Source organism: Oncorhynchus mykiss, chromosome 21 (genome assembly GCF_057628025.1).
Source record: "Oncorhynchus mykiss isolate SJ-2025 chromosome 21, ASM5762802v1, whole genome shotgun sequence".
Taxonomy (NCBI): domain Eukaryota; kingdom Metazoa; phylum Chordata; class Actinopteri; order Salmoniformes; family Salmonidae; genus Oncorhynchus; species Oncorhynchus mykiss.
In genome coordinates, this window is record NC_143042.1 from 11,002,419 (window position 1) to 11,074,507 (window position 72,089).

Sequence of the window (72,089 nt, forward strand, 5' to 3'; positions counted from 1 at the left end):
TAACCTTAACTGTCATATGACAGTATTGGATGCCAATACCCATCTTTCTCTCTCTCTCTCTCTCTCTCTCTCTGTGTCTCTCCTCTCTCGCAGTTCTTTTTGAATGGGACGCTTAAGAGTGGCTCCTAAGATGTTTGCAACTTCTTCACCAACAACCTGAGACTCAGCCCTCAAACAGTAGAATGTGTCCCGTTGTGCCACAACCACTGTGTGTGTCTATTGACGGGCACTTACATGGCTTTAGGGTTACCTTGGCATTCCTCCTGTCCATGTGTCTGTCCCGTATGATGTTCACGGCCGCCTGCCCACCACCCTGCCTGTGTGCCAGTGACATCGTCTCCTGCAGTGGTCGCAATCTGTCAACCGTTCCCCCTGACCTCCCTGGCTATGTCACCCGATTGGACCTCAGCCACAATGTCCTCACTGCTCTGCTCTTGGATTGGTCAGACCGGCGTCTGGACAGGCTGACTGTACTGGTCCTCAGCCGAAATGCCATTATCCATCTGGCACCGGACGCCTTTGCCCCCACCCCTCACCTTCGCCACCTGGACCTCTCGTCCAATGGGCTGTCTTGGCTCAATGCATCTGCCTTCCATGGGCTCGGGGAACTGGAAGTGCTGCTTCTGTTTGGAAACCGCATCTGTCAGACCATGGCGGGAGCCTTTGAGGGGCTGAGCAGCCTGGAAAGGCTGTATCTGGGCGGGAACAGACTGACTGCCTTCCCCCTGGAGCTCTACCAGCGAAATGGGGCTCTGCCACGCCTGCGTTTCCTGGATCTGTCGACGAACATGGTGAGGCAGGTGCCCGTGCAGAGCCTACTCTCTCTGGCCACCTGGCAGCAGGGTGGCATCTACTTGCAGGGGAACCCGTTGGTGTGTGACTGTGCCTTGCGCGCCATGCTGGAGTACTGGGAGAGGAGGCAGTACTGTCCCCTACTAGACTTCAGGGAGGAGTATCCATGCAGTCTGGGTCAGGAGTGGCTGAATTGTTCTGGCAACCCTCAGGGTGGGTTCCATGGAACTGTAGAAGTGTCTTACCAGGCAGAGCCTGGCGATTGGCTTATGGTGCCGTGCCCTGGCATTTCTCTCCCCTTCCAGGAAGAGGTGGTGGTGTTCTGGGTGACCCCGGGCGATGGATCCCCGGCACTGGGCGTAACAGACGATCAGAGCAGCCGCCTCACGGTCCTCACCAACGGTACCCTGGAGATCCGAGGGGCTCTCCGTGGGGATTCAGGGACTTACTCATGCGTGGCAGTCCGCGGTCGACACCGGAGCTCCAACGAGACTTTGGAGGTCACCGTCTCCGTAGGTAACCCCAGCGGACCAGGCAAGAGCGGGGAGGAACGTAGCAGCGGCGGGGCGCATTTTAACACGGCATTTACCACGCTGGCGTCCTGTGTGGTCAGCATCGTCCTGGTGCTCCTCTACCTGTACCTCACTCCCTGCCGTTGCCATGGTGGAAATGCCAGGGGAGTTGGTGGGTGCGGCGGGCGAGCCATGCTCCTCTGTGCAGACCCCAGAGAGGCGGAGCTCACAGACCGAAGGGTCACCGGTGGAAAGAGGGTGGCCTTCCTCGAAACGGGGGACGAGCACCCCCACAAATGCAGTGCCAAGCACCCAGTAATGGACACTGCAGCCACAGAGGGCATATTGAAGAACGGAAGCAGGGCCTTGGAGCAGGTCCACGAAGAACACCTTGTGTAGCATTCAGGGTGTGTCCTTCAAGCCCCACCAGGCTTTCATGGTTCTCAAAATGTAAAATATTAACCTCGCATTGAGAATCCATACATGAAAGTAGTTTTAACACCATTTATTTCACAACAGTGATCAGACTGCTTTTTAATGTTATACCTACTGTGTGGACAGATATGGAAACAGATTGTCAAAGTTTTATACATATGAACTTGCAGATAAAGAAATAGTTCCAAACAAAATACATTCTGTGGAACACCTGTGTGAAATTCATTATGTAGGCATTCATGGATCTATAATGTTATTACAGGATACACATGGTATACACTGTCCATCCAAATAATTACTTGCAGGTTCCTAGTCTGTCATAAGGTGCCATGCGCTATTATGAATGATCATAACAGGGCGAACACTGTAAATGTATTCTTAATGTATTACATGCAGGTTGAATGGATGCATTCAGACAAAGATGTCAGTCGACCCTGATCAGTTTCTGGGGACTAGCCAGCTCTAGCCCCAAGCCTCCCATGACCTATATACTATTGTTGTTCTCAGTTATTTTTGCAGGTGTGACCGTGAATAGAGTTTTTCAAGGTGAGGAAGGGACTGATATGTTACTGCTGGTATTAATATATTGAACTAACTTAGAAATTGACATTCATTTAGAATAACTAAATTCCGTTGTCTTAATTTAAGTATATATGCATTTCAGATGAGTAGGCTTTTTTTTTATCTGACAATGATCTCGAAACAGTGCAAGAGACCTGCTTTTATACACCATTTTAGACACCATTTTAATAGAAAGAAATCACTTAATTTTATATTAGTGTTAGGCCGTAATGGAATAAAGCATTTTCACGTCCTTAGAGGTGATGGAGTGGACATGAATTGATTGCTGAAATCTCCCCCCCCCCCCATGACAGTTCTCTAGGGGACATATTTAACTACAGTAGGTTCCCACTCCCACCCCTCACTGACAGTTCTCTACGGGACATATTTAACTACAGTAGGTTCCCACTCCCACCGATGACAGTTCTCTAGGGGACATATTTAACTACAGTAGGTTCCCACTACCACCCTCACTGACAGTTCTCTACGGGACATATTTAACTACAGTAGGTTCCCACTCCCACCCCCCATGATAGTTCTCTAGGGGACATATTTAACTACAGTAGGTTCCCACTCCCACCCCCACTGACAGTTCTCTAGGGGACATATTTAACTACAGTAGGTTCCCACCCTCACTGACAGTTCTCTAGGGGACATATTTAACTACAGTAGGTTCCCACTCCCACCCCCCATGATAGTTCTCTAGGGGACATATTTAACTACAGTAGGTTCCCACTCCCACCCCCACTGACAGTTCTCTAGGGGACATATTTAACTACAGTAGGTTCCCACTCCCACCCCCCATGATAGTTCTCTAGGGGACATATTTAACTACAGTAGGTTCCCACTCCCACCGATGACAGTTCTCTAGGGGACATATTTAACTACAGTAGGTTCCCACCCTCACTGACGGTTCTCTAGGGGACATATTTAACCACAGTAGGTTCCCACTCCCACCGATGACAGTTCTCTAGGGGACATATTTAACTACAGTAGGTTCCCACTACCACCCTCACTGACAGTTCTCTACGGGACATATTTAACTACAGTAGGTTCCCACTCCCACCCCCCATGATAGTTCTCTAGGGGACATATTTAACTACAGTAGGTTCCCACTCCCACCCCCACTGACAGTTCTCTAGGGGACATATTTAACTACAGTAGGTTCCCACCCCCACTGACAGTTCTCTACGGGACATATTTAACTACAGTAGGTTCCCACCCTCACTGACAGTTCTCTAGGGGACATATTTAACTACAGTAGGTTCCCATTCCCATCCCCACTGACAGTTCTCTAAGGGACATATTTAACTACAACTACAGTAGGTACAGACAAGTTATTATATGGAAATGTGGTCCCATTAAAAAAATGAGGCTACATCCAATATATCCTTTAACAACGCTTTAAAAAATCCTTTCAGCCAACAAAGGAAAAGAGGATCTTTACAAAAACGACATTCATGCTTTTATGTGTTGTAGTCTGTTTGTACTGTAGGAATGGAACAAACCATTCTTGATTTGATGCTTGAAGCCACAGGGATCCCAGAGCTGTATCTGATTTTAGATTGTGCTGTCTCACTAACTAACAGGAAATCCATGTCAACAACAGATCTCTTTGCTGTCATTACCATAACTGTACGGGAGTTAGAGGAACACGTGGGATGAAACTCCGCCTCCATGACAGTTATATCATTGAAGAAGGGGCAAGACAAGGCGAGCATTTGTGTACAGCAACTCACAAATTATTTTTCTCATGCAATTACATAGTTTAGATTAGTGCACAGTATGGCCATAGGGTACTATATTCTGAACTGTCTCGTTTTTTGTTTTTGAAGTCCTCCCTAAAACACACATTGCCCACAAACTGATGTGAAAACGACAATTCATGTCTGGGCTTTCTTCTCCTAAGAAGAAAATGGAACATTTTCCCAGCAATGGCAGGGAGCTACCACCACACGGACTATAGGCCTGGCTTCTGTAATAATGACAACTCAGAGATGTTTAGTATGTGTGCCCATTGGTCAATGACTGGATGCTATGATGAGCCTGTTAGATGTATTAGCATATTTGTATGATATACTACAATCACACACACAAAAGGCAAGTTTTGTTAAATACATACACAGGTTACAATATGTACATGTGTTTAAATTGGCATGTTGACAAACGCATCTGGAGCCCAAATGCATATAACAGAGAAGGTAGTTATTCCAGAATACCTACATTTCATTTCAAGGCATTTTAAAATGTTTTATCATTCAAAATATCCAGGGGTGCAACTTTCACTGGGGACGGGAGGGGTATGGGGGACATGTTTCCCCCACAGTCTGAAATTGCATTTTTGTCCGTCCCCGTCCCCCCGTCCCCCGTCCCCCAGGTTTGTCATTGGAATGCGATACAAAACGAGGCAACGCTGTGCTTTAGGACCATGTGGACACCTGCGAGCGGTCGGGTAGGCTGTTTGGAGAGTGTGTCTGACTGGATAAAAAAATGTGTCCCCCCCACTTCTAAAACCAAAGTTGCGCCCATGAAAATAACCACCACTGAATTTCCATTCTAGTAAAGCACTACAAAGAGTGAATTGACAACACTTCCGAATATCCAGTACATTCCATTTCATAGAACACTCCCTCTTTCTCTATTTTCAGCTAATGCATGTCTGTGGTGTGACCTACCTGAGCTCCTCTTAACAGAACTGGGTTTCTTGATGTCTACTACATGAAAGTTTGCCCTTTACAATGCCCACTGGGCACAGACATCAATTCATCGTCTATTCCATGTTGGTTCACCCTAATTTCATTTAAATTACGTGGAAACAACATTGATTCAACCAGTGTATGCCCTGTGGGTGGTTTGCTCTCTCCCTCTGTTTTGTTCAATCTGGGAAGGTTTTACACTCCTGTGTAACTCTGTCATGTCACACTGTTTAGTGTACTATTCAATCCCAATTTGAGATATGCAAATCTGAAATGACACATTTCCTGTTGATATCAATGAATTATTAGCACTTGAGTAATGAGTGCATCATATCTCAATTATTCTACCTTCTGTATGTGTACAGTAGGCATATTTTCTCTGTAGCACAAAAAATGAACAGTACTGTTTTGCAGTTGTGTAAAGTTCTACTTTAGTAGTTTTTGAGGGTATCTGTATTTTACTATTTATATTTTTGACTACTTCCCCTTTTACTCAATATATTTTCCCTGAAACCCAAAAGTACTTGTTACATTTTGAATGTTTAGCAGAACAGGAAAATGGTCAAATTCACTCACTTATCAAGAGAACATCCCTGGTCATCCTTCTGCCTTTGGCGGACTCACTAAACACACATGCTTTGTTTGTAAATTATGTCTGAGTGTTGGAGTGTGCCCCTGGCTCTCTGTAAGTACATTAAAAAAACACAAGGTACAGTCTGGTTTGCATAATATAAGGAATTTTACATTATTTATACTTTTACTTTTGATACTTAAGTACATTTAAAACAAAATACTTTTACTCAAGTGACTTTCCCTTTTTCTTGAGTCATTTTCTGTTAAGCTATATCGAATCAAAGTTTATTTGTCACGTGCGCTGAATACAACCGGTGTAGACCTTACAGTGAAATGCTTACTTACAGGCTCTAGCCAATACTGCAAAAAAGGTATTAGGTGAACAATAGGTAGGTAAAGAAATAAAACAACAGTAAAAAGACAGGCTATATACAGTAGCGAGGCTGTAAAAGTTGCAAGGCTACATACAGACACCGGTCATACAGACATCAGTCAGGCTGATTGAGGTAGTATGTACATGTAGATATGGTTAAAGTGACTATGTATATATGATGAACAGAAAGTAGCAGTAGCGTAAAAGAGTGGGTGGTGGATGGGACACAATGCAGATAGCCCGGTTAGCCAATGTGCGGGAGCACTGGTTGGTTGGGCCAATTGAGGTAGTATGGACATGAATGTATAGTTATAGTGACTGTGCATATATGATAAACAGAGAGGAGCAGCAGCGTAAAAAGAGGGGTTGGGGGGGCTATTTGATTACCTGTTCAGGAGTCTTATGGCTTGGGGGTAGAAACTGTTGAGAAGCCTTTTTGTCCTAGACTTGGCACTCCGGTACCGCTTGCCATGCAGTAGTAGAGAGAGCAGTCTATGACTGGGGTGGCTGGGGTCTTTTACAATTTTTACACCGCCTGGTGTAGAGGTCCTGGATGGCAGGCGGCTTAGCTTGACATTTATTCAAGTCTGACAATTGAGTACTTTATCCACCACTGCTGTTTTGACTGGTATTTACCTGGTATTTGATAGGAAATAATGTGGTAACATTGGGTATTTTCTGGTACTTTACACCTCTGGTGGCATGCGTTTTGTTCATAGCCTAGTACAGTAGAGAAATGGTGCCCTCGTGCTTTAACTGAGGGTGCCACACGTTCTGACTGAGAGATGTATTGTTAGGCTTATTCCTTACAACATATAAATGCAACAAGCACACTAAATGGTAGGCTACACACCACAACAACATTAGGGTTTGAGTTACAGCTATTATTGGGTAATAATGAATAGCAATTGGGTAATGGCAATACAATTCCATATGTACTGTAAATATATTTCGATTCAGTCCAGGCCAGATGGTAACATCAAATACATTTCAATTCCTAACTTAAATGGATGAGATGGTAATGGTTTGTCATCCTACCACCTTTCTTCAGGACCAGGGTGAAAGCCCTGTTGGATCCCAATTGGTATTTTGAAGTTTACTGTGTGCACTTAAACCACATTCTGTGCAGAAAGAGAATGTGTTTAATAAAACATCCGTTTTAATTCAACATCAAACCACTGTTTTATTGATTTGATTCTAAATGACCATTATCATAACACAAGATAGGCAGCGCAGCAGCTTCATTAGAATAGGGCCCTCTGTGTAACGGTTGTGAGTAACCACTGGATGGAGCTAGTAAACTTCATAGACCTACTATCACACTCTGCACATTGTAGAAATCAGGGATTTGCTACAGTAGATGTCAGTGTTTTTATGTGCAGTTCTCCCCTCTACCCTGGTAGTACATTAGAACACACTTGTAACAGTCACATGATTGTGTCAATAGCATTTCTGTGAGATACTCGCGTGCCAGTAAGTTGTGTGAAGCCAGTAGGCCTACACAATAATCTCATTTTGGGGATTGTCACCTTCACACTTGTTTTTGTAGTGGTTTGTCACATTTTGAATAGTGACAATTTGTTAGACCATCAATCAAACTCATGTCATGAAGTGCTTAACAACATGACGGTGACAATGAAAAATGAACACCAGAGGGGAAGTTCATCCTCTCCTGTCTGGCCAGATAGAAGTTTAGAGTATACAGTGTGGCAAAAAAGTATTTAGTCAGCCACCAATTGTGCAAGTTCTCCCACTTAAAAAGATGAGAGAGGCCTGTAATTATCATCATAGGTACACTTCAACTATGACAGACAAAATGAGAAAAAAACATTTTTAATGAATTTATTGGCAAATTATGGTGGAAAATAAGTATTTGGTCAATAATAAAAGTTAATCTCAATACTTTGTTATATACCCTTTGTTGGCAATGACAGAGGTCAAACGTTTTCTGTAAGTCTTCACAAGGTTTTCACACACTGGGCAAACAGCAACATTCACCCTTTTGAATGGCGGACACAATCCAGGTCTCAATTGTCACAAGGCTTAAAAATCCTTCTTTAACCTGTCTCCTCCCCTTCATCTACATTGCTTTGAAGTGGATTTAACAAGTGACATCAATAAGGGATCTTAGCCTGCACCTGGATTCACCTGGTCAGTCTATGTCATGGAAAGAGCAGGTGTTCTTGATGTTTTCTGTACTCGCTGTATGACCATGTGGGAAGGCCAATCGGTTGTCCTCAGATCCCAGCACGTGCTAATAGTTTTGTCCATCATGTTCTAGTCCATGAGGTGTGTATTGACTGTGATCCAGCGGTGTAGTGAACTTCACCTCTGAGTGGTGATAATGTAGCATTCATAAAGCCTTTATGAGCATGACATAGAGGATCATAATGCTCTACATAACATTACTCTTTATTATACATTTATAAAGCCTCAAAACAAATGTAGCCTCTTATGGTATGATGAGACACCTGTTATGTCCTTCATAACAACAAATAAATAGTAAGAAAGTGAGCCGGGTCTGGTTTCAGCAGACACATCTACAATTTCATGCGTCGGTTGGTTGCACTGTGGATCGGCATGTTACTGGCGGTCATGATGTGGAAAGTGGACTGGCACGTGTTGCTGCATGTTGTGGACAGTTCTGTTGGACACGTGTATTTTTGCAGTTCTCCTCCAATCTGACCTGACCATTAGTTTGGGTGCCTTGTGAGTGAAGCCCAACAGCAGGAGATTAGCTGGGCTCTTATCATGGCTATGTGAATGTCAACAGAGGGATGCGACCCCCTAACCCATTCCATATTAAAGAACAGGGACCGTCTGAAAAATAGATTACATCATGGGTTTTACATAACGACCTCAACAATTAAAGCGAGGGTAGAGGAGCGGAAGAATTTGGAAATGATGCAGTTAACCTTGGCATTGAGCGCACAGACTGGTCATTGAGGCACAGCAGAGGTCTCCGAAGGGTTAGTCTCTAATGAGGCTGGTACAGTGTGCCTACATGCAGTCATAACAACAGCCTTATCTAATTGGATAATAGGGATTATGATTTTCACTCTCAACATAACTCTGTATTGACAGTTAGGCCTATTCCACCTGAACCGCCATTTTGATAAGGTACAAAGTGTTGTGAATAGTGACATGGTGAAAAGTAGTCCAAGGGGCATTTGACAAACAACTATGTTTATATGTTTCTATGGTGCAATTATGTTGTGACAAGATTTGCCACTTCTGCAAAACAGTAAACACACACCTTTGGTATTTTCAGAGTACATGACCCCCAACTAGTCATGACCTTCAGAGTACTGACACTTACTGTTGCCCCTCCCCACGTCATGGTCATGGTTAGACCGTAAACATAAAAAATATACAGTGGCTTGTGAAAGTATTCACCCCCTTTGGCATTTTTCCTATTTTGTTTCCTTTCAACCTGGAATTAAAATTGATTTTTTTTGGGGGGGGTTGTATCATTTGATTTACACAACATGCCTACCACTTTGAAGATGCTAAATATTTTTTATTGTGAAAAAAACAAGAAATAAGACACAAAAACTGAACTTGAGCGTGCGTAACTATTCCCCCCCCCCCCCCAAAGTAAATACTTTGTAGAGCCACCTTTTGCAGCAATTACAGCTGCAAGTCTCTTGGGGTATGTCTCTATAAGCTTGGCACATCTAGCCACAGGGATTTTTACCCATTCTTCAAGGCAAAACTGCTGCTCCAGCTCCTTCAAGTTGGATGGGTGTCCCACAATATTTAAGTCATACCACAGATTCTAAATTGGATTGATGTCTGCGCTTTGACTAGGACATTCCAAGACATTTAAACGTTTAAACCACTCGAGTGTTGCTTTAGCAGTATGCTTAGGGTCATTGTCCTGCAGGAAGGAGAACCGTCCCAGTCTCAAATCTCTGGAAGATGGTTTCCCTCATACGGTTTCCCTCGAATTTCCCTGTATTTAGTGCCATCCAGCATTCCTTCAATTCTGACCAGTTTCCCAGTCCCTGCCGATGGAAAAGCATCCCCACAGCATGATTCTGCCACCACCATGGGGTGGGGATGGTGTTCTCAGGGTGGTGAGAGGTGTTGGGTTTGCGCCAGACATGGTGTTTTCCTTGATGGCCAAAAAGCTCAATTTTAGTCTCATCTGACCAGGGTTCCTTCTTCCATATGTTTGGGGAGTCTCCCACATGCCTATTGGCAAACACCAAACATGTTTGCTTATTTTTTTCTGGCCACTCTTCTGTAAAGCCCAGCTCTGTGGAGTGTAAGTCTTAAAATGGTCCTATGGACAGATACTCTAACCTCCACTGTGGAGCTTTGCAGCTCCTTTAGGGTTATCTTTGGTCTCTTGTTTGCCTCTCTGATTAATGCCCTCCTTGCCTGGTCTGTGAATTTTGGTGGGTGGCCCTCTCTTGGCAGGTTTGTTGTGGTGCCATATTTTTTTTTAATGGAGCTCCGTGGGATGTTCAAGGTGTCGGATAGTTCTTTATAACCAACCCTGATCTGCACTTCTCCACAACTTTGTCCCTGACCTGTTTGGAGAGCCCCTTGGTCTTCATAGTGCCGCTTGCTTAGTGGTGCCCCTTGCTTAGTGGTGTTGCAAACTCTGGGGCATTCCCGAACGTATATGTGTGTGTGTGTGTGTATATATATATATATGAGCGAGAGATGCTGAGATCATGTGACACTTAGATTGCACACAGGTGGACTTTATTTGACTAATTATGTAACTTCTGAAGGTGATTGGTTGTGCCAGATCTTATTTAGGGGCTTCATAGCAAAGGGGGTGAATACATATGCACGCGCCACTTTTCCAATAATTTTTTTTGAAACAAGTACATTTTTTTCACTTCACCAATTTGGACTCTTTTGTGTATGTCCATTACATGTAATCCAAATAAAAATCAATTTAAATTACAGGTTGTAATGCAACAATATAGGAAAAACGCCATGGGGGTGAATACTTTTGCAAGGTGCTGTATCCTCAATGGACCTAGAAACAGCTAGAGGAGGACAGACGTATGTGACCTAATTCTGACCCAGAGCCCACTAGCTGTTGAATTTAAAATTCTATATACCACAGTACAGACTTGTGATGTTTTAAAGTGTCATCATGGCTCAATGTACGTAGAACAGATAGCATTTTCCCTCCATGAAAGATAATTATTACCCAGAAATAGAGAAGAGGGAGGATATTGTTGGGGTTCCCTTCATCCGATCTCACGTTAGTGCAACATATTCTGCCGATTGTCTACCGTCCAAGATGAATTAGCTGAGGACGACTATTGGAGAAATATCCCACCCAGCAGATACTCTTAGCCCATTGTTTTGATGAGAAAAGAAATGTACAAATACTGACCTGTAGCCTAACAGCTGAACTTATAGGGTTAGCTGAAGAGACTATTTGTTTACTTTTGTCCAGATGCTGACCTAAACTACAACCTGCTCTAACCCTAGAGGGCATATCAACATACAACATGCATTTATTCAATCCCGTTGCACAAAGAGCAAGACAAAAAATATGGCTTTATACCTCTGGTAGGTTTTGTTTTGCTTGATTTTAGAAATTAACAAGTTTCGGAACTTCCGGAACCGTTAACATTTTAATGATTAGGGTTCAAAAACAATGGGCTGTGATGCATACATACTTTTTATGACAACAACCAATCACATGAGGCAACCCAGTTCAAGATGTCAGAGGTCATTCTTTGGTCAGATGATGTACACAACAACAGCATGTACACCAGTATAAGCAAAAAGTAATCTGTTAGTCAGTCACAGCTGTGTTGATGACAGATGTGAGGCACACAACTTGGAAGGATAAAACACAAAACTTCAGATTGAGAGGACATGGCTAAATGGTAACCCTAATGGTGGCTGAATGGTAACCCTAATGGTGGCTAAATGGTAACCCTAATGGTGGCTAAATGATAACCCTAATGGTGGCTAAATGGTAACCCTAATGGTGGCTAAATGGTAACCCTAATGGTGGCTAAATGGTAACCCTAATGGTGGCTAAATTGTAACCCAAATGCTGGCTAAATTGTAACCCAAATGCTGGCTAAATGGTAACCCAAATGGTGGCTAAGTGCCCTAATGGTGGCTAAATGGTAACTAAAATTTGGTGGCTAAATGGTAACTCAAATTTGGTGGCTAAATGATAACCCAAATGGTGGCTAAATGGTAACTGAAATGGTGGCTAAATGGTAGCCCTAATGGTGGTTAAATGGTAACCCTAATGGTGGCTAAATGCCATAATGGTGGCTAAATGGTAACCATAAAATTGGAACTTCCAGAACCATTAATATTTTAATGACTAGGGTACAAAACCAATGGGCTGTGATGCATACTCTTTATGACAACAACCAATCACATGAGGCAACCCAGTTCAAGAAGTCAGAGGTCATTCTAGGGTCAGATGATGTACACCAGAATAAGCAGAAAGGCATCTGTTAGTCAGTCACCACTGTGTTGATGACAGATGTGACACATAAAACTTGGAAGGATAATACACAACACTTCAAAGACTGAGGACATAACTAAATGGTAACCCTAATGGTGGCTAAATGGTAACCCAAATGGGGCCTAAATGCTAACCCTAATGATGGCTAAATGCCCTAATGGTGTCAATTCCCTCCATGCTGGATACAATGCGGTATGAATCAAACACACTTCTGAAGGAGTAATGCAGAAACCCATTAGGCAACTTTTGAATTCCAGTCAGAGCAACCAACTGTGCAATTAGAGATGGATTGAGTAGATGTCATAAGACTGACAGGAATCATAGTGCAGTGTGTTATTCTGTTTTTCTGTTTTTCTTTTACTTATTTGAACTAATTTGTCTTACCGTTAATCATTTTCGGATGGAAATTGACAGTTCTATAATTATTCAGATAAAATGTATAAATAAATACAGCGTCCTATGGTTTATGGAGTAGCTCTTTTAGTAGTTTTTGTGGTTAAAAAGGGGAATGAATTTACTAATTGTTAACAGGAGACTGGAATTTAATAATTGGTCTGAAGTCAAGCCAGAGTCCGAAAAATACAATTATGGCCATGAAGAGGGACTGAACTGAGGCACCTATTACTGTATAATTACATTTATGACCAAGACTGTGGAGCCATTACTATACCATTGATCAAAACCTGATGTGCATGAATGAGCTTGCATGCATGGATGAAGAATACAAATATTACCCCAACGTAATGACAAGAAGTACACCCAAATCTGAGTTGATCAATGTTCTGATCAACAGTCTAATAATTTAGGCAAGTACTTTGCAAAAGACGTTTGCTGAAGTGCAACATGATGTAATGGAAATGATACCTCTCAGATGTGTCGATTTCTGTGTTATTTGGGATCTTCTAACCATTCATAACGATGGCTTGTTTGCCAGTGCCCCTGTTATGCATGTTTGGATCTAAAGTGGCAATGCCTGTGAACAAATTGCTCTGCTGAGCCCTGTCTTAAACACTGATCCCAGAGCTGCGACTGAGTGGCCCCTATCCACCTGAGTAAACAGCTAGGAACAGGGGGCCTTCTATTTTTCAGTTGGTTGGGGAACTTCCTCTGTGTCTGTCTGTAAGATGAACTGAGTACACAGATGTTCTCTCATGCAAAAATAGACACCTTTTCACATTCACTCTTTTGTGCTGTTTGTCCCTCGAATAATTAAATTCCAGGTCATGTTGAGAGCCAATAAAATACAGTTGTTTATTATTCTACATGAACAGCTGGTGTCTGTTGTTTGACAAAAAGATGAAAACGCTTGGTCTTCCTATATTTGACTCAACACATCCATCTGAAGCCTGACGTTACATAATGTATCATTTTTCATCCTGATTATTGACCATATTGAATAGAGCCCAATGTATTGTACACATCAGAGTTGTAGTCTTGACTCAAAGTTTTAAAAAATATGACATGACACTCCACCCAATTACAGCAAACCTTACACTAAGACCGAAAGGGTCTTGAGTAAGACTAAAACTGATGACTGAACAGATGACAGCTATGCCATTGCAACACTTTTTTTACACAAATACCCCTCCCACTTTCACTATGTTCACAGGATGACTTCTTGAGACTTGACCCTCTTAACTTGGAACCTTCTTGAGACTTGACGGTCAAGACGAACTGCTCAACTACACCAGAGGTATTGGGTTAGCATGCAGTGAGTATTCTATAAAGTTTAGTTTTACACAAACTTCTACAACCTCAGACAATCTCAGAGAGATAACTTGTCTGAGCCTGAAGTGTAAGACACTGTGTATTTATGCTCCATAGAAAATAGACTTGATACGGAGGAATACAACAGGGATGCAAGTCTGCTTGCATGTGTTGCTGCTGCATCGTGTCTAAGAACAGCCCTTAGCCGTGGTATATTGGCCATATACCACACCCCCTCGTACCTTATTGCTTAATTTTATTCTACTGTATTTAGTCAATGCCACTCCGACATTGCTCGTCCTAATATTATTATATTTCTTAATTCAATTTTTCCCGCTTTTAGATTTGTGTATTGTTGTGAAATGTTAGATACTACTGCACTGTTGGAGCTAGGAACACAAGCATTTTGCTACACCTGCAATAACATCTGCTAAATATGTGTATGTGACCAATAAAATGTTATTTGATTTTTTTAAAAGACAGATGGGCACAGTCATGGCTAAAAAATAACATCAGAACTTGTATAAACATTTAACCTGTTTCAGTGGAGTGACTCCCATTTGGCTAACAGATCACAACATGCAGTATTTGTTGCAAAAAACTCTCTTGGTATTTATAGATCAATACCTCCAAGCTACAGACGCACCCATATCTGAACAATAATGCTATGTTGAAAACCATTCACCTTTCACAGAGAAAGATCAGGATAAGCTTTTATTTTATTTTACTATTAATTGGTTGCTTGATCCCCAAGAGCAAATTAGGGATTTGTGGGTATAAAAGGGTGATATAATCTTTCCATAATACAGATGGTTTACTATTCTTTATCTGGCAAAATGTCTGGCTATAAGTAGATTAACCAATGTAGCAACTAAATGGCATTCTCCAAAAATGCTAGCCAGGAGATTTTGTACATTGCTAAATAACCAGCTAACAAATGTAAAAACAGGTTGGAGGAAATGATAACGTCCCAGGGAAGTCAAAAAGAAGCTAAAATGTAAAAAGAGAGAACTATTACTTTAAGACATTATTAGAACTCACTAAATCGGATATCTTATAATGGTCCAAATTACGATTCTACTTTTACAGGTTGCACTAATTCTGGGCTGGGTGGTAGCCTAGCGGTTAAGAGGTTGGGCCAGTAGAACATCTGCTAAATGACTAAAATGTTTCAAAAATGGTCACATTTCACAGATCATTGTACCTTTTTTATAGACCACACCATTTTTTCCACCCAAGTCTTTACTAAGTCCCCCTCCCCCTCTAAAGTTATTTGAACATCTGCTAAAATAGTATTTAAATCCAATTCACCGATACATCATGAGAAACAATTATTGAGAGGTTTTTAGGGGGTGGCATAGGTAGTGGGGAGGGTCTCGTTTTGAGTAGGAGAATTGAGTTTGGGAAGGTGTCGTGAGCATTACCATGCAATGCCATGTATGAGGTCACTCTGGAGACTGTGACCCCAGTCACGCCTGTCACTCCTGGCTGTACCTCCGCACCCACCGAAACCCCTATCTGTGCCCCCTCCCCAAAGCTGAAATAGACTGGCTTCAGATAACTGGGTCAGCCACCTCTGCAAGCCGAGTTTCCCACCTCTGTGAAATACCCAACGCCTCAGCCACTCTGACACAAGAACTTGAGAAGTGTGTGCACAATGATTTGCCCGTGATTTTACCATCAGGTATCTATCTATCTACTCAATCTCACATAGAAGTCATCATTCTGCTATATCATCCTCCCCTTTTAAACTGGCTGCTTCTTCTTGTTATATCATAAGGGAGAATAAAGTAGACGGCACAGGTCAAAATTTTGATTTATGACCCTGTGTCCAGATGACGTGTACAAATATGGGCCTCCGGCCAGGACATCCTGTTCCTGTGGTCAGGTGTTAGAGGGTGTGTTATTTTATATCTATATTGCATCCTTTGAAGTTGTCATGCTGATTGATGTCTAGGGACCTGGTTGAACTGAGGGGTTCTATGTTTGAACTTTTGAAAGAGTATGGCCCCAAACTCCCAGTTTTATTGTCCTTATGGTTGCTATCTATGAAGCAGGTCTGTGTGTGTCTGTGTGTGTGTGTGTGTTCGAAACAAGGTCCCTTGGCAACAACAATTAAACAGCCATCTAAGTAATGTTTCTCAGCCTAACACACTGTTGAGTTCCCTATTTAGTTCTCTTTATATGTACATGCACAGAGCTTCCAGATGGTTCCAGCCTATGGATGTTCGGTGCATGTACACCGGGGAGATTAGAACCCCCAAAGAAAAGATCCTTAAGGTAATTTCAGATTCCAGTTTAGGGTGTAATAACTTTAGGGAAACCACATTTCACAATATGTACAGACATAGGAGAGCCTTAGGTAACAAGCAATATGTGTTAAATATGTGTCACAGTCAATCAAGACAGCCTCTTTATGAAAGGCCTTTACTTATGGCTAAACAGTTTCTACCAAGCTTATTAATTAAAGCTGTGGGATAAATCAGGTGTTTCTAGGTGGGCTTAAATAAATCTACAGTGAAACAAACGTGTACACTTTACATACATGTTTATTGACTTTTAAAAAGACCACAGTAACATGACAGATTTTGTGCAAATGCGACGAAATCTGCTAGGGGATATTCAATGTACAGACATAGAGAGCCTTAGGTAACAAGCAATACGTGTTAAATATGTGTCACAGTCAATCACGACAGCCTCTTTTTGAAAGGCTTTTACTTATGGCTAAACAGTTTCTACACATCTTATTAATTAATGCTGTGGGAATACCCAGGATTTACATGCCCGACGGATGATCTACATGGAGGGAAAAGTTTTGATGGAGCGGGCATGAGTCTTTGCGATGGTGAATTGGAAACGGATAATGGCCAGGGCTAACCGGCCCCTTTATCTGTAAGAAATAGTTTAAAAAATTAAAAAATATTTTAAAAAAATGGAATTATAACGGGTGTTAAAATGTATGTACTAAATATTTTTGAATTAAATCAATGCTTTAACGATAGGGGAAGCTGTCTTTTCTCTCACGCCATGGTCTGTCGCAGAGAAATGTAATGTCTGAAAAAAACAATGTATTATTTTATAGTCTTTCCTACAATGATATGTTATAAACATTACGGGTTATTAAAGTTTGTAATAATGTACAACTGCAGGCCTCCAAGGTTTTTACATAAAACATTCGTGATGGATGTTTAAATATTAGTACAATTTGGTAATTCATTCTAACATGTCTTTAAAAAGTTTGTACTAAATATTTTTGAATTAAATCAATGGTTTTAAAACATTACTCACCCTTTAACGATAGGAAAATGTCATTTACATCACCCCGGTCTGTCGCGAACAAAAAAAAAGACACGGAAAATCAGGGTGCGTGCGTGAGTGTGCGTTTCAAAAACAAAGGGGGGGTGTGTGTGTTCAACAGGGCCCAAGCATTCTATCTGGAGGGGGATCGTTTGAAACCAAGGTGTGCACTATCATGCATACGGCATGTCCAGATATCTGCCGATCCCCGGGGTTAAACATTGATATCTCTAATCAGCGCCCGGTGCCCCCTACCCCGGTTGTAGACAAAATGTCTCGACATCCCCTCCTGTTGTTTGAATTCACTGCCTTTGCTCTCTAAACCAAATATACAGGGTATTGCATACATGATATCTCCCGAAAAAGAAAAAAAAATGCCCCTGTAAACTCATTCCGTACTTTCGATAGTTAGGGACAAGAACGCGGAGCGAGTCTAGTGGAGCATATACTTTAACACTATGTTAGCACAGCTTTAGCGCAAACCCACGGGCCAACAGCCCCGAATATTTAGCTGCCAGGACAGATTAAAAAATATATATTCTGTGAATCCCTCCTAATGGATATTTCTGAAGGCTACTGGACATAAGTGATGTGGAAGCAACTGTTAGACGGGGATTCTCAGAAGCAAACTGCGCCCTGTCCTTTACGTAGCCCTTCACCATCACACAATTTTCGGCGTAAGTCCAAATAACCACATACCCAATAATATTTAGATATTAAAAAAGGAAAAGTGTGCACTCTGAACGACTTCGGAAGAGCAGATGAAACAGATGCTATTCTACGTTTTTGTACTAACGGCCTCAACCTAACTCCAAACACCAGGCAGCAGTCCCAGGACAGATAAAATTATAATCGGGGAATCCTTCCTGCCTCATGGAACTTTTTTTGAAGGGGAGTTGAATATTCAAGGTGATGTTAAAAAATGAAGACTATTTATACAATGAAACAATGTTTTTTTATTCACACTGTTTGTAAACAATAGCTTCTGCCCTCTTAGGGTCAACATGACCCGCTTATTGATTAGAAAGTATGATTAGAAACCAAGGCTGTGGAATATATTCTCTCTCTCAGGCTATGAAAAAGACAAAAGCTAGGACATTGACTCCTGAGTGTTGAACCTATGCCCACTCTACAGCAACCCTGGTTGTTATTTGCCCCTGAGGATCATCTACGAACGTTGGAACATCTACAACTATTGAAGATGCAAAAAAGGGGTTTTCAGAAATACATTTGGTTTGCAGATATGTATTATTATAAAAATAATATAACATTATCATCATCTTTAGTATTATTATGTTACATGTGAGACATAACCAGAAATGTCAACGTAGACAATTTACAAGAAGGTGTTTACCAGGATGTGATGAAAACACTTTAAAGGAGCTCTAATTCAAACATGCAAGGATATATATTTGATACAATTACCCACTTTAAAACTGTTGCTGCAATATCACTTCTCAATGTGTACATTTCAAGCTTTCAACAACAATAAACCAACCATCTCAATAATGTTTCTCAGACTAACACACTGTTGAGTTTTCCTAGTTAGTAAAGAAACAACCACTAAGCCAAAACACAAAAAGTTGTAATATAACCTGTATACATGTCATTCTATACGGAAAACAGGTACATTTTGATTGAGCCACTGAGACTAACAATAGACAATAGTTATTGTGGGAGGTTTAGGGTTAAAATATATGGGAAGGATCAGGAATGTTAGAGATTTGGTCACTGTGGCGATTTTGAAAGAGGGAGATTACAACCACAAAGTAACAGGTTGGTAAGAGATCCTAAAGGTAATTTAATATTTCGGTTTAGGGGGTTATTAACTTTATGGAAAACAATATTCACACTATGTGGATCATAAACATGTACATACATAGAGAGCCAACACATCAATATCTAACAGGGATGAGTGGTGATTCATAGTACAACAGGAGTCTTCTGTAACCTGCAATACGTGTTAAATATGTAGTCTAGAGATGAACCTAGAGACATCAAAACATCAACGTTTAGAGCAGCTTGGAGATTATTACCCATGTAAGGGGGAGCAAAGAGCTGATTTACCCAACTCTGTACAAACCCCGACACGGGGTATGATAACTCTGACGCGTACGTCTAATTATTGTTGTAGATGTTTACAACTGAGGGAGTTTACAGTAGGTCAATGAGATGTATAAAGGCAAATTGACATAACAGGCCTCAAAGACCAACAGCCTACTTTATAATATAGAATGCAGGGGTGTGTACTGAACATGTACCCATTATAAAACAAAATGGTCTACGGTCAAATGCATCTATAGTTTTTAATGAAGTGGTCACTGCATTAATTTAGATTATTTCAACATAGTCTAGAACCAGTAAGAACATAGATTGAATGATCTGCGTTGTGCTATTGCGCAAGAGGCCTGACCCATTTCTATGTAAGAAGCCACACTTTTTTTATTGAGCTTCTTAATTAACTAACTCATAAATATGTTTTTTAAGTCAGCTTAATATACTAGTAGAACATACTAGGTACATATACAGTGGGGCAAAAAAGTATTTAGTCAGCCACTAATTGTGCAAGTTCTCCCACTTAAAAAGATGAGAGAGGCCTGTAATTTTCATCATAGGTACACTTCAACTATAACAGACAAAATGAGAAAAAATAATCCAGAAAATCACATTGTAGGATTTTTAATGAATTTATTTGCAAATTATGGTGGAAAATAAGTATTTGGTCAATAACAAAAGTTTATCTCAATACTTTGTTATATACCCATGTTGGCAATGACAGAAGTCAAACGTTTTCTGTAAGTCTTCACAAGGTTTTCACACACTGTTGCTGGTATTTTGGCCCATTCCTCCATGCAGATCTCCTCTAGAGCAGTGATGTTTTGGGGCTGTTGCTGGGCAACATGGACATTCAACTCCCTCCAAAGATGTTCTATGGGGTTGAGATCTGGAGACTGGCTAGGCCACTCCAGGACCTTGAAATGCTTCTTACGAAGCCACTCCTTCGTTGCCCGGGCGGTGTGTTTGGGATCATTGTCATGCTGAAAGACCCAGCCACGTTTCATCTTCAATGCCCTTGCTTATGGAAGGAGGTTTTCACTCAAAATCTCACGCTACATGGCCCCATTCATTCTTTCCTTTACACGGATCAGTTGTCCTGGTCTCTTTGCAGAAAAACAGCCCCAAAGCATAATATTTCCACCCCCATGCTTCACAGTAGGTATGGTGTTCTTTGGATGCAACTCAGCATTCTTTGTCCTCCAAACATGACGAGTTGAGTTTTTACCAAAATGTTATATTTTGGTTTCATCTGACCATATGACATTCCCCCAATCTTCTTCTGGATCATCCAAATGCTCTCTAGAAAACTTCAGACGGGCCTGGACATGTACTGGCTTAAGCAGGGGGACACGTCTGGCACTGCAGGATTTGAGTCCCTGGCGGCGTAGTGTATTACTGATGGTAGGCTTTGTTACTTTGGTCCCAGCTCTCTGCAGGTCATTCACTAGGTCCCCCCGTGTGGTTCTGGGATTTTTGCTCACCGTTGTGATCATTTTGACCCCACGGGGTGAGATCTTGCGTGGAGCCCCAGATCGAGGGAGATTATCAGTGGTCTTGTATGTCTTCCATTTCCTAATAATTGCTCCCACAGTTGATTTCTTCAAACCAAGCTGCTGACCTATTGCAGATTCAGTCTTCCCTTGCCTGGTGCAGGTCTACAATTTTGTTTCTGGTGTCCTTTGACAGCTCTTTGGTCTTGGCCGTAGTGGAGTTTGGAGTGTGACTGTTTGAGGTTGTGGACAGGTGTCTTTTATACTGATAACATGTTCAAACAGGTGCCATTAATACAGGTAACGAGTGGAGGACAGAGGAGCCTCTTAAAGAAGAAGTTACAGGTCTGTGAGAGCCAGAAATCTTGCTTGTTTGTAGGTGAGCAAATACTTATTTTCCACCATAATTTGCAAATAAATTCATAAAAAATCCTACAATGTGATTTTCTGGATTTTTTTCTCATTTTGTCTGTCATAGTTGAAGTGTACCTATGATGAAAATGACAGGTCTCTCTCATATCTTTTTAAGTGGGAGAACTTGCACAATTGGTGGCTGACTAAATACTTTTTTGCCCTACTGTACTTCAATTTGATTTAAGCCCACCTAGAAACACCTGATTTATCCCACAGCATTAATTAATAAGCTTGGTAGAAACTGTTTTAGCCATAAGTAAAGGCCTTTCATAAAGAGGCTGTCTTGATTGACTGTGACACATATTTAGCACGTATTGCTTGTTACTTAAGGCTCTCTATGTCTGTACATATTGTGAAATGTGGTTTCCCTAAAGTTATTACACCCTAAACCTGAATCTGAAATTACCTTAGGCTGGAGCCATCTGGACGCTCTGTGCATGTACATGTACAAGAGAACTACAGGGAACTCAACAGTGTGTTAGGCTGAGAAACATTATTTAGATGGCTGTTTAATTGTTGTTGAAAGCTTGAAATTGACACAATGCCAAGGGACCTTGTTTCATCAATCAGCATGACAACTTCAAAGGATGCAATATAGATATAAAATAACACACCCTCTAACACGTGACCACAGGAACAGGATGTCCTGGCCGGAGGCCCATATTTGGACATGCACACTTCATCTGGACACAGGGTCATAAATCAACATTTTGACCCGTGCCGTCTACTTTATTCTCTCTATCATACCCACCCCAAATACTGTTAATACTTCCTTTATCATAAAGCAGAACTTGTAAAAACGTGGTGAATTATTGATGTAGCACACTGTTACTGGCAATACATATTGAACTAGTATGTTATCAGAAATGCTTGGTACCATAGATAAATATACAAAAGAGAAAATACTTATTTCAAAGGGAATAGCGGCACCCATGCCGTGTCTGCTCTGGTGTCACCTGACTCCTATCCACAAATGGTTCCCTAGATCAGACCTACATGTCTTCATTGCAAACTTCATTACAGTGTAGGAGTCTTTAATCACTGTCAGCTGGTAGGCACCGGTCCTCCTCCTGTGAGTGCTTTAGTAGGTATCACTCTCTAAACCAGAGCGTGACAGCTGATCTCAGATAATGCACGACAGAAGCCAGCCTCTCCATGGACTTCAGTGAAATTGTTTAGAAATAATTTAGCCATTAATCATAGCAGATCCAGAATCAGAGTCCTGATAGGGAAACATTAGCGTAACATACTCACCATCTACTGATGTACTGTAGGGTGGCAGGTAGCCTAGAGGTAGCCCAGTGGTTAGTGTTGGGCTAGTAACTGAAAGGTTGCTGGATCGAATCCCCGAGCGGACAAGGTTCAAATCTGTTGTTCTGACCCTGTACAAGGCAGTTAACCCACTGTTCCCTGGGCTCTGAAGACGTGGATGTCGATTAAGGCAGCCCCCCGCACCTCTCTGATTCAGAGGGGTTGGGTTAAATGCGGAAGACACATTTCAGTTGAATGCATTTAGTTATACAACTAACTAGGTATCCCCCAGTCCCTTCCCAGTAAGAGTTTGCAGGTTTTCAGAATGTTAAGCTGTACAGATGTAGGAATTTAACAGGAAATGTAAAATCTGTAGGGTATTTGAGGTTTAAAAAGGCTTCTGAAGTTCATAATTTCCACTTTGAAAGACTTGATTTTCCCTTACAAAAAAATATCAACCCCTACAAAAATGTCCATTAATTATAATCCACATAATAATCAACATTTGCTGTTGCTGCAGGATTATATTCCTGCTGTAGCACATGGCTTAAATTAAGATCCTACATCTGTACTGTATGTTGACATTTGATGTCTATGTGATATATCAACATGAAGTTTGGGACCAAAACGGCATACCGTACATATGGATTATGTAGTTGTCACTTAGATCAGGGGTTCCCAAACTTTTTCACTCGGGGCCCCCTTCCAGCATTGGGGAACATTCCGCGCCCTCCTACATCTGTACTATATGTTGACTATTTATGTCTATGTGATATATCCCCCACGTCTATTTCTATGGGAACAAGCACTGTTCATGACACAAACTGTTGACACCCCTCTTATTGGTGTAGAGAATGTTGCAGGTTTAAAGCTTCTTTCCTGCAATTCTACACATTTTGTCATGGGGTAAAAATAAATGTTGCAGTTTTAAAGCTAGTTTTCTTGCAATTCTATACATTTTGCCATGTCTAATGTGTATTAATGTGATATTTGAGTGAGAAAAATTACAACTATATCTTTAGCTAACATAAAGGTGAAATTAAATAAAATACTCAGTCATACAGACAGAATGGATAAAATATGAAATTAATATCATATAAAACAAGGTCTCTAGAAGCCATGCTTTTCAATCCAGAACACAAAGGATAATGCCAGAATAGCATCTCATCCTCACAAGTAGAAAGCAGAAACTGACTGTCTTCACTGACCTGACTAGTGACATTCAAGTATGTTCTTAATCTGAGCACATTTGTTGTTTTTAGAGAGACAGTAGGTTCAGGCAGAGTAATCATGAGACTTTGCTCCCAAATCATGGGAAATGTGTTTTTGCCAATAATCACATAAATGTGAGGACTTGTCAAAGTCCTGCCATTGATCAATATGGCATGAACCACTTTATAATGTAAGGCTGTCACAGTAAATGCATAGTCAAAATAGTGCACATAGTGGACTCAAACTTGAACCCTGAACCTCAAGATAATGGTGTGCAAGGTAATAAGGTCATATTGACCATGTCAATAGCCAGGCCTTGTTTAATCAGTCCATTATTCAGGGCAAGTCCAGAAGAGGACTATTTTGCACTTGAAAACAAAATATATAGTGCAAATGAAAATAATTCTACATACTAATTTGTGATTAGTATGAGTGCCTTGTCGCAGAACAGGAAGTTGTTGTTTACTTATCAGGATACCAAGTATGGTTGAATATGTCCCTTTTGATTGGTTTGTGGAGTTATTGATGAAACCTTTTTGTCATGCCAAAGTTTTAAATCCGTTGTTAATTGCAGGAAATTAATTTGTGTCAATATCACCTTCAGTGCATGAATTGTGATTTTTCTAATTTTAGTACTGTATTATATCGTTTTTAGTATGCTTAGCAGGCTTGCTCTATCGGTTGGTTGCTGACTCATAGCTTTGAGAATGTGAAAGCTGATTTTATGGGCTGCTGAGACAAGCAATGTTTAGCCAGTTGAGATGGTTATTTTATGTATCCGATTTATACAGCTCACTCAGTCATTTGATTACATTGGCTCCATTGACGTCCTTGCATCTGACTTGCTACTGTATAGAACATGTTCTATTCAACTCCCCACCTATGAGGTCACTATATGGGTGTTATTACCTTGTAGCAATAATGTAAAAGTACAGACAATTGCATACAGATGTAGGATCTTAATTTGAGCCAGTTTGCTACAGCAAGATAATAATAATCCTGCGGCAACAGGAAATTTGAATTATGCGGATTATAATTCATATAAATATTTGTAGGGGTTGATACATTTTTCGTAAGGGAAAATCAAGTCTGTAATTTCCACCTTGAAATGTCAAACTTCAGAAGCGTTTTTAAACCTCAAATACAACCAGAAAAGTTATCCCGCAACAGGGTGATCAAATTACGATCCTACACCTGTAGTAGGTTGTTCGGCAATTTATGTAGCTAGAAAATATAAAAAGTTAGCAACATGCCTTTATGAGATCTTTGTGACTGTATATATTACACATATATTAAACCATTCATAAGCTGTTGTAAAGTGGAGCTAGCGTATTTATTTAATATTTTTTTGTATTTAACCTTTATTTTAACTAGGCAAGTCAGTTAAACACAAATTATTTTGCACAATTACGGCCTACCAAAATGCAAAAGGCCAACATAATTAAGCTACTTTTCCTATATCAACATTTTACCTGAAATGTTGGTGATTGGCTAGATTTTTATTTAATTTATTTATTTTGGTGACTGGCTAGATGGCAATTGTTTTTAATGCATTATTACGATACCTGGGTTACGAAAATGTAATCTATTTTCAGGATAGCCTGCCCTACAGTGATAAACTGCAAAAAACGTGTCATAATGAGTTATAGGATTACGAAGACAAGACATCTTTAGAAAAACACTGTAGGTTGTTGCATGTTCAATTATTTCATCTAAGTAATTACTTTTTTTAATCAGTTATCCAACTGAAATGAATTTGAAAGTGAACATGTTGAATGAAAATGCATCCACAATTGAAGGTTTTTGGAAACTTTATGAAGCGAGCGCAAACAATGGTAACGGTGCTCACTCCTTCTCCTTGAGTGCGTCTACTCTACAAACATAATGTGAAATGTCAACGAAGATAACACACCAACGTGAAGGCGCTCCAAAATCAATTTAGCTCTTCATATTGCCTACGTTTTACATATTTTAGTCGGCCACTGTCACTGTCCATCATACAACATACAACTTCCATGTTCTGCCATTGCCTATCGACGACTGCGAGATACAACAGCCAATTGGTTGCGTTCAGTCGGAGGGTGTCTTGGTAGTGAAACATGATGCTTGAAGAGTTGCCATCACATGGTGGAAATTTCCACTGTGTCCCTCGGTTGTTAAATGGGAAGGGTCTCCCTTACTGGTGTTCACTACGCTTACTTGTCCTCCACCTATGAAGTCCCGAACAATTAAAATTTAGGTAGGTAGGTCCCCATTTAAGCTTTTTTTCAAATGTTTAGCGTGTATATGTTCTCCCGTAGTTGTATAGGTATTGCATACTTGTTTGTCAACGTCGGTATTTTGAAACACTGTATCCCATTTGCAATTCGCACCGGAAAGCTAATGGTTAATGTTGACATTATTGACAAAACATCAACAAGATAAATTAACCAAGGCTGAAAATTGCGGTTTAATCTCTCAGGTAATCTGTTTAGCCAATACATGTATCGTTTAAATTAACTATGGGATACTTAAAACACGTTATGTATTATCCATGATATCTGATCAAATGTCATAGTCCCTGGAGTACATTTGCTGTGTTGGGTGTAGCCTGAACGTTAAACAATAATGTTTTTCGCGCAAATAACATGTGTCGTGTAGCCTACATGAAGGGCAAATATTCTATGGTAGACCGTTAATTATTCTTATAACGCCAGTAAGTGATATTACATGTGTAAGTCACTATTTTGATGTGTTTTGGAGAAGAAAGAATGCAGTTTCTTCCAATGTTTGGAACTGCCCCGCGTGTGTATTTCGCATACTACAAAGGAACGTGAAAATCACTATTTTTAACCATTCAATAACCTTCACAACGACACTGTCAGAGTTATAACGTTTACAAAGGTTTAATAGTTATTTTGAATAATAATTTCTGTAAGTGTGTTTTAATAGTTGTACAATTATAAATATAGTGGAAATATCTGAACATGTAGAAATAAATTAGAAATCGAGGTATGTTGGAGTGTGTGGTTTAGCCTACAGACTGATTCCGCCTTCTTTCGTTGATTTGGGAGGTGCTTATTTCAAAAAGATTCCTCAAGGGTTAAGTCATTTTAACCCTTAAGCTTTTTCTTTATCTTTGTCGTTGATGGGGATATGCTTTGAGAATATTAATATTTAATTTCACCTCTCTATTTGCTAGATATATTATAAAAGTACAAAGGGTTCTCAAATCCATGTGGTTTAAAAACACTCCTCTCTGTACCAGCATTGACGGAAGGTTGTACATTATCAGCCCAGTGAGCCTACCTTAACAGAGGCTCAGGCATGCCATATCTTAAATGAAATAAAGTAAGTGATTCAGGGAAAGAGTTATATATATTGTCTGGTGAACTCCCACTGACACTGCATGCATTATTAGGAAACCTTTGCCACCAGTAACATATTTTTATAGTAGCCATGCAGACTACTGTGAGATGGGATTATTTTAAGTAATATTGGTTTTGAGTTGGGCAACCAAATTCAGGTGGCCTGACCTCAAGTTTGTCCCTAAATGGTAATGTTTCACACATATGTAGACAAATTCTGATGTTAACAAGTGCAGCACACGTATAGGCTAGCATTGGAGCATAGTTTCCCAGTTTGGTTAAATGTTTTTATGGCGTGAAGGTTCAGGAAGTGAGACATGAAGTTAAAACAAAATGTCCAGCTTCCGAATGTATCACAGTGATAATACAGGTCTGTTATCTAGATCATGCCAAAAGGGTTCATACAGTTCCTGTTGTTTTGAACTTTACAATGCAATTTTAGGTAGGTAATGCAGTTACTAAATTGTTGCTTGGTAAAATCCAACCCACATCTTGGGTTGCTGACTGTGTCCATAGACTTTTCTAGGTATCCATTAAATAAGGTCCATTTGTAATATGGGTAAACTATCTCTATCTCTCTGAAGTCTCTTTTGACTCCTGTCAAAAGGACTATTAATAAAGTGTAAAAGTTTGTGTTTTTTTTATTTATTCTCACAAATGGTAACAAATTATAGAGACAAAAATTGGAAATTACTTGCAAAAGTGAGAAATGCTTTTCACATTTGATAATGTCTTGATTTCACAGCTAATCTACTGATGTAGCCATTCGGTGACAGACAGAAGCCTAGGCTATTACAGAGAACCCTGTATAACTTTCATTGTTTACGGTCTAATAGAAAATGGGTCAATTCTATGTCAAAGACTTTCATGTCAGCAGTGTGCAGGTGTGTTCAAATGCAGGCCCTGGCACTTTTTCTCAGCACACACCTGTCAGTGGGGATATAGAAATGGGCATGCTCTTTTCATTGGTCTGTGTGAGGTGTGTGATGCAGTGGCTTGAGTGACAGAACAGATGTAGGTTAAAAGCCCAGAGCTGTTCATGTTCGAGCAATGACAGCTGATGCAATTGGGACTGTGTGGAACAGAGCAAATTTACCCTTAAGCCGGTCGCAAAGTCGGGTTTGAGGTGTGTGGTGCATGGCAGCTACTATTAACTCTAATCCACTATTATTCCGCAAAGGAATCAAAGGATTTCAGGGTGATTTTCTAAAACACTGTCACTATGTCCTATTGAAATCTGAGAAGGGCATACAATGTGAGGGCAGGCTATTTTTACCAATACTGTTGCATAATGCAACTAAATAGTTTGAACAATAAGAATATGGAACTTAAATACTAGCTATGGTAAGAAATATTTCCTAGGCTAGCTTTAATTTTTGTGAAATGGCTTTGAACCAGGTCTCTTAATAATTGATCTTATCTCTGAGACTAACCTGCATCGATAAATCACATTATGTAATACCACATCCTATTCCATAACCAGTTTGCTCATGGCCCCCTCAGGCAGGCTGACAGTCAAATCTCTATACCATCTATACATTTTATATGCAGTACATTAAGATCAGGTAAGGTACATAATTAATGCAGACATAAAGCTGGCTCATATCTCACAGTTCTTACATGACGCAACTGTGTGGCTGATTTAGTAATGCAACCCAAGTCCTGTCATGTGCATTTAGCCAACCTTTTGCAAATCATTCCACAGAACTCAATTGGGAATGTGTTACCTTTTGGTAGCATCAAAATCATCAGTGATGTAGTGGAGGGTAAACACAATTTATCCACCTTTTTTTGCCCAACAGTTTATCCACCTTTTGCGGAAAAATGCATTGAAAGAATAGGAAGCTTCACTTTTTCACCACGACTGGCAATCAACGTTTACCCACCTTTTTTCTTACCACTACATTATTGTATACAATATAGGCTAGCATTAGGGATGAATCGCATCAAAGGCGAAAGGGTTAGGTGATAGTCAACAGAGGATCGTATGAGATCACATCATCTTATGTAAGACTTTGGCTTACTCGGGTAGAACAGTGATAAGACCACTAAATGAAAATTACGTAGCATCAAAACAGACATTTCCAATGTTACAAAATGTAAGTCACTCTGGACAATTACATAAATGTCTCTCCCAGCGTTATTCCACCACCTCTGTTTAGTTTGGCAAGTTCTCAAAATGGCATAAAGCAGTGAAAGGCAAACAGGTTTGCTGATAGTGCACCCCTTCCCTGGAGGAACCTGGCATATCTCTAAATGACCATACTGTCCCAGACTAGAGCTGGGCGCTGCCAACCACATGAGTCCGCTCAGGGTTTTAAGAGTTTGCCTGATAGCCGGTCACACACAAACTCGCCAATGGGTTTGAAACAGAGAGACTCTACAAGTGATTACTTCCTGTAAATAACTAGCATGGAAGAATTTGCCACTCCAATTTATGCTGGATTGTGCCTTGCAGTTTTTACAGGAAGCAATCGCTCGATGAGTCTCGGTTTCAAATGTCTCAGTTGCCAGCACGTACCGGCTCAAAAATTGCGCAATTATCAGCAAGTGTCTAATGACATGCAGGGCCTCACCTGGCCCCGGGAGCACCCTCCCCTAGCAAATTCAAGGCCACTCAGATGTGGTTCTACGTCAAGCAGTGTAACTTCGTCATCAGCCAACAAAAGCCATGGGCAGATCAATATGGACTGATAAGACAAGGGGGACCTGGGGAGCGTGTTCACAAACAAAGTTAGGACGGACCCTGTACAGTACCAGGAAGCAACAACGACTACAGCCTGAACCCCATCAAGGCCAACAAAATAGATCTTACTGCAGAGGTCCAGCTCAAACACGCAGGGACCATGCTTCGGTGATCCTCTTCACCACAAACCTGGTCACACATTGTTGTATTTGATTATACCTTATATGAGGCCCTGCTATTACTATTAGGCTCTTGTGCTGACCTGACCAATACATATCACCATACCCTTCACAAGATCGTTATGAGTATGTACATTCGTTATTTTTTGACAAAAATATGTACAGCATGATAAATGCCAGTATTGATGCTAAGGCTTGAGCAAAGAAATATGTACAACAAGGTCACTGAGTCGTACGTATGTACATAGTCACATGGAGACCATGTGTTTGATGTATTTGATACCATTCCACCTATTCCTTTCTGGCCATTACCATAAGCCCGTCCTCCCCATTTAAGGTGCCACCATCCTCATATGCTTAGTACAGTACATGCTTGTGACTGTAACTCATACAGTACCTTTGTTACATTGATGGCTAATATTTTCTTTGATGAATCCCAACTCCAATTCTGAAATACCTAATGGCTCAGACACACCGGTAGGATTGTCAAACATTTGCCTGCTGACAGTACTTAGCGCCTCTGAACAGAGTGTTGGCAGTCAATCTCTTCTGTGTTCAGACAGCAAAGACCTTGAAGTCATCAGCCACTCAGCCTTATTAAAATACACCCTACCAAAAGGTGGCAGTAGCGTTTTTTGCCAATACATGTCTGTGTGTTGCTTTGTCTCGTCAATGTTAGCTAGCTAGATGTGCTAATGTTGCTATTGTTGTAAAAAGCCCTTGTTGATACTAGCCAGATGGCCACAGCTAGATAACTAGCTAGCAAGATGACAAAACATTGTTTTAGTTACTCTCCATAATCGCATACCGCCCATATACAGTTTTAGCTAGCTGGCTAATGTTAGCATGATTTGCTAGCTAGGGTTCTGATGTGCTAGCTAGGTAAGTAAAGATACTGCATTGACTCTCAACAGCTATCCCTTGTGATTTAATCATAATGTTTCTAGCTACAGTGGCTAGGTAGCATGCTTGGATAATGTTGTGTGTATTGTGCTGCACTTACCACCCTATTTGTTTCGTATGAAGTGTATGTGACTGCCTTGCTCACTTAGCAAGCCAACGTTAGCCAGCTAGCTAGCTAACTAATAAGCTAGTGCACATTTATCAAACCTACCAAAAAATCACAAAACTCCTTAGCTAGACATAAAATATGTAAATACTTACTCTAGATTTTCTATTTTTTTTATGCCGCTTTATTGTATTAGGTAGAACAGTTCTGATTAAAAGGATGGATTAGCTCTCTTTTTTTCCTTCTTATTGTCACTCCACCGCCGGCCATTGTGATTCTACAAGTACACAGAAGGTACGTCTTTTGTTCTAGCAAGAGAAGGATCGGCCTCCTACTGTGATAAGTACCCAATTGGCAGTCAGATTCTCGTGTGTTTCATACTTAGCAGTTTTCACTGAGAGTTCTCTTGAACACTTCAACTGTAATGGTTTGATGGATTCAGGTGTAAGTGTTGCATGAAGTGGTAAAAGCATGGCAGTCATGTCACAGCTAGTGTAGAGATGTGAGGTTCTGAGGAATGGCTTATATTTAGCTCTGTTGCTATGTGGACTTTGGCCTGATGGGAGTCTCTCAGGCTCTATCAGATCATTTCTCCCTTACTCCAGTCTAGCTATGCTCTCCGTCAAATCCCACAGATGAATCCAACCCTGTGTTCTCAAGGCGAACCTGTGTTCTTGAGGCCATCTTGCTCTCTCAATGCTAACTTGTGTTCTTTTGGCTAACTTGTGCTTAATGCTAACATGTGTTCTTTAAGATAACTTGTGCTCTCAATGCTAATTTGGTTCTTAAAGCTACCTTTTGTGCTCAAGAGTCACCTGTGTCGTCCAGGCTAACTTGCATGGCTATTTTTATGCTCAGGTTCAACTTGCATAATGCTTGCGTTGTAGGCTAGTTAGTACTCTACACCCTTAGAAAAAAATCGTTATTCGGCTGTCTCCATAGGATAACCCTTTTTGGTTCCATGTAGAACCCTCTGTGGAAAGGGTTCTACCTGGAACCAAAAATTGTTTTCCAAAGGGTTCTCCTATGTGGACAGCCGAAAAACCAGTTTTAGCTTCTAGTGTAGAAGCAAAACCTCAGCACTGTTGGCTAACGTGGACATCAAGGCTAACAAATGCACTATTTGGCTGTATTCAATCTGTATGGAGATCCTCATGGAAATATTTGCATGTTTTGGCGCTTACCCTCAACCCACATGCTCAGTTCCATAGACGCCAGCTCACATGCTCTGACCTGTGGGAATGCTAGCGAACACACCTACTTGTTAGATGATATTGGCAAAGGCCTAACCAAACACCTTGCAAGTTTGTGGATGGAGAGAGAGCTGAGAATAGAGAATATTACCACTTGGTATTTACTGATACCGGACAGGTGAATAGCAGAAGTGTTATGAAGCAACCTTTCCTATGTCAATAGCTAAATGCTGCATTTGCAAATTTGAGTTCCTGGCATTCAGAAACCATTCTCGCGAGTTGAATGGGGAGAAGCGACACCTAATTTCAACATTGAGTTTAAAACTGATCAGTGGCCGACATTCTTTACTAGCTTTACTAGTTGTACAGATGGATACAAGGACTCACACAGCCAATAACAGTAACTAGCTAGTGTAGATAAGCAGTGGATCGAGCGCATCTCAAAGTAGGATACACAAGTCGACCCCATCTTGAACTGGGCTCCCATAACACCCAGGCATTTATGGTGGAGCTGAAATTGTGGCAGGGAGCCTCGGAGAGTGGACATGTGGAATGTGTCACGTCTCTGAGAGAGAAAGAGATGTACATGCCACTCATAATTAACTTGCATGTGCAGACAACATCTAAATAGTGGATTTGTGGGTATCAACTTGACTGACAGGGTGGTTAGGACACTTTTATTAGGTAATGATAATAGTAATTACTAAACATTGTATGGATATCAATGTAATCCCTGGCCGAGTCATACAGTAAAAATGGGAACCGATGTGTCTCTGCTTGGCGCTGCTTCATAGATAGGATACCCTTGACTTTCTCCTAAACTACCTGACGTGGTCAGCTGATCACTGTAGCCTGAGTCATTTTGATGTCATGTTGTACCCAGACTGTTTGTATTGACCCCTCCTTTTTTTTTACGCTACTCGCTGCTTATTTTCAATGCATAGTCACTTTACCCCTACCTACATGTGCATATTACCATAATTACCTTGACTAACCTCTTGCCCCCCACATTGACTTGGTACCGGTACCCCCTGTATGTAGCCTTGTTATTGTTTTTGTTTTTATTGTTTAAAAAAAAAAGTTTGTTTTTTTAGTAAATCTTTTCTTAACTCCTATTTTTCTTAAAACTGCATTGTTGGTTAAGGGCTTGTAAGTAAGCATTTCACAGTAAAGTCTACACCTGTTGTATTCGTAGCTAGGGTGTGGAAGGGCTGGTGTATCTCTTGCACTGTATTCATTCATTCCTTATTGACCTTTCAGCATTTGAGGGATTACCAGAAGGAGTGTTATATCCTCTTTGCTTTTGAATGCCAGTGTTACGCACCTGATAGTGCACAGGCTAGTGGCTTCTAATGGTTCACCAGACGTAAGCATAGAGTTACATAGCTAAGCTCAAAATGTGTTGAGAAACACATTCTAAACTGTTATGATGTTAGGGCCCAGACATTCTTCCAGCAATGTTGATGTTGGACAGAAAGAGATGTTGGTTTATTTGACGCAACAAAAGCGTGACTTTCCATTACCGTCCTGGTGATATGTCATCTGGCCAATCATTCACCGCCTACCGGAGATATTTGCAGCAAGTCACATGGCGTCTGAGGTACCAACTTATTTTGGTTGCTTTAAAATTCCTGCTTTTTATAATTGGCTAGAGAGCTGTGGAGGCTGCTGGAATGAGGCTAGCTGGACGACTGCGCTGGTAAGAGTCTGGTGACTGGTGTGCTGTGCACAGTTTGTGGGTGTGCATGCGTCTTTCTTGGGACAAGACCCTGTATTCACCCTATTAGAAATGCCTGTATTATTGTGGTGACATGGTGTTTCAGCTGTTCCAGTTACCTGCTGGTGCCAGTGGACTGGTTTGGTGTTTTTGTTTTGGAAGATAAGAGAGGTCAGGGGGCCCCTTGACCTGTAATTGACATCTCCTGTTTACCAGCTGCTGTTGACCCAACCTGTGGGTCTCCTGCTGCAGAAATAACCCCACTATAGGGCATCTACTGGTCAGATCCTACTCTGTCCACGTCTCTTATCTTGTAACTAATTACAAATATTACATGTGAATATACGACATGCTATTTAGGTTATTCTGGGGAGATTTTAGATCTGTATGTGTGAGTGATGTTATGTGACTGTACTGCTCTGTTTCTGCAGATGTCTTGTGTGAACCAGACAATACTCTCTGCTGTAACAGGTGTGGACCAGACAATACTCTCTGCTGTAACAGGTGTAGACCAGACAATACTCTCTGCTGTAACAGGTGTAGACCAGACAATACTCTCTGCTGTAACAGGTGTAGACCAGACAATACTCTCTGCTGTAACAGGTGTAGACCAGACAATACTCTCTCCTGTAACAGGTGCAGACCAGACAATACTCTCTGCTGTAACGGGTGCAGACCAGACAATAATCTCTGCTGTAACGGGCGTAGACCAGACAATACTCTCTGCTGTAACAGGCGTGGACCAGACAGTACTCTCTGCTGTAACAGGCGTGGACCAGACAGTACTCTCTGCTGTAACAGGTGTGGACCAGACAATACTCTCTGCTGTAACAGGTGTGGATCAGACAATACTCTCTGCTGTAATGGGTGTGGACCAGACAATACTCTCTGCTGTAACAGGTGTGGATCAGACAATACTCTCTGCTGTAACAGGTGTGGATCAGACAATACTCTCTGCTGTAACAGGTGTAGACCAGACAATACTCTCTGCTGTAACAGGTGTGGACCAGACAATACTCTCTGCTGTAACAGGTGTGGACCAGACAATACTCTCTGCTGTAACAGGTGTGGATCAGACAATACTCTCTGCTGTAACAGGTGTGGATCAGACAATACTCTCTGCTGTAACAGGTGTGGATCAGACAATACTCTCTGCTGTAACAGGTGTGGACCAGACAATACTCTCTGCTGTAACGGGTGTGGACCAGACAATACTTTCAGTAATATTTATTTTATTTCAGAAAATGTGGAGGTTGGTTGTGGACTCAAAAGAAGCATTTCATGTGTCTGATTTGAAGTTTCTCTGTGTATAATGTGTGTGTGTGAGGGGGGTTACAAAGTTGGACTGTTAAGACCCTATCCTTCAGCGGAGTGAGACCTTGCACTCAGCGGCACACTCAGCTGCGGTCCCTGATTGGCGGGCAGTGTCACAGCCTCCCCGGTGGATTCTAGTTGTCACTGGCAGGCTCTGAACGCTTAACGGTACGCTGAGTCAACCCATGGTAGTAGGGGTAGTGGGAAGGGAGGGGTGTGTGGTTGAGGGCAGGACAGGGTAGGACAGTGACCGCAGCATGAGGATGGTACCGTTTGCACCCAGGGATGACCACCTGGGGGTGTGTGCTCGGCGGGCCAACACAGAACAAACAGCAGTTGCTGCAACAACGCTCACTGTGCAATCTTGGCTGAGCTTTCAGGATGTCTGTGTACTGTCCCCCTCTCTCTAACCCCTCCCTTTCTTCTTCTTCTCCTGATTCAGTCTCTCTCTCTGCCTTTCTCTCTCTTGCCCTTTTTCATTGACGTGGGGGGGGGGGGGCGTGGTTGGCTTCAGGCTCCTGATGTGATTGGCCAGGGTGGGTCCTTCCCCTGCTCTTTAAAAGCCTTCCTCTCACCTGGGTTACAAAAAAGCAGCAGCTCTTGCCTCTCCTGGCTGCTCACTAGCACTGTCCTCATTCTCCCCACAAACAAAAACAAAATAACACTTCGGACCCCCTCTCTGTCATCTCTGAATGAGTGAGTATGTCTCCTTTTCCACATGATTTATCTGCTTCTCATGTCAGGGAACTTTAGTTACTTTGGTCTAAGTTTGTGATTCAAATAGCCACTAAATTGAAACTGCTGAGAAAATAAAATCTTGTATTGAAAAGTGGAGAATTTTCCACTGTTTTCTTGAGAAACCGTAGATGCACCTAGCTGAATTAGTTTGTTTTGTGCTTTTGAGATTGTGGGAGGTATTTCATTGCTTGAAGTATTCAGTTGGTTTCCTTTGAGCATTTGTTTGTGGGTTTATTAGGTGTTTTGTTGCGTTATTGAGAAAACCAAGCCACTGCTGATGTGGGTCTTGCATAACTTGAGTGGTAGTTTGAGTTAGACAGAGCTAATCTTTGAGCTAATGATGTGTTGTGTACCTCCAGTAAGAATGGGATCCTCTGGTACTGTACTTTTATTGTGTCCTTAAACTTGGAGTTGAGTGTCATGTAAGTTGCACAGACTCCTTTTCTGCTACTTCTGGATATATAAAACTAATGAAGTTCATGTTTTTCCCATTCAGTTGATTGATGTCACGCTGTTGGCAAATTGGATTAGATGAATCTCAAGTTTTGATCAGTGTTTGTTGTGTCACAGAGCTGACTTTTCTATTAAAAGTGTTGTAGCCTTGTAGTGTGCTTGCATACAACATTAGATTTAGGCGTTAGTCATTTTCAAGAAGGTTCTTTATTTGCACAATGTACAAGGCTTGGGATCAAATATTGTGTTTGATAATGCAATAAACGATTTGGCATACAGATGCCGTATCTTAATTTGATCATCCTGTTGTTGCAGGAATCTTCCTTAACAGCAGGACATGCAATCTTGTAGTGTATGTGAGGTTTTGAAAAGGCTTCTAAAGTTTGTGATTTTCACTTTAAAAAACAATCAAATGCAAAAGTAGAAGTGGTTTTAACTACAGTGGGTAAAGCAAACATTTCAGATGTGCATGAAAGGCAAAGGTTCAAGGATTTTGCTGGGGCTGGGTCTGTGGCTATAGGTAGCTTAGTCATAGCATAACACAAGGTATATGCACGGGGAGCAGTGGAGTGCTTAGTTGCATGGATGGAGGGGTGAAGTCTGGTTGTGCACGTTTCTTCTTATTTGCTCGAGGGTAGCACACTGGGGAGGTGTACAGTTGGGACAATGATTGATTGATTGTATTTTTATGCAATGCACACTTTTGATCAAAGATACAAATATCTACCAATACGAAGATAGAGGCCTACCAGTCAACCTGTCTATCTAGAAGAGACATAGGAAATGTACTAGGACACACAGCAGTTCCAGGGACGCAGCTGGTCCAGGCACAGCAGGAACTAGAATGCGATCAAACCAGAACTGTGTAGAGTAGACAAGCCAGGCAAAACTAAGTATGTAGAAAAATGCTTCGCAAACAGCTAGCTAATGATTTGCTTGGCTATGCGTTTCCATACAGGGTAGGTGACAGCAGTCACAACAAAAGAGGTGTGTGTGGTAAGATACAGGTTCAGTCTGTCTATGACTTCTCCACAGCATGGAGTTAAAGGGAAACATGGAACTCCTTACAGGACCTGTTTCAGTCCTGAAGGCCATGGATCTCTGTCCTGACTGGGTACAACATGGAGGACCTACTGTGCCCAGGCTCACTTACGTAATGGCTTATTGACTGTAAACGTGGCGCGCTTTGACGATCATGTGAGAATGATGGATTTTATACTTGGCCCAGTTTCATCAACGCCTTTCAATGGCTGGGACAAGAGTTTAAATAGCCAGAGTTGAAATAGCATGTGACTGAAATGTATTTTCTAGCACTAAAACTTCCTTTCGAAGAGTTTTTACAATGCTTGTAAAAAACAAGGATGGGCAGCACTGAAATGTTAATTCATGGACTTGGATTGGTGGATGAGGTTATGTTCCAGAGCTGTTTGTTTATGGCTTTGTCACAGCGTTGGACATCCATGTGTGTTACTAAGGTTTAGATGTGTTTCACCGTTGTGTTTTTCCTGGGGTGTTGGTCGGTAGGACAGGGGAGGGAGCAGGGTGCCACTTTTGGGAACCTGGCTGCTCGTCTGTTTTTACCCATTCCTATCAAAGAAGCCTTTGTATGGGAAGAACAGCACTGTGGGTAATTGGCTGTTAAAATCATTTAGCAGAACTCTGTGTGCGCTGCCCAGTGCCTCATCTTGTTGTTACGTAATAGCAGCAATCAAATGTTCAATAGAATGGAAATATGAACACATGCCTCCTGCTGGCCCACTACTTCAGTGCACTCGGTGCGTTCAATTGAATTGGGTTTACCGTGGACAGCAATACAGACAGGCCTTTGTAGCTTGCTCTCCCATAGGTTAGGAACATTTGGTCGGAAACTTGCCTGCCTCATTAGCCGACCTCTTTGACCTGAATATTAGGGTTCAGGCGTGTTTTTGACATAATGTTGAGACTTGCTTTAAGGTTATAGTATCATAAAGGAAACTGCACAGCAGCAATAGAACATGGACTTGTGTCTGAAAGGGTTACTTAGAGGTTCTTTTAGGGAAAATAATGTGTGCTAATCTCTAAAAATAGATATGTAAAATTGAGGTCACAATTGATATGGGATTTTACAGTCTGTCAAGCAAAAAATACTACAATTACTTATCTACGTCGACTACAAAATCCATTTGAACTTAATACAGTTAGAGGCCATTTTTTTAACTCTCAGTGTATAGCAGAGTACAAAAGGTATCCAAAACCAGTCAGCACGGAACGTCAAGATTCCAATGCGTGACAGGAACAGTGATATTGAAAGACGCCATAGTTAAAGCACACTGAAGTGTGTGAGCTACCAACATGTATCGAATGGGGAGATAAAATGCTGCTGCGGGTTCAGGGGAATGCGACACAGAAGGGTGTGTGTAGAATGACACCTTTTCTTCCCCTTGAATTGTTTTGTCAAGGCCCTAGAGTTCTGGCCAGTCAGATAAGACTCATTGAATGTATCGTCATAACATTAACAGTAACTAGCTCATTGTTGACAGATTACACAGTCAAATCAGAGAACTTGTGGCCATGACCTTTTTGACGGGACATGTACATCCTTGTATCTTATTAGGGATATTGTCACTTTATAGAGGGCTAGTCAATGTGTAATTACAAAGAAATGATGGCTAGTTGAGGCCCAGAACGTTTAGTCAACGTTTAGACAACATTGCTGGTTATAAGGGCTTCCCGCCACATCAGCAGTTCTCTGAATATTCTTAGAACTTCTACTATTTGTCTCTTTGCCGTTTTCTACAGGTATTTGCCCTATAGTGTAAGGCTGAGCTAAAGTACACCAACCTACCGAGTACAACTGCTCTGCTTTGGACCGTGACCCCTTCCCCAGCCCCGCACCACTATAGCCGTAACCATGGACCGCATGGAGCTGAAGAAAGTCTGCACGGAGGCAGACGATGACAGCGCAGACAGTTTGGACGACCGCTTCACAGAGCCCATCGACTCGGAGAAGGCCACCATCAACAGGTGTGGTTCAATACTGTCTCAATTATTTTATCTGAGACTTTCTACAGAAAGAAACTGGAAATTATGCGCATTGCCTTAGTTGTGGCAACAATAATGTGTTCTTTGCCAAACTGTACAGAAATTGTTCTTTACCATATATTTCTTGTCTCCTACCTATCATTGTCTAATGTACACAATGCTATTCAATACACTGGTTAGGAGAATCTCTCGGCTCATAGCTTCACTGTTAACCGCCAACAGATTAGCTACACTGTAATCTCATTTCATCCATCAACCAAAAAAATAAAATAAATAGAAGCTGGAACTAGCCTAACTGACCCTGTGACCTCTCATAGTCCTAACACGGCTGTCATAAACTAGTCATAAAGAAGTATTTTAAACTAGAGATTGATTCAATGATTGTACATCTGCAGTCACTTCCTGGATGAGGATGGAGACGCAGAGAGCCACAAGTTTCTCACTAATGGGATTATGAAGAAGAAGAAGTATGAGGAGTATCAAGAAGAATACGTAAGAAGACTGATGATGAACTATCGATGACAACACATGCATGTTTGCTCTTGCTCATGGACACTATCTCTTAACAACAACCTTGACCATTTCCTCAAAAGCTGTCTGCTTTTATTCAAACCTTCATTCCAAGGAACCCTTTCGTAGGAACTGGTAGTTACGTGTCTGTGACGGGTGGTGCATGCACGTGTGTGTGTGTGTGTGTGTGTGTGTGTGTGTGTGTGTGTGTGTGCGCGCATGAGAAATGTTCTTGTTTACAATCAGTTGAAGTCATGGTAATCTCTCTCTTACCCTCTCTCTCTACCTTTCTCTCTCTCAGCACCCAGGACATACCTCCTTTGGTATGTCGGTCTTCAACCTGAGTAATGCGATCATGGGCAGCGGCATCCTGGGTCTCTCCTATGCAATGGCCAACACTGGCATTGTGCTTTTTGTGTAAGTGTGTGTTAACTTCTGCCATAGAGACCATGTGGAACGGGGTCAATGTTTGGTTTCTGCAACAGTCAAGTGATTAAAGCACCAGCTAATAAAGTAAACAAATCTGTCTGCATCGTATAGTGTTACTGATAGGACTGAAATAACTTCAGAGTCCTTGGTATAGCAAGTGGGGTTTGACAACAGGGTGAGTGGTGGGGTATGTATTTGGGAATAGACAGACACTGACTTTGGCTCAAAGTCGGGACCTTCTTGTGACATGCCATCCCCAGCATGCATGCAAAGGTGGCGTGAACAACCATGTTACAATCCCGCCTCTGAACTCCATCCCCCCATCCATTCCCAGCTTCCCCGGATTGTGTTGACGGTCCATAACAGCCTGTTCAATCAAACCCTTTAACCAGGTTTCTCAAATGTCCAAAACAGGATGATGATGCTTTATTTCAGTTCTGTTTCCACTGTATATGGCTGGGCTTTACCAATAAATGATATTGTGACTGAGTACTTTCACTAAGCAAAACATTGTCATTTTCGGCATATCCCTGAAAGTGATTGAAGGACAGGAGACAAGAAAATAGATTAGGAACCCACTTGATTATTATAGTGGCGCAGCCGGTTTGTTTCCGGTCCTAAGGAGTTTACAGGGAGTCCCCAAACGTCAGTCCTCCATGTCAGTTGCGACATCTTACTTCCTCACCATCTATTCTGGGCTTCCCTGACATTCTGGAAGGTGGTATCACATAACACCCATTTGATACAGTCATTCAATATTTATTTAATACATTGGAGGCTGGATGATTGGGTTAAAGGCCCCTTGTGAACTCTTTAAGTGTAAGAATTTAAGGCTGATCATGTTCAGCCGATGCAGGAAACCCATACATCCCCTCCCGGAATAACTCTTAAAGTTACTTTATTGACTTATATAATAGCTCAGAGTTTAGTCTGGTCTCTAAGCACTGACACGCATTGGTCTGCTACTATTTTGTCTGAGCTGGCACACATATTGACATGGCATGATAGTGTCTTTGACATGTGCTTTAGGCATTGGAACATGGTCTTCTCAAATAGGCGGTAGATGAATGCCCGAGAAAGCATCCGGGTGAAATATCCAAGTGAAATATGACTGCAGTTCTAACGATAAGTTTACCTCCCTAAATAGATAATGGGGAAAACAGAGTGAGAGTGACTAGGCGGGGGAAACTGGTGAAAGTTATTATGTAGGGTGTTTTGTAACTCAGTTGATTCCCCTCCAAGTGTTGTTCATTGTGATTTGCGTAACATTTCCGTATGGTATAGCCCAATGCTAATGTCTGACTGGTTTCTATCCCAACGTAGAGTCCTTCTCTTGGGTGTGGCCATCTTGTCGTTGTACTCCGTTCACTTGCTGCTAATGACTGCAAAAGAAGGAGGTAGGTGTCATTTTTTAACTCATGGAAATGTCTGTCTTTCATCAGCATCTATCTGTCTGTCCTCGCCTTTCTGCTTTTTTCCCTCTGTATCTTTGAATATCACTCATCAGCACATTGTCGTTGTTCTAACAGGCTCTCTCATCTATGAAAAGTTGGGAGAGCGAGCTTTTGGCTGGCCGGGGAAAATGGCTGCGTTTGGATCGATAACCCTTCAAAATATTGGTGGTAAGTGAACAGCTAATGTTGCATTCATTGTAGTGTTATGATTCTATATTGAAATGTACATTTGTGTTTGTTTGCACACAGCCATGTCCAGCTACCTCTTCATTGTAAAGTATGAGCTGCCAGAAGTGATCCGTGCCTTCATGGGACTGGAGCAGAGCTCTGGGTAGGTGTCTGTCTGTATGTCTGTCATTGGTTAACTATTTCATAAAATCAGTTTATTTGTAGTTAATTTGACACAGGTGGCTCAACACACTACACAGTTTGGTTGGTGTATCGATAGATGGATGGATTGATGCTCTGTGTGTGAGACCTGTTCTCTCTGCTTTGTTTACAGTGAATGGTACATGAACGGAAACTACCTGGTTGTGTTTGTGTCCATCGGTATTATCTTGCCTCTCTGCATACTCAAAAACCTGGGTAAGTGGTGTAGGTGTGTGTGCGTGTGGGTATGTGTGTGTTGCGGTTGTTTCAGATTTAGTCTTTGTATACTTTGTTTGCATAATGTGTGTGAGTGTTTGCGTGATAGCACATGAGTTTCTCTCTAATTCTCTCTCTTGTCTCTAGGCTACCTTGGCTACACCAGTGGATTCTCCCTATCCTGCATGGTGTTTTTCCTGGGAGTGGTAAGTTTAACCTGTCTAGGACTGGCGGACCCCCCCCCCCCCCCCAACAGCCAGTTAAAGTGCAGGGCGCCAAATTCAAAACAACAAAAATATCATAATTAAAATTCCTCAAGCATACAAGTATTTTACATAATTTTAAAGATCAAATTCTCGTTAATCCAGCCACAGTGTCTGATTTCAAAAAGGATTTACAGCGAAAGCACCACAAACGATTATGTTAGGTCACCACCAAGCCACAGAAAAACACAGCCATTTTTTCCAGCCAAAGAGAAGAGTCACAAAAAGCAGAAATAGAGATAAAGATGAGATGATCAGATGACACTCATAGGACTTCATGTTACACAATACATGTATGTTTTGTTTGATAAAGTTCATATTTATATAAAAAAATCTGAGTTTACATTGGCGCGTTACGTTCAGTAGTTCTAAAACATGCGGTGATTGTGCAGAGAGCCACATCAATTTACAGAAATACTCATAATAAACATTGATAAAGATACGACTATTATACATGGAACTTTAGATAAACTTCTCCTTAATGCAACCGCTGTGTCAGATGTTTTTTTAAACTTTACCGAGAAAGCAAACCATGCAATAATCTGAGTACAGCCTTTAGACAACAAAGCAGCCAAAAAGATACCCGCCATATTGGGTAATCAACATTACTCAGAAATTGCATTTAAAATATTCACTTAAATTTGATCTTCATCAGAATGCACTCCCATGAATCCCAGTTCCACCATAAATGTTTGATTTGTTCGATAATGTCCATCAGTTATGTCCAAATATCGTCTTTTGTTAGGGCGTTTGGTAAACAAATCCAAAAGCGCGTTCAGGTCGCGTCAGACGAAAAGTTCAAAAAGTTCCGTTACAGCCCGTAGAAACATGCCAACCTAAGTATTGAATCAATCTTTAGGATCTTTGTCTGTACAAATGAAGTGGAGCCTTTCACATGAGCGTGCCAGACCGAGGCTGTGGCACTCTGCCAGACCACTCACTCAAAGAGCTCTTATGAGCCCCTCCTTTAGAGTAGAATCCTCAAAACAGGTTCTAAATACTGTTGACATCTAGTGGAAGCCTTGGGAAGTGAAACATAACTAATATCACCCTGTATCTTCAATGGGAGCTGAGTTGAAAAACTACAAACCTCAGATTTCCCACTTCCTGGTTGGAGTTTTTCTCATGTTTTTGCCTGCCATATGAGTTCTGGTATTCTCACAGACATCATTCAAACAGTTTTAGAAACTTCAGAGTGTTTTCCATTGAAAGGTACTAATTATATGCATATTCTAGCTTTTACGGCTGAGTAGCAGGCAGCTTAATTTGGGCATGTTTTTCATCCAAGCTACCCAATACTGCCCCCTACCCCAAAGAAGTTAACCTGCCTCCGCTTGCTCCAGTAGTTTAGCATTTTTGGCCCCCTGAATGACTGAACAATGATGGATGATGGTGTTGATATTATATAAAGTACCATCAGATGTGATTTAAGACGGCTACGTTTCACCTTCTGTCAATATGGCAACAACTCCTGCTTTTTATAAACTCTGACATTCTTTTTCTGTCCAGTCATGTTTCAATGCAGACAGAACATACTTGTTGCCAAAATAGTACATTTCGTCCTACATTGCTTTTGTATTCTTGCCACACGGCGTCTTGATCGTACCTACTTTCTCCTCCGTAAATGTCATCCTGACCTTTTGGAGGGTATTACGCCAGTGCTGGCTTTGCTCTCACAGGCAATGTGGGCGAATTGCCTGCCATGGTAGTTCCTAGTAACATTTAGAATATGCCTGGTGTGGTGTTCAGCTGGTTAGTTACCGTACATGAGATTAGAGATGAGTTTATCAATAGCCTTCTTTTGATATCTTAAACTCCACTTTGGCCCACTTGTTCTCTAGTGGTGTATCATATTAAACACTGATACAGTCTGTATCATCATTAATGAAATAGAACTGTGCTTGCGGCCACACTCCGCTCTACACAGGTTTTATACCATAGTAGCTATCAGAGAGACATCCTGTGTAGTTAGTAACCCTGAAAGTACATAGTTTAGCGTTCAGCGTCTGTTTCTTTGAAGACAGAATGAAAAATTACAGGATGGAAGGAACTCATTGCTCTGCAATATAATGAATTACTGCCTATGTAATATAATGCATTTCTATGTTTGCTAATCATCCCCATCTCACTCCTCTGTCCCCATCTGACTCCTCTTCCCCCTATTTTCCCATCTGTCCCCATCTCACCCCTCTGTCCCCTCTATACCTCTCAGCTGATCTATAAGAAGTACAACCTCCCCTGCCCGATGCCCTTCATGTACCATACCAACCACAGTATGAATGGAACAGCCCTGCGGCCCCACGCCCTGCACAACGGCACCGTCCTCATGGACTTCTCCAGAGCTGACATGTCCCCCGACTCCTACCTGGACGGCCACCACACCTCAGGGGTCCGCTTCGAACCACACCCCGACGACGTGGAGGAGATGTGCACGCCCAAGTACTTTGTGTTCAACTCTCAGGTGAGGTGTGGAGCTACTGTATGTGGGTGGGGGGGGTGGAGGTATGTGGGTGGGGTGTGAGTGCGTACGTGTGTGTGTGTATATGTGATGAGTCGGAATGCTTCATGTCATAATTCTGTGTTTTGGAAACAATATCCTCTGATAAACAGTCCCAGAAATGGGATTAATCAAGGTTTAGAGGAACCCAATTCTTAACGTACATAGCTGCTGTGAGTGTGTATCTGGGCCTGTGTTTCATTCCACGATCTCTTCTCCTGTCATTGCAGACTGCTTACACTGTTCCCATCCTGGCCTTCTCCTTTGTGTGCCACCCTGAAATTCTACCCATCTACAGTGAACTCAAAGAGTAAGTGCATCCAAGTGAATTACAAAAGACACGTTTGCATAGATGCTCATAGAAATTGCTGCGGTACATTTTCTCCATACAACTCACATCTCAACTTGCGTCTTCCCCAGTCGCTCCCGGAGAAAGATGCAGAACGTGTCCAACCTGTCCATCCTGGCCATGCTGGTCATGTACATGTTCTCAGCGCTGTTCGGCTACCTCACTTTCTACGGTAAGATATACACACACGCACAATAAGATACATTTGCAGCAATTGAATTACTTTGTTTCTGCTTTTATTGCCGTTATATGTTCATTTTATGAGTGAAATGTTTGAAAAAGAGCCAGTAGTATGTATTTAAACACTAGAGCCAGTAGTATGTATTTAAACACTAGAGCCAGTAGTATGTATTTAAACACTAGAGCCAGTAGTATGTATTTAAACACTAGAGCCAGTAGTATGTATTTAAACACTAGAGCCAGTAGTATGTATTTAAACACTAGAGCCAGTAGTATGTATTTAAACACTAGAGCCAGTAGTATGTATTTAAACACTAGAGCCAGTAGTATGTATTTAAACACTAGAGCCAGTAGTATGTATTTAAACACTAGAGCCAGTAGTATGTATTTAAACACTAGAGCCAGTAGTATGTATTTAAACACTAGAGCCAGTAGTATGTATTTAAACACTAGAGCCAGTAGTATGTATTTAAACACTAGAGCCAGTAGTATGTATTTAAACACTAGAGCCAGTAGTATGTATTTAAACACTAGAGCCAGTAGTATGTATTTAAACACTAGAGCCAGTAGTATGTATTTAAACACTAGAGCCAGTAGTATGTATTTAAACACTAGAGCCAGTAGTATGTATTTAAACACTAGAGCCAGTAGTATGTATTTAAACACTAGAGCCAGTAGTATGTATTTAAACACTAGAGCCAGTAGTATGTATTTAAACACTAGAGCCAGTAGTATGTATTTAAACACTAGAGCCAGTAGTATGTATTTAAACACTAGAGCCAGTAGTATGTATTTAAACACTAGAGCCAGTAGTATGTATTTAAACACTAGAGCCAGTAGTATGTATTTAAACACTAGAGCCAGTAGTATGTATTTAAACACTAGAGCCAGTAGTATGTATTTAAACACTAGAGCCAGTAGTATGTATTTAAACACTAGAGCCAGTAGTATGTATTTAAACACTAGAGCCAGTAGTATGTATTTAAACACTAGAGCCAGTAGTATGTATTTAAACACTAGAGCCAGTAGTATGTATTTAAACACTAGAGCCAGTAGTATGTATTTAAACACTAGAGCCAGTAGTATGTATTTAAACACTAGAGCCAGTAGTATGTATTTAAACACTAGAGCCAGTAGTATGTATTTAAACACTAGAGCCAGTAGTATGTATTTAAACACTAGAGCCAGTAGTATGTATTTAAACACTAGTAAGCTACCATAACCATTGCATGTTTGTTTTTTATTTTTATTTCACCTTTATTTAACCAGGTAGGCTAGTTGAGAACAAGTTCTCATTTGCAACTGCCACCTGGCCAAGATAAAGCAAAGCAATGCGACACAAACATCAACACAGAGTTACACATGGAATAAACAAAACAGTCAATAATACAGTAGAACAAAATAAAACAAAAAGTCTATATACAGTGAGTGCAAATGAGGTAAGATAAGGGAGTTAAGGCAATAAATAGGCCTTGGTGGTGAAGTAATTACAATATAGCAATTAAACACTGGAATGGTAGATGTGCAGAAGATGAATGTGCAAGTAGAGATACTGGGGTGCAAAGGATCAAGATAAATAAATAAATACTGTATGGGGATGAGGTAGGTAGATAGATGGGCTGTTTACAGATGGGCTATGTACAGGTGCAGTGATCTGTGAGCTGCTCTGACAGCTGGTGCTTAAAGCTAGTGAGGGAGATATGAGTCTCCAGCTTCAGAGATTTTTGCAGTTCGTTCCAATCATTGGCAGCAGAGAACTGGAAGGAAAGACGACCAAAGGAGGAATTGGTTTTGGGGGTGACCAGTGAGATATACCTGCTGGAGGGCGTGCTACGAGTGGGTGCTGCTATGGTGACCAGTGAGCTGAGATGAGGCGGGGCTTTACCTAGCAGAGACTTGTAGATAACCTGTAGCCAGTGGGTTTGACGACGAGTATGAAGCGAGGGCCAACCAACGAGAGCGTACAGGTCGCAATGGTGGGTAGTGTATGGGGCTTTGGTGACAAAACGGATGGCACTGTGATAGACTGCGTCCAGTTTGTTGAGTAGAGGGTTGGAGGCTATTTTATAGATGACATCACCGAAGTCGAGGATCGGTAGGATGGTCAGTTTTACGAGGGTATGTTTACCATATCTCTCTCTCACACCCAGTTCCGGCCTTTTGTATTGGTATGTCTCTTAATAAAGCTCGTATTCTTTCTTTCTCCCAAACACAGGAAACGTGGAGGCGGAGTTGCTCCACACCTTCACCAAGGTGTATAAGTTTGACACCATGCTCCTGCTGGTCCGTCTGGCTGTCCTGACCGCTGTCACCCTGACTGTCCCCATTGTCCTGTTCCCTGTAAGTACAACGAGGCATCTGCTCAAACGCACGCAGACACACACACACACACACACACACAAGCAGAGACTCGCACACGCATGCATGCACACAGACACACATACACAAAACATATGCACACATTCTCACGCATACAATCTATGCAGACACATTCACACGCCGCTCAACACCTAGGTCATTTTATCCAAATGAGATAAAAATCCATTAATTATTTTAATACCAACAAGGGGGTCTCTTTCTGTATTGGCTGAGTGAGTGAGTGTGTTGACACGGCTGGTTTTCTTGCTGAACTTGGTGAAACACAAACTGTTCTGCTGTGACGTTAGCAGACTCATTATTGGACTTTCAGCAATCCCGTCAATCCAACTCCCCAGGTCCCAAATGAGAACCAGCCCAGGTTTTCAAAGCTCTGTTTGTCTGTCGTAAGCTTCCTTACAAGAGCACTCTGTCCCTCCTCCAATCATACTCTCGATCATACTTTAGACGTACAAGCATAAACACAACTTAACACGCACACGCATATACAGCTTTGAAACAATTACACCCCTACACTGCTCCCCACATGATGCCAGACATTTTCAGTCCCTTCCTTCTGGGAGACACATAGATGGACACACATCAATAGGCTCAGCATGTGAAAGCACGGAATATATTCACTCACTACTGTAAGTCTCTCTGGATAACAGCGTCTGATAAATGACTAAAATGTCAATGTGAAAAAGCAGTGGTACAATAGACGTCTTGTTCGTCACAAGCTCTTTAGCCTTGCTGCCAAGGAATACAGTGTAATGTTCACAACTCCCCTGTCTCTCATTTCCCCCTCTCCTCTCAGCAGCACATTGTCACCAGATGCTGTCCTTGCAAATAAATACTGTAAAGTCACTTGCTACCATCCTTATTTTGTTCATGTGTAAGCTGCAGTTTAGCCTTGGTTTGTACAGTTTAGCCTTGGGTTGTACAGTTTAGCCTCGGGTTTGTAGCGTCAGTTCAGGTCTGATACTGTGTTTCTGATCCACTGGTTATTATGTAATCTCCTGTTCATGCTGCCTGCCTGTCTGCCTGTGTGGTGTGTGAGTCACTGAATGAGTGTTGGCCTTGCATGACGTACCTGACCCCCTTATATGGCCGTGGGCTATATTTGTCTTGGCCCTAGCCTGGCACAGGAGCCCATAAAGGGCTGAGGGTCTCAGAGGTGTCAAGGACCTACCTCCGTTGTAGCCTACAATGAACCATGCCTTAGCACTTAGCAGTGCCCATTAGAATTGATCCTCTCAAAGGACTTAGTTGACCCAAGGAACATTAATGAAGATGGTAATATTAGATTTATGGAATGTTTTTTTCTCCAGTGATCAAAGTGCCATACAGGGCAACTGCAGCACATTTCCACTGTTTACCTACAGTCACTGTAGCTTGCAGGAGTTGGGAGATGGGTTCTTGTGATGGGAGAGACAGTTTTAGGCTGGAAGGGTTAATAGACTATGTGGTGGTGTTACACTGAGCCACCAGCAGAGGGCAGGAGAGAACTGTCAGCCCCATGGCTCTAGTCAGCCCTGCTTGGAAAGAGAGGTGGGGGGAGTATCCGTTTTGTCTGTGGGCTATACTGATACTCCCACATTCTTACACGCCCACAGAAACACTATCTCTCACACACACACACACACACACACACACACACACACACACACACACACACACACACAGAGAGAGAGAGAGAGAAACACACACACTCACCAGCTCTCTCGCTGTGGGAGTGAACGCTTCTTTGGTCATGGGAATGTGCGAGTGAATCTCACAGTCCCAGTGGAAGTTTACAGGAGATAAGCCCTGAGCAGACAGTGGAAAAACCCTCACTGTGACCTCCACCTTAGAGGGAGGGAAAGATAAAGATAGAGGGAGGGAGAGACAATGCACTCACTGACCACTGCAGCTGACACCAAAATGCAGTGTCAGAAGGGAGGCTATAGGAACACGCCTAGTGCCCAAATTAATTACGTTTCTTGCGCGCCAAGAGTCGAGTAGTGACTAACGGATTGGGTTCAGTCAGTCCCGATGAGCCCTTCCCAGCTACCTAGTTTATGCTTATGGCTAGAAACTTCAGCGAGAATTTGAAACTTGCCTGCCGAAGTTGAAATCATTTTGTTTTTATCTGAGTATATATCTTTTTTTATGTAACGTTAGACGTTAATGCCGGAGTTGTACATTTTTGGTGAAATCTACAATAAATGTGCTTCAGCTGTCACCATGGTCTGTTATTGGCTACACTATCTAGCTACCCTTTCAAGTGCAGCGCAAACTCTCTCAGGCCAGTCAAGTTCTTCCACACCGATCTCAACAAACCATTTCTGTATGAACTTTGCTTTGTGCACGGGGGTATTGTCATGCTGAAACCGGAAAGGGCCTTCCCCAAACTGCTAGCACAAAGTTGGAAGCACAGAATCGTCTAGAATGTCATTGTATGCTGTAGCGTTAAGATTTCCCAGATTCGTCCGTTGGACTGACAGATGATGAAGCCTGGTTCATCACTATAGAGAACGCTTTCCACTGCTCCAAAGTCCAATGGCAATGAGCTTTACACCACTCCAGCCGACGCTTGACATTGCGCATGGTGATCTTAGGCTTGTCATGGCTGCTCAGCCATGGAAACCAATTTCATGAAGCTCCCAACAAACAGTTATTGTGCTGAAGTTGCTTCCTGAGGCAGTTTGGAACTTGGTAGTGAGTGTTGCAACAGAGGACAGACGCTTTTTATGCGCTACATGCTTCAGCACTCTGTGGTCCCATTTTGTGAGCTTGTGTGGCCTACCACTTCTCGGCTGAGCTGTTGTTGCTCCTAGACATTTCCACTTCACAATAACAGCACTTACAATTGACTGGGGCAGCTCTAGCAAGGCAGAAATTTGATGAACTGACTTGTTGGAAAGGTGGCATCCTTCGGTGCCATGTTGAAAGTCACTGAGCTCTTCAGTACGGGCCATTCTACTGCCAATGTTTGTCTATGGAGATTGCATAGCAGTGTGCTCGATTTTATACACCTATCAGCAACAGATGTGGCTGAATTAGTTGAATCCACTCATTTGAAGGGGTGTCCACATACTTTTGGTCATGTAGTGTACATCATCCATTAGGGAAAGGGGGATACCTAGTCCGTTGTACAACTGAATGCATTCAACTAAAATGTGTCTAACACATTTAACCCAACTCCTCTGAATCAGAGGGCACCAGGCGTGTCTGTGCAGCCTCTCCCATAGCCGAAAGGCTCCTTGAGCAGGCCGTGGTCAAGCACAGGAACTAAGGGAGGAGATGTGAACATAAAGCAAGTACGGCATGTGGAATACATGTTTGGACACAATCATGTCGATGTGTATGCTGCCGTGTGCTCTGTAGCCATTGGCTACTGGTCTGTTACACCTGAAAAACTGTAGGGCATATGCATGGCATCTTTTCCAAACACATTAGTCCAGGCCTAGATAACCCATCATCAAACCATTGATTTCCCCCCCTTGACTGCTGCTCAGGCTTCAACAAAGCATCACGTGCACCTCAGCATTTTCTGCGCAGTGAGTTCAGTTCACCGCACAAGCTTGAGGATATAGTTGTGGAGACATAGGAGAGGTGAGATGAAAGTAACCAGTCATGCTGGCATCACGTTACCAGGTGTCCAGCCCTCTGAATCACGAGACGTGACATGTGAGATCTTCCCTTGGGAGTCCTTTGCCCTTCATTTGGCAGAGAAGCCTTCAGCACCCAGATTAACGTTTGCTTTGTCTCTGAAGCACTATGTCCTTTATTACAAGCAGGAGGGCTGGGCTTGTGTAGGAGGGGAGTGAAGGTGAAAGGGTGGGCTCAAACAGTAAAGAACTTAAAGGCAACAGTCAAGATACTTGGTCACGAACCAGCAGGTTTTAATGAAACAGTGTTTAGATGTGGTAGGCAGACTTGTCCAGTTCCCATGCTCTCTTTGTTTCATGACTCCTCAATAACAGGAACACAAATATTTAAATTACCTCAAGTCAACTGTTCATTTTGATGTTTTAAAAGTCACTTAAAGTGTTCTTAAGTATAACGATTCCTGTTTTCATTAGTCATTTTAATTGACCTACTACATTGTTTTTGAATGTTGGTGTGTGATATGATCTGTTATGTTGTGATATTCTATGGCCTCATCTCAAGGTGGTTGACCTTTTCTTGATCGTATCTCTAAATAAAGCAGTGGGACCACTTGTCTGAGAAATATAAACGCAGGAAATAGGTCCTTCTATCTATTAACCTTGGTATTTTCTGCTGCTTATGGCTCTGTAATAAGATTCTGTTTGTGTTGCAGTCACATGTTGATGGTTACATTGGCCTTGTAGTGATGTTATTCTTGTGATGGGGTTGTTAGGTTGCTGCTGAGTTTTCCCCTAGAGGGCAGGTCAGAGAAGGCAAATCCTGTGGTGCACAAGCACAGTGCCCAGTTGGCTGTGACCAAAAGTAGCCTGCCATGCATGCTGTCTTTTCACAGTGACTTTATGGAAAATAAGCTTATAGTTAGTGAGTTAATTATATATCTGCCCTTGTTATCGCTGTAATACACTATTTTCAGGGTCATTTGACTGGCTTTACAAAGTGAACCCTGTCACCTGTCTTTGACAGTGGTTGAATAGGCTTGTTGGATGTGGTGGGAAAGGGTTTAAAATGGGTTTTATTTCTGATGGTCAGTCAATTGAGGATTTCAAACATCTCAAGTTAAAACCTGTCTATCTTATTCCTGACTTTATGGTGTGATTGTTCCTCTTAATCTTGGATTTACCTTTTTGCTCTTCCCTTTTCAATGTCTTCCACCCTATGAAAAAAGCAGGGGCAAACCAAGGCGTAGTAATACTATGCCATATATCTAGCTGTAGCTGAAAAGGTTGCAGAATCTTTCTTGGTTTGAGCCCAGGAGGCTCGCTGGTTTTGGGCCATGTTGCTAGCTTTTGGCTGGCCTGGTAGACCCGGGTACCTTAGCAGCGGTGGCGCTTTGCCACATATCTCACCCCAGTGGGAGCTGTCATAGCGGGTGGAGGGAGGGAGATGCAGGCAAATATTGCATGGTGCACTCCAAAGGCCCTGCGCAGGATCGTTGTTGGGCGCTGAATAGTTCAGAGGCTTGGCGGCCGGTGGGTAGAAATGTCACGCCCAGGCGCCAGGTTTTCACCGACCCAATTATGCCATGACTGCTGGGAGAGGGGATTGTTTATTATCAATGGGGGGAGGAGGTCATTTTACCTTGCAGAGTTACTGCCACGCCTTAAAATAATTTTGGTGTAAATCTCTGCCACTCCTTCATACATTCTTTCAGCAAGGTGTCAGTGTTGGCCATTTTGGCTCTTGATCCACAACTCAAGAGAGCAGCGCGCCATCAACCCTCCCCAAACAAGTATTTAGACTGAAACATGAACCAGCCGAGTGTCTCGTCTTTCTGCTGTCTAAATGTCTACGTAGGAAAGGTATCATTACTGAAAAAAGCAAATGAGAGGATTTCAATAAAGGGAGAAAAGGGAAACTGTTAATTGATAAGCGTTGCCTTGGGGCAGAACACGCCTATCCTGCTGCCTTCAGTCCCTCCTTCTCTGGCCCTCGGCTGATGCAATCCCAGGGTGCCGTTGCAGGAGGCTCTCCCAGAGTTAATCCTCTGCCTTTTGAATGGCGCTTTAAGCCCCGCCTCCTCAACCTCAACCGGCTGGCCCATAGCAGTTGCTTTTCACCTGATACCCGTGACCTCTCACCCAGTGAAGTCTTTAACTCAATGCCTTGAGCTGTGCAGCTCTCAGCCTCTTAGCTGGTGGCCTCCTTCCCTGCCTCTCTGCCTGGCTGCCTACTTAGACTCTCACATGCTGCAGTTGACACACTTCAGTCAGCAGCCAACTGTGGGAATTGGCCTGTGGGCTTAGACTAGTTTGCCGACATAGTTACCTACTCGCCCTTGTGTGTGTGTGTGTGTGTGTGTGTGTGTGTGTGTGTGTGTGTGTGTGTGTGTGTGTGTGTGTGTGTGTGTGTGTGTGTGTGTAAGAGAAATAAAGACAAAGTGCTGTATTAATCAATACATAAAAAAACACGTTACAAGTGGTATCCTAAGGGTCAACTGATCGTCAGTATGTCGCGGTTGATCAGACATTATAAAGAGGTTTGTGTTGCAGATCCGTTCCTCCATCAATACGATGCTGTTCAGCCAACGGGAGTTCAGCTGGGTGCGTCACATGCTCATCGCCGCCTTCATCCTCCTGTTCAACAACCTGCTGGTCATCTTCGTCCCCACCATCAGAGACATTTTCGGCTTCATCGGTGAGTCCTCCTCAACCACAGCAGTGGTCCCCAAACCCATTCCTGGAGAGCTACGGGGTGTGCAGGCTTTTGTTCCCACCAAGCACTAACACTGATTGATGTCTTGATGTGGAGGTTTTTCATTGAGTGAGGTGTGTTAGTGCTGGGCTGGCTCAAATGCCTGCACACCCTGAGGCTAGTGCTGTCTAAGTGAGGACATTTGTTTAGACAGAAAAAGCTAGATGACTGATGGTGTTCTTCTTCCTGTTTCCCCTCTGACAGGCTCTTCTGCAGCCACCATGCTCATCTTCATCCTCCCTGCTGCCTTCTATCTACGCCTAGTCAAGTCCGTGCCGATGCACTCCGTGCAGAAGATCTCGGTATGTGTGCGGGAAACGATGGTGCACGGACACACACACACAAACACTCAACTCAAAATCACATACGGTGACTCAGACACAGAACAGCCACTCTGACGCACGCAACATATGACACACCCGAAATGAGCACCCATCAACATGCCCATACAGACACACCATAGCTGTTATTAGATCAGACCCCACAGCACGTAGACAACACCCTGATTTACAGAGTTACAGCGGTCCCCCAAAACAAGGTTTCCCAGAAAAGTATTGCACTGAATGTACACATATGAACACTTCACACAACCTCCTCTCACAGTGTCGTTATTTTTTTTCCTGATGTCTTTTAGGCGGCCATTTTCCTGGTGGTGGGCATCATCTTCATGTTTAGCAGCCTGTCGCTCATCGTGATGGACTGGATCCACAACCCTCCCGGCTCCAGCGGTGGTCACTAAGAGGACCCCCCCTTACCTCCACCCCCTCTCACCTCAAACCCCCTCCCCTGACTGTGCCTTGGGGTTAAGGTCACCGGGCCCGGGGGGTGCCCCCACACATCACCTACAGACTGAGTACGTCAGCGTACTGTAAAGGGGCGGTTCGCTTTTCTCAACCCCCACCCCTTTCCACAAAGTATTACTGGAGGGGACTACGTTCTACGACTGTTATTATTTTTCTTTCTTGTTGTTGTTGGATGGTTTAGCTCTGTAGAATCCTCCACAACAGGGGCTCGCCTGTAATCAAGGAGGACGGTCAGAAACGGGAGAAAAGACGTCAGACGCTGCGGCTGTTGCTGCGCGCCCTGCCGTAGTTGTCTAGATAGCCCATCATCTCTACTCTGTGATATTCCCCGAGAAGAGGAAAAAATACGACCAGGGACCTCAACCATTAAACGGTCTAGAGAACCCAAAGAGAACGAGAACTGATCTGAGAGCTGCCACTACTGGAGCTGGTTGTTATTGCAGGTGTGGCTTCAGGGCAATGGGCTCTGCACACATGAAGATTAGAGAGAGATGTGGGACAAGGGTTCAAAAACAAAGCACTTTTAGCATATGTTTCAAGTTTTAATGTATTTTTAACACATCCAGACACACACAAGAAACACACACACATACAGCACGCCATCTACACTAATTGGAGCTATTTTGCTTACTGTCAAAATGTATTTTTGTACACCTAGGGAAAAGAAAAGTCGATATAACCGTACATAGGACAGCTGTAGTATCTTTTTCCGAGCTATAGCCTGGAAAAAGTTGTTCTGAGGGATATTTGTAAACTAGGTTTTGTAAAGTAGTTTCTATTTTATTTTATACTCTCACAATCAATCACATCACCAAAGTTTGTGCACACACATATTTCTCAGTGGCTAGTGTGTTGCTCTCAACATCCCTTGACAGCAATCATCAGATCAGACGTTAGCAATCGTACACATTGACAGACACATACACCAAGTCAACATTTTCAGCCATGTCCATTCTCCCAATCAACACTTAACACGATGATTAACACACACTGTCAGCCATTCTGAAACAGCCATGTAGACTGAGCTTCAAACAAGAGACTACATTCATTCAGTGTTATTGTCGCAGAGATTTGAATGTTGCCAAGTTTTGAATGTACCGGTACTTGGCCAAACGTCTACTGATCAACTGAATGACAGTTTACGTGTTTCTTTCTTTGCCTTCTTGTTCACTCTTGTCCAATGTGTCACACTACAGAGCCCTTGGGTCAATTGCAGCGAACAATACCAGGAGATGAGCTCATGTTGATGGCTTGAGATCATTTTCAACTTGTAACTCCATCTCTTCCTAAACTTCATGTGAAGTGAACTGTGCTATGAAATACAACTAGTGAACGCTAGTTTCAGTGAAGAGGAACAACAACAGAACTCTATGAGAGTTAAAGAAGGTCTACTGGCAGTATACCATACAGGTTATTTAGCTATTTGACTTGGCACAGCGATCCTATAACCCATGAGAATGTTTTTCTTCTATCCCAGTGTGTAAAACGATATCTTGTGACAAAATTCAATTGTGGGAAAAAATATTGTGGGTAAAATAAGAAATGGATTGAACCTCCAGACTGTGCTGTTTCTGAGATACAAGATAAGTTATTTTATCTGTGTTTGCAGTTCACACCATAAAGGGGAAATCTGCAGTTGCTAAATTTTTGGACTTATAAATTAATGATTTGTACCCATTGATTCTTGAAAAATATCAATTGTGAATGCCTCAAGAGCTTAGTTTAACCGTCGTACCCCATCAGAACCCAAAATATATGATTGGTTTACTCCAATGTTTGTAAACAACATAAATGTAAACAATATATAGCCTCAAAACATGGTTAAAGCCATCATTTTGATATCATGGAAGGTCAGTCCTTGCATCCGTATATCTCAACCTTCAGCTTTTTCCGGAACAGACGGGGACAACACTTTGTTATTGCTTCAATTGCTGATTGCCCCTTTAAGTTCAATATGGGCCATAATGTCAAATTTGGAAAAGATTAGTGAAATGAAATGCATCCACTGTTACTTAGCAGGCTTGTCATTTGGTGATTTGTTTATGCCAGATTGCTGTTGATAGTAGAGTTAACATAAACGGTATGTGTTTATTACTGTAATTGTGACTCGTGTTACTGTAATTTCCATAATTTCCACGGACCATCATTTCTTAAAATGCCCTAGTTAATGAATTAACACCACGATAAATGAATTTCTAAATATTGTGCCGTGCTGAAAAAACATTTGTCAGTAGGTGGCTACATTAGCAGTTTGCATTCGAAGCATAGAATACCTGTTTTCTTAGGTGTTAAAGCAGATACGTGTTCTGAATGGATCCAGCCAGAATGGACAACATTTACAGATCCTTTGTGGATCTACATATGCATGAAACAAATTGACATTTCAAATGAAATGGTATAGTGTGTGCATGTTTTGGATTACAAACATGGTCTTTTCTGACAACTTGTATATGCTTTGTAAATAATCGTATTATATGGTACTCACTGAATTATATGTGTGGGGGGTTGTAAGGGATTTTTACCAGAAGTCTTCTACAATGTTATTTTAGTATTCAATGTTTTCGATTTTGCTCTATGATGATATTTCTTTTTTTTTTTATGGAAGCTTGTACATTTGTAGAAAATCTCTACCCCTTTTCATTTCTTTATAGTTACATATCTGGAGGACCTAGACCTTGAATTAATGAATGGTTTTGTCGGTAATGTTGTCTGATTCCTCAGTCCTACAGGGGCTGCAGGGTCCAAGTAGAATGTCAGTGTTGATGTCTTGCGAGACTTGGGTAGATATTGCCTATGTTGAGCTGAAGTATTTGATTCATGCCATGCGGGTGGGTGCGCTGTCAAAAGATCAATGACGTTCAGATCACTTGCTTTTAGTAAGAACCACCCTACAGCCACATTTGAGAAGTGGTCCGCATCGATAGGGGCTGCTGGGTCTTTGCTGAAATTCCTCCTCAGCCTCAGTTACTGTATGTGAAGATACACTTCATGAAGTGTATTGACAAAAACCTTGCTATTGTGTGAGAATCCAGAAACCAACCTTTGCCTTAATAATTGCAAACTTCAGTTCATCTAGGGAGCAAACCTTAGGGTCAGGTACGGCACCAGATGTAAGACCTTGGTCAAAGTGATTTTGTCATTCGTTTTTTAACATTCAAAAGGGGCATGTTTTTTTTCCCCCAATGAAGAACTAGAGCGGAGAGCACAAATGTTGTTCTCAGACACTCAAGAAGGGGGTCGGGGAGGGGCTCTTTCAGCGCTATGCCCTCAATATCACTCAGGTACAACTTTAGACTGCCGTTGCATGACATGCTGTAGTCACGACAGTTGACTTTAATATACGTTAAATGACCAAACACTCTGGCATGCAAACTACATGTCATGCGTTTGACAACATAAAGTAGGCTTCATGCCGGAGAGTTTACCCCAAAATCATCTGCCTTATCGGTAACCTGGCCTGAAAGAAGCACTGGGTCAGCATCAGTGTCCTGCCGTTCAGTGTCTGCTTCCTGTGGATCAACTAACATTCAATTGTATATTTGACTGAACAAAGGGGATTTTTGTATCAGTGAAGCTGTTTCAATATCATGTAACATGAACAATAAAAATGTGAAATAAACCTGGCTGGATCTCTCTGCTGTTGAAATGAGGGAAGAACAAGGACTTGTGCCTAGAGTCCACCAGATCAGAGGCAGTAGGGATAACCAGGGATGTTCTCTTGATACGTGTGCGTATAGGACCATTTTCTGTCCTGCTAAGCATTCAAAATATAATGAGTTCTTTTGGATTTCAGGGAAAATGTATGGAGTAAAAGTACATCATTTTCTTTAGGAATGTATAAATAGTAAAGCACAGATACCCCAAAAAACGACTTGAGTAGTGCTTCAAAAGTATTTTTTTTAACCTGAAGTACTTTACACCACTGAATAAGGGACCTCAGGTGTTTGTGGTATATTGCCAATATCCCACAGCTAAGGGCTGTATCCAGGCACTCCGTGTTGCGTCGTGCTTAAGAACAGCCCTTAGCCGTGGTATATTGGCCATATACCACATCCCCTTGGGCCTTATTGCTTAAGTAGTACCCGGAATAAACTAACAGTGCAAAATTCTCTTTTTTACTGATTATTAAAGCTACTGAAAACGCAACTTGATTTTTTAGTAATGTGTCTTATAAATGCCTTGACCAGTTTTAGTATAATCATTTGAGTACCAAAACTCTTTGTAAGCATGTGAAATATTGTTCTTTTTTCAACATTGACAACAATGTCTAATTAATTGACATTTTATTAAACCTCAACTTAACATTTTCATTTCATTCCTTCTCTTCTACAGCTGTAGTGTTGATGCTATTTCATCATTATCTCTCAAGCTCCGTGACAAATATGCAATATGTCTAATGGACGTGCGCACTTGTTTGGGGTTATATCTACTCACCAAATCCCCTCTCTCCCTGCCCACGGCTGGTGTTACGTAAGGTGGCGACGACGCCTGTGACCGACTTGATTTGGGAGCAATTTTGCTGGCATAATGACATAGTGCAGACTGGCCTGTCCAGAAATATACCTCTATCCTGTCTATTTAACATCTAGTCCTGACATCTAGCACCCACTTGTCATGTTCCAGGACTGGTCACAGGCTGGTGGGAGCTAGGAGGTGTTGTCCTCTACCCTCCACCTTACCAAAAACATCTAAGATCATGAATCAGCCTTCAAATGATGAAGAGCAGGTTGTGAGTTTCATTTGAATTAAGACACTATTCTGTATGTACAGTAGCTCAAGTGCATTCAGTTCATGGTTAATTATGAATGCTATAAATGTTATTTTATTTACGCTATGAAATTTGGGGAAATACCATAAGTAAATTCCAAGAAATTGGGCTATGAAGCAATACCACTAAATATTGTAGTAAAATATAACAGTAAAAAATAGAATACTACTTTCTTGTATTATTACATTTGTTGGGTGTGTGTGTCTGTGTCTGAGTGTGAGCACCAGCTCATAGCCTCACTCAGGATGCAGGTCACACTCCTCTGCATGGTTCCCTGTGGATCTGGTTACGTAACGCCTCTGGATCATCCCCTGCCTCTACCACCCCCCTCTCTCTTTCTCCCTCTATCTCTTTATCCTCACCCTGTCCCACCAAGGACACATACTCACCTCATTTCCAGTGATGCACTGACCCTCCTTCTGTGTCCTTCTATGACACTGTGGTACAGTAATTCATCCAATGAGACGTCTCAGAGATTCCATTTCAAAACAGAAAGGTCTAGGCCAATGCCATTTCTGTTGATATACGGCTCTGGTCTAGAGAATTCCATATACAGTAAATATGCTGAAGAGGTAAGTACAGAATCCTCTGTAGTAAGGCTTGTGTAGCACTGTCATAGCAGTGACATAATATGCATTACATGCAGTCATTAACTCTTATGACAGATGACTTAAAGTGATTCTCCAGAACTTTTGTGTAATTTCAGCCAGTAGTTTTTAAAGGGGTGCTCACGAGCCAAAACGGGTCTCCGTTTTTTGTGTACTACGTCATCCAGTTATGTATGATATGTTACGTCCTGCAAATTCACATGATATGTTACATTTGTACAATATGTTGTGAAAATGTTGTGCTTAAAATGCCTGACTGCATCTTTAACACTATGGCAGATGTCAGCTAATTGACCATCTGTAAGTTTAGCCAACTAGCTTAGCAAAATAACGGTTTGTGTCACAACTGAGTCAAGTTAGTTGCCATGAGCTGACATCAGCTGTCATGACTTCTTAGGGCATCTTATGTCATTGTTTTTTTTATTTATTGTATTTTTTTATTTAACCTTCATTTAACTAGGCAAGTCAGTTAAGAACAAATTCTCATTTACAATGACGGCCTACCAAAGGCAGGCATTACAAAGAGGTGATGAGGTGAAGTGTTACCATTGAGGATAAATGCCTCTATGCCTGCTGATTCCATTTCCCATTAACCAACAGCACATACATCAATATCTCCTGGCAAAGAATCGATAGGAATTGATTGTAGCCGGCAAACTGACATATTCCCCGGAAACGGAGCCATGGTGTGTTGGAATTCAAATGCTGTATACATCTAAGACACATGCTGATGCAGATGCTATTTGAGGTTGTGTACATGTGAGTTACATATAGTGAGCTCCAAAAGTATTGGGGCAGTGACACATTTTTTTGTGGTTTTGGCTCTGTACTCCAGCACTTTGGATTTGAAATGATACGATGATTGTGGACTACAGGAAAAGGAGGACCGAGCACGCCCCCATTCTCATCAATGGGGCTGTAGTGGAGCAGGTTGAGAGTTTCAAGTTCCTTGGTGTCCACATCACCAACAAACTAACATGGTCCAAACACACCAAGACAGTCATGAAGAGGGCACAACAAAAACCTATTCCCCCTCGGGAGACTGAAAAGATTTGGCATGGGTCCTCAGATCCTCAAAAGGATTTATTCAGCAGCACCATCGAGAGCATCCTGACTGTTTGCATCACTGCCTGGTATGGCAACTGCCCGGCCTCCGACCGCAAGGCACTACAGAGGGTAGTGCGGACAACCCAGTACATAACTGGGGCCAAGGTTCCTGCCATCCAAGACCTCTATACCAGGCGGTGTCAGAGGAAGGCCATAAAAATGGTCAAAGACTTCAGCCACCCTAGTCATAGATGTTCTCTTTGCTACAGCACTGCAAGCTGTACCGGAGTGCCAAGTCTAGGTCCAAGAGGCTTCTAAAACAGCTTCTACCACCTAGCCATAAGACTCCTGAACATCTAATCAAACGGCTACCCAGACTATTTTCATTGCAAATTACCTCTATTTGCATTTACATATTACCCCAATTACCTCGACTAACCTCGACTCTGCACCGGTTCCCCCTGTATTTTACTGCTGCTCTTTATTTATTTATTTCATGTATTTTTTTCTTAAAACTGCATTGTTGGTTAAGGGCTTGTAAGTAAGCATTTCACTGTAAGGTCTACTACACCTGTTGTATTCAGCGTATGTGACATAACATTTGATTTGATTTGAACTACAGTGCTGACTGTCAGCTTTAATTTGAGGGTATTTTCATCCATATCGGCTGAACCCGTTTAGAAACTACAGCACTTTTTGTACCATAGTCCCCCCATTTTAGGGGACCAAAAGTATTGGGATAAATGCAGTTATATGTATATTAAAGTAGTCAAAAGTGTCGTATTTGGTCCCATAGTCCTAGCACTCAATTATTACGTCATGCTTTTGACTTTACCAACTTGTTGGATATCATACCCTCAAGACATGCTAACCTCTCCACATTACAATAACAGGGAAGGTTGGCATTTTGGGGGGGTATGATATTTGTAACATTCTCATTCATCAATATTCACAATGAATTCAATACCTTTGGAGCTCAGTGTAGCTGCGTTGCCTTTTCACCATAGACAACATGACATTAAAACTCGTCTTCTCAAACAGTACAGTGCCCATTACAGGACTGGCCTTTCACTTCATATACCAGGCAATTTAGACAGTCTCCCCTGTAGTTATATTGCATGGCTTTTATGGTCTCATACAATCCATATAACCACAAGGTTCCATAATTACTTAGTGTGTGTGTATGTAGACTTAATTGGGCCCCGCCCGGCCACTGACCACACCCATATTTACTTAAATAGAAGTTTATTGTTCATCAAAGTTCTTGTGGACTAATTATTTGGATTACTTCATACACTCTCCAGTAACTTGGTTGGGTAAAACATTTTAACATTCAACGCTGCTGGATTAAATTGTGCCTATTTTGGGGGATTTCTTCTTTCTAGACATTGGATTTTGGGTGTCATCATTATCCCTGCAACGTTGAAGATCTTTGGCTGTTACCAAGGCTGTGTTTATTTAATAGCTACTGCGTTTACAGGCAACTCTATACCTTGTGCGCACTCTTAATAACTTAACCTGGATCAGTTTGTTATGTTACACAGACTGCCATGACTAGGTAAATAAAGGCTTGGCTACCCTGTACTTTTGTCTTCACATCCTCCACATCTTCCGCCTCTCTTTAACCCCTACCCTTCTCTATTTAACCTCTCCCTTCCTCACTGTAACCCCTCCCTTTCTCGATTTAACCTCTCCCCTACTCTATTTAACCCCTCCCTCTCTTTAACCCTTCCCTTTGTCTTTTTAACCCCTCTCTTTAACTCCTCCTCTCTCTCTTTCTTCCACGCCCACTTTCACCCACTGCTCTCCACTATTCTCTCACGCCCTTCATTATGTGTTACAGTTGCGGTCAAATATATTGGCATCCTTGCACTTTACAATGATGTGCAATGGAATAGAATGTTCCGTTTGGTCTTTTAGAAAGTGGTTGAATGGCTATTTTTACCCTGTAGGCATCTGAAATGTACCAGTGGTGAGATAAGTTACACATAGATGAGAATCACTTATATCCAACCAAATTCATTATATTTTTTAATAGTTTAGTCCAGGCCAATTTATGACTCCTTATTTTTTTGGGCCCTGTGTAGTTCCATATCAAAAAAATACATACAGTATGTGAAATAAATAAAAATCAACTTGTTTTAAAAGAAATAGTGAATTGTGCAAGGGTGCCCATATATTTAACCACAACTATTTGTCTTATACCTCATCCCTCCATATCCCTCTCATCCAATTTGTCTATCCTCTTTTCCAATGTCCCTCTCACTTCCTCTCTTCCTCCTCTTCCACTTTAACTTTAGACATTCTTACCCTATGTGCCTATTTATTTTCTTTACCCCTAAAGTTTCTCTCCCTCTCTCTACCTTAATTTCTTCTCACTCCTTCCCCTCCCTCCCTCATATCATTATTTTATGAGGATTAACAGTCCTGCACGGTGGGGAGAATTCCAGGAAAACTGTCACCTTTAATAATCCAGTGTCCATGTTTGAGATGCCCTCGGTCAGATCGCTTAGTCCTGCCACTCTCGTGTGGCCTGCATTAGGAACATACCGTATGTAATGGAAACGTCTGGGTCGTATTCACTAGGCACCAAGTGGAAGAAAACGGACAAAAACAGGGAGGCACTAACCTAAACTTGTCCAATAAAAAACGTTAGTTTTCATTGCAAAATGTGTTCCGTTGCGGTGCGTTTTGCTACGGTTTGCACTAATGACCCTGATGTACACAATCACAGACTAACTGGAGCAGTTCAGTTTCTCCCACTTCTGTTAACGTTTACACAAAGGTTGAACGTCGGATGTAGGGTTGTCTGACAGCGATTATTTGTTTGAGTTTGGACAACTGTTGTGATGCCGGCCTGTCTCTCTAGTTCTGTTAGCGACAACTGCTGAAACGTTTTCATCAGCTATTTTGGAGATATCAGTGATGATCAGTTATTTTAGATATAACAGTTGAAATGTTATCATTAGCTTTTAGAGATATCAGTTATTATGATCAGCTATTTTAGTTACTTATAGCCTATACTGTACATGATAAACTATTTCAGTATACCCCGTTTTATCTGTTTTGGTGGAGTTCAATGGTTTACTGCTCCTACATCCTTTACTGGAAGCTGTTGTGTCACACACAAGTGGTGGTCAAGAACCTGTAAATGGCGATACGGTGAGAGAAGCGGCCGCTTGGTGTGAGAGAGCAACCTTTGACCACCACCTCCACTCAGAATGACCATGATTCTGACCTCTCAGGAACCTTTCTTACCTGGTCAAGATGTGATTGACAAATGGTCCAATCACAGAGACACAGGCTAAGGCGTAATGAGAGCCCATAGGCATTTTCCCGTCCCTGGGCTAAACAACTCTAAGAGCACTTCCATGACTATAGGCTACAGATATGTAGGAATAAAGTATTATTTGTGTATGAAAATGCAATGTGATGACGTTACCTCCGATGTTTACTGTTGACTGTTGCTAAACGAGTCTCACATGCATCAGACTCTGGAGGTCAAGGCAAACAAACCGGCTTGCTTTCCGTGTTTCTAAATGTAAGTACAACTCAAATGGAACTGTGAATGAAGCAGGTTTGGGCAATGGCCTTGGAAACTAGGCTTAGTTGGCCAATTCAATGCCACAGTCTTGACACATACAGTATTGTACGTAAGCAGCGTCTGTCTGAAATGTTAGTATACCAGTTGATGGTCACAGTATGATCCTAATGTATCAGGACAGAATGTACAGCACCAGGACAGAAAGTCTTCATGTGCAGATGATGGTCTTAATATATATGCTGATGGACTGGATGTCCTAAGTATTAAAAGGACCTCAAATCCTGAAGTTGATCTCCACTAAGCTCCATCACAGGAGCATTCTTCAAGTGGTGCCTGTATGTGCCCCTTTTTGTCACAAACAGGAAATAGATTCATCATGGCATGTTCAGGCTTTGAAAGTCACTGAAAATGATACAACGTGGGTTTTATTGGTTTTTTATTGTGGAATCCCGTTTATTGCTTCCTGTTGATAAGATACACAGCTTTGATCATTTCTGAGTCGCTGGTGTTATAGCCCTGAAAGAAAGTGAGCATTTCCCAACGACATTCCTAACACAGTGATAAGCCATCCCGTGCAGCAGATTGCTCACATCTAAATCAATGGTTCGGTCCAAAGGTAAGATTGAAAGAAACCCTTGGCCACAGAATGGTCTTCGAGACACTTTTCAGACCACTATGTACAGTACACTTTGTTGTTATAATGTGACAGGACAATAGTCTTTGACAGTATATCCTGTGACCAACTCATACCATGGAAATGGATTGTATTTGTATGATACTGCCAGCTCTTAGGAGAGAAAGAGCACTGTCCCAAAAGGAAGTATCTATTTAGGTAATTCCCATTGTCTGACAGACTAGCGCTGGATAGGAGTGACGCCACCTACCGGAAGACAGTTTATTTATTTTTTACAGTGCATACATTTTTGTACTGGTCCCCCATAAGAATCAAACCCACAGTCCTGGCATTGAATGTGCCATGCTCTACCAACCGAGCCACACGGAACCATAATGGGTCATTCCTAACGGAACCAAGCAAGTTGCTTTTCAAGCCAATCGCTCTACATTTTAGACTTACTTTATCAATAGCTACATTATCTGAGGTAAAAAATCAATGATTGGATTGGTATCAGGATGCCGGACATGAGTTGACAAACTTTATCTGAAAAGTGCTAGTTAGCTAATTTATCTTTCAGGTGTGAACTTCAAAAGCTGTTCACTTGTTATTTGGTGGCACTGTTTGTTTTTTGGGAGGTATGCAACAGCAAATGTTTTCAAAAAGAAAACGCGGAGTCATCCGGAGTTGCGATAGAGTGGCCATTGATGTTATCTCCAGGTGTAAACCTGAGAGCACCAGAGGGAAATGACTGTGCAGGAATTAAATTAGACTAGAGACATACAATGAGAGGCGTCTACACAGCACACATTCTCTCCTTCTTTATAGCCATAATGTGTCGATCATAGGTGATCCTAGACCAGTAATTAGGTTATTGCATGTTTTTCCTTGACATAATGCTGATAGCTAGTGTGTTTACACTGATATGTTCATTATGGTTATGTAGGCTGAAGGGAATGTTAATGCCAATAGGGAGGCTTGATAGCATTGTGCTCTGTCACAGGATATGCAATGCTTGGTGCTGCCACATGGATCTTCCAGGAAAGTAGCAGTAAAGCAACTAGATGACTGTGGAACCAGGCCTATCTCTATATAATGCTGTGGATGGAACCATGATGTTATAACATGAGGGTAACCTGTTTGTTGTGTTCCCAGACGCTACCGATTACTGTCCACTGTGCCAACCTCTAAGGAATGGCACTGTCGCGTCTTTGGCTATGCCGGAGTAAGTGATATGACATGCTATTCTATAAAATAATTTATCTGTAATTACTATTGCCTGATCAAGCTAATCATGTAAATGTAATTAACTAGAAAGTCGGGGCACCACGAAATAATGTTTATAGAGCTGTTATCTTCTGAATAAACTCTTAAAGACCTGGTCATCTTTTACCTCAATAGCAGTCAATATTTCATCGTCACCTTATTCAGTCTCATCTGAAAGTTGTAAATTCTTAGTTATCTTCACGAACCCTGGCTAACAAGTTGAAAACATTTTGGTTAATTATTTATTGACTAAATACCTAAATAACCACACAGAATTGCATCGACACAGAATGGATCATGCATTGATTACAAACTATGTCATAAAGGAAAACGTCCCTAGCGGACGGAACAAATATGACAGCTGGTTACACAAAGAAAGGGGGTTGGGTTCTGAATGAAAGAGTGGGAAGACCAAGGAACAAAAAGGTTTTGTGTTTCTATCGGGCCGTAGGCAGCTATGCTATCGTAAATACAGTATCTTATGCATTCTAAATAACCGCCCATTTGGAAAAGGAAAATGCATATTTACTCTGAGCTGCGCTTCGTTAGATTGGTCGTAGATAGAAGGCCTGGTTGCCCAGCAGGGATCTCTTGTCCTCTGAAGAATTTCTCTGGTGGTAACCTGGATACGTTGTAGTATCGTTATGTGTGTTAGACTGGGTACTTCGTCCGTCCTTTCCTAGCCCACGTTTACAGTGGCTGCTGCTAACTCAACGGCTAGGAGGTATCACTTCGGGAGTACATAAGAGTTCAAAGTTCATACCAAGTTGCCATACCTTTAAGCTCGTGCTATATTCTGGCTGGTATAGTCGAAATTCATCCTTTCGGCGTGTCGATCGTCACCTTTACATTGAACACGATGCTACTTTTGTTAGGTTATTATCTGAGTCCTTTAAACATAGGTCCGTCTTCCTCACGTCCTCAGAACAGAAAGTTTCCGTCAACGAGCTTATATCGGGGTGAAGAGAATGGCGTTTCATAGTTTACAACCAATGACTGTTCACTTGGGCGGTGCCTCTAAGTGAGCAGAGTTTCTCTATGACAAACCGTTTTCTCATTTAAGAAGCTATAATTACATTTAATCTTTTCACAAATAGTTTCATATTTAAACATTTAAATTGCACAACAATTCCATGTGAATCTGATAACTAGTGTCGACTTTCCAAGATACAGTTTCTGTCATCTTGTCATTAGTAGTAATGTCTCAGACAACAACTGATCTGAGATCATATTCATTAAGTACCAACGCATATTTTCAACTGGTTGGATTACCGAAATATGGTTCCGTTTCCCACCTTTTGATGTTACCAGACTCTCTCTATGTTACAAAGTCTTTACAAGAGTCAACTCTATAAAGTAGAGAGAGAGAAAAGGGGAAAGGTATTTATGGGGGTCATAAACCTCCCCAACCGGCCAACTTCATGACAGCACCAAAAGGGAAACATTTTAAGATATACTTGACTTTTCATCTTTACCCTCTACTATCATTTAAGTAACTGAATCCATCTTTGAAAGTAGCTAAAGTTTTTGCTTTTTGGGGAGGGAAAACTGCAGGTAGGGTCCCTATACTTGCTAGGTCATGCCTGAACACATTTTTGGAAACAACATTCTGACAATCAATATGTTGTTGTGAGAAAAACGATCCAAAGACTTATGATGACAGCTAAGTTTGTGTGTGAACAAGTTCCTATTTTCCTACAGCACATACCAAGAACTTGAGTGAATGTGAGTGCCTATGTAATAATGAGACTGCACAAATAAACTGTTTCTACCCCCTGCACAGCGGTAGAGATCACTGGCAGTGTGTATCAGTATCTCGTATGCTCTATCTCAGTGGGTGGGTGAACGGACACCGTAGACTTATATAATCAACGTTGGACACAGAACCAGACAGTCAGAGAGCCAGTGGGGTCTGTGGGGTCTGAGGAAGAAGCAACTGAGTGGAGAGAAAGCTCCAGGTTTTCATGGGTCCCTGACCCCTATCAGATTCCACAGCCTCTCCTGACCCTTCCATAACTGTGCCGACGGGCCCCTTGCCACCTGGTAACCCACCTCTACTTTCTCACCCCTCCAGAGGTTCACGCAACTCAAGTCAACCCAGTTCTCTTGGCTCATCTTGGTTTTAGAAGCACTTGATGGTCGTTGCAATCCGTACTTTTTGGTTCTTCCAGACTATGTTCTGATTTTCATAGTCTTCCTCAAGGCAGGACATGAATAGTCACATATGGTATCCTCCATTTTGAACTAATAGCTACAGTCTCACTACCAAGTCTGCAAATGCTGCTGGAATCGGTAGGACTCAACAATAATTTATGACTGAACAGCATTAGAAGTGCAGTTGGAATCGGTAGGACTCAACAATAATTTATGACTGAACAGCATTAGAAGTGCTGCTGGAATCGGTAGGACTCAACAATAATTTATGACTGAACAGCATTAGAAGTGCAGTTGGAATCGGTAGGACTCAACAATAATTTATGACTGAACAGCATTAGAAGTGCAGTTGGAATCGGTAGGACTCAACAATAATTTATGACTGAACAGCATTAGAAGTGCAGTTTTAGAATGAACCCCCAAGTAAAGAAACAATCATGAAATTCCAAACAAAACTCTTATCAAAGTGTGGTCCACTGTAGAAGGTCAAAGATGCTAGCTATGGTAAGCCATGAAAATGCACAGTCACAATCCTCTTTTTTTTTACTCCTTACTCCTGTCAATTACATTTCTGTATAGAATTTTACTGTATCGTGCTTATCAGTCTTTCTACAATAAAATTGAAAAAAGAAGTGGATAACGTAGCTTATATTAGAGTTTACTAGAGTTTAAATATGGCTGAAAGTGGGTTTAGGTTCCACCTGGCGTGTGGAAAGGAGGCAGGGTGGAGTGTCTGTGTGTGTCAGGAGCTCCTAGTGTGATGGCCTTTTGAGTAAAGTCCACAGAATTTCCTCTAGAAAACCATGAAGGTCAGAAACCAAGGAGAAGAAGAAACAACAAAGATGGGAACATGTCTTATATGGGTCAACCTGAAGACACTAGGAGGTTGAAACAGTCTACACTGGGAGGTTCAAGCAGTCTACAATGATAGGTTCAAACAGTCTACACTGGGAGGTTGAAACAGTCTACACTGGGAGGTTCAATCAGTCTACACTGGGAGGTTCAAACAGTCTAAAATGGGAGGTTCAATCAGTTTACACTGGGAGGTTCAAACAGTTTACACTGGGAAATTAAATCAGTTTACACTGGGAGGTTCAATCAGTCTACACTAGGAGGTTGAAACAGTCTACACTGGGAGGTTCAAACAGTCTACACTGGGAAATTCAAACAGTCTACACTGGGAGGTTCAATCAGTCTACACTGGGAGGTTCAATCAGTCTACACTGGGAGGTTCAATCAGTCTACACTGGGAGGTTCAAACAGTCTACACTGGGAGGTTCAAACAGTCTACACTGAGAGGTTCAAACAGTCTACACTGGCAGGTTGAAACAGTCTACACTGGGAAATTCAAACAGTCTACACTGGGAGGTTGAAACAGTCTACACTGGGAGGTTCAAACAGTCTACACTGGGAGGTTCAAACAGTCTACACTGAGAGGTTCAAACAGTCTACACTGGGAGGTTTAAACAGTCTACACTGGGAGGTTCAAACAGTTTACAATGGGAGGTTCAAACAGTATACACTGGGAGGTTCAATCAGTTTACACTGGGAGGTTCAAACAGTTTACACTGGGAAATTCAATCAATTTACACTGGGAGGTTCAATCAGTCTACACTAGGAGGTTCAAACAGTCTACACTGGGAGGTTCAAACAGTCTACGCTGGGAGGTTTAAACAGTTTACACTGGGAAATTCAATCAGTCTACACTGGGAGTTTCAAACAGTAGACAATAGGAGGTTCAAACAGTCTACAATAGGAGGTTCAAACCTACAATACATTCACACCACTCTGTAAGTAGGTCATTTTGGAATTATGACGGATATACTATCAGCATCATGTCATGAATCTGCCTCCATGTTTTATGTAGGAAGTTGATGGTCATATTCTTTGGATGCAATTCACATTACTATGATTATTATTGTCCATTTACATTTCTTCACGTTTCTCAACAATAAAACATTAAATTATATTTTTTGTTACAATCCATCACCCACGTTACACAATTACTTTAACATTTATCATTAGAACTGTTGTGCAAACCACAAAGCAAACTTTTAAATGTTTTCTGTTCATATTTTGGAAGCAAAGTGAGCACTTGAATCAATCATAGACAGGAAATTAATCCAACATGCCAATGTTCAGCTCTAGTAACACACTCACACAACTAACCCATGTCGGCTTGTCAACTTGTCTTTTCCAAGAAAAGCTTGTCTACTCTAAAGGATTGTACTGCTCAAATAAAAGAAAAGAGTTGTTCAACAAAAAAATGACATGTAAGCAATGAGAGAACAGGAAGTGTTGTGGATAGAAATGTGTTCAGAAGTGATTTGAAACTAACCCCAGACTAATGTGGTGCTGTTTTCATTCTGTCTGACGTGGTTAGACACTGTCTGACTCTGTTGAAGAAAAGAGCACTAACCATTTGCAATGAGGAACTATTGGTCTACTAGTTGTAGAAATAGTAGTAGTCCGGTCTGATGTTTACGCCACCATTTTAGCCACTGTTTCAGGCAACATTTCAGCCACAATGAAAAATGTGCTTGATTAACATCACAACACCACATTTCCTTCCTCTTCCCAGAAGACACTTGAAAACACCTCTTTCAGTTCTTCATGAGAACATTTTTTTTTTTATCTTCTCAAATGCTGATGCTATTTCAGACAGGAAGCTGTGTCATAATGCCCACCTCATATTGTCCCCTTAACCTCCTGTCCTCCACAGGAAATGGTCATGGAGATGGTATTTCACAGCACTTCCGGCATGGTGCACTGCGACAATGCTGTTGAGCAAAGAGACCAAACTCATGCAACAACGACTGGAA

General features: G+C 41.8%; 2 protein-coding genes across 5 annotated transcripts in view; both read left to right on the forward strand.

Moving 5' to 3' along the window:
* The window catches only part of LOC110499956 (amphoterin-induced protein 2), a 3,652-nt gene extending 1,097 nt beyond the window's left edge, over window positions 1-2,555 (forward strand). The window contains exon 2 of the mRNA XM_021577015.3: window positions 94-2,555. Coding sequence (XP_021432690.1) covers window positions 183-1,703 — 1,521 coding nt within the window. The 5' untranslated portion in view covers window positions 94-182 and the 3' untranslated portion in view covers window positions 1,704-2,555. The remainder of the gene's footprint in view (window positions 1-93) is intronic.
* A 23,310-nt stretch (window positions 2,556-25,865) lies between these two features.
* LOC110499957 (sodium-coupled neutral amino acid transporter 4) lies at window positions 25,866-58,887 on the forward strand. 4 transcript variants are annotated; one of them, XM_021577017.3, is made up of 16 exons: window positions 25,866-26,079; window positions 39,255-39,479; window positions 39,893-39,989; window positions 40,309-40,424; window positions 41,760-41,833; window positions 41,966-42,058; window positions 42,140-42,221; window positions 42,393-42,475; window positions 42,623-42,681; window positions 44,951-45,199; window positions 45,466-45,545; window positions 45,656-45,756; window positions 47,980-48,104; window positions 54,263-54,407; window positions 54,669-54,766; window positions 55,099-58,887. In XM_021577017.3, the coding sequence occupies exons 2-16, from the start codon at window positions 39,367-39,369 to the stop codon at window positions 55,201-55,203; spliced, it is 1,620 nt and encodes a 539-aa protein (XP_021432692.3). In that variant the 5' UTR covers window positions 25,866-26,079; window positions 39,255-39,366; the 3' UTR covers window positions 55,204-58,887. The 4 variants fall into 4 exon arrangements, with proteins under 4 accessions (XP_021432692.3, XP_036813105.2, XP_090069848.1 ...); XM_036957210.2 differs by having other exon boundaries at window positions 25,957-26,083; XM_090213722.1 differs by lacking the exon at window positions 25,866-26,079 and adding an exon at window positions 26,230-26,301.
* Window positions 58,888-72,089: the final 13,202 nt, after the last annotated feature.

What these genes read in the sequence shown, in the direction of transcription:
- LOC110499957 (XM_021577017.3), top strand. Translation starts at nt 39,367, where the DNA reads ATGGACCGCATGGAGCTGAAGAAAGTCTGCACGGAGGCAGACGATGAC. An exon ending in GAGAAGGCCACCATCAACAG is followed by an intron (nt 39,480 to 39,892) that starts GTGTGGTTCAAT and finishes GTACATCTGCAG; the next exon opens with TCACTTCCTGGATGAGGATG. An exon ending in ATCTACAGTGAACTCAAAGA is followed by an intron (nt 45,546 to 45,655) that starts GTAAGTGCATCC and finishes CGTCTTCCCCAG; the next exon opens with TCGCTCCCGGAGAAAGATGC.